The sequence below is a fragment of the Setaria viridis genome, chromosome 2, assembly GCF_005286985.2.
Source record: "Setaria viridis chromosome 2, Setaria_viridis_v4.0, whole genome shotgun sequence".
Lineage (NCBI taxonomy): Eukaryota > Viridiplantae > Streptophyta > Magnoliopsida > Poales > Poaceae > Setaria > Setaria viridis.
The window spans coordinates 33,000,726-33,072,814 of record NC_048264.2 but is presented as its reverse complement, the minus strand read 5'-3'; the positions used below and the strand labels follow the sequence as shown (position 1 = coordinate 33,072,814).

At 46.5% G+C, this 72,089-nt stretch overlaps 3 protein-coding genes, 1 long non-coding RNA gene and 2 pseudogenes across 4 annotated transcripts; all 6 read right to left on the bottom strand.

The window, feature by feature from the left end:
* Nucleotides 1-4,918: 4,918 nt before the first annotated feature.
* On the bottom strand, nucleotides 4,919-5,551 carry LOC140221919 (uncharacterized). The gene has a single exon (XM_072291872.1). The coding sequence runs from the start codon at nucleotides 5,549-5,551 to the stop codon at nucleotides 4,919-4,921; it is 633 nt and encodes a 210-aa protein (XP_072147973.1).
* Nucleotides 5,552-5,859: 308 nt separating this feature from the next.
* On the bottom strand, nucleotides 5,860-6,814 carry LOC140221918 (uncharacterized; annotated as a pseudogene).
* A 5,578-nt stretch (nucleotides 6,815-12,392) lies between these two features.
* Nucleotides 12,393-14,061, bottom strand: LOC117843192 (E3 ubiquitin-protein ligase ATL6). The gene has a single exon (XM_034723750.2). The coding sequence runs from the start codon at nucleotides 13,862-13,864 to the stop codon at nucleotides 12,668-12,670; it is 1,197 nt and encodes a 398-aa protein (XP_034579641.1). The 5' UTR covers nucleotides 13,865-14,061; the 3' UTR covers nucleotides 12,393-12,667.
* Nucleotides 14,062-31,612: 17,551 nt separating this feature from the next.
* On the bottom strand, nucleotides 31,613-36,136 carry LOC140221917 (uncharacterized; annotated as a pseudogene).
* Nucleotides 36,137-48,490: 12,354 nt separating this feature from the next.
* On the bottom strand, nucleotides 48,491-49,743 carry LOC117844280 (uncharacterized acetyltransferase At3g50280; the record flags this gene model as incomplete). Its single annotated transcript, XM_034725022.2, has 1 exon — nucleotides 48,491-49,743. A coding segment is annotated over one exon (1,101 nt), but the record flags the coding sequence as incomplete, so codon positions are not given.
* A 5,154-nt stretch (nucleotides 49,744-54,897) lies between these two features.
* Nucleotides 54,898-57,682, bottom strand: LOC117843303 (uncharacterized). The gene is made up of 3 exons (XR_004637706.2): nucleotides 56,467-57,682; nucleotides 55,372-56,226; nucleotides 54,898-55,256 (listed from the first exon to the last, which is right to left on the bottom strand). It is a non-coding gene; the product is annotated as an uncharacterized lncRNA (long non-coding RNA).
* Nucleotides 57,683-72,089: the final 14,407 nt, after the last annotated feature.

Sequence of the window (72,089 nt, the reverse complement as noted above, 5' to 3'; positions counted from 1 at the left end):
TCGGCTATGAACCCGATAATCAAGTCGTGGGCGTTCAGAGGTTGGGGAATAGACCTCATCGGACAGATTTATCCTCCATCAAGCAAGGGACACAAGTTTATATTAGTATCTACTGATTATTTTACCAAGTGGGTGGAGGCAATCCCATTGAAGGCCATGACATCGGCCGCTATGGTCGATTTTGTAAGGGACCACATTGTTTATCGGTTCGGCATCCCTCAAACCATCACAACTGATCAAGGGACGATGTTCACTTCAGGAGAGTTCGAGGAGTTCACCGCCGATATGGGAATTAAGTTGTTGAATTCTTCTCCGTATTATGCTCAAGCTAACGGTCAAGCCGAATCATCCAATAAAGGGATAATCAAGTTGATCAAGAGAAGTGGCACCTATGTTTGACTGAGTCTTTATGGGCTTACAGGATGGCCTGCGACGGGGCCACTAAAATATCTCCTTATCAATTGGTATATGGTCACGAGGCGATATTGCCTTGGGAAGTAAGGATGGGGTCAAGACGCACAATGCTTCAAGATCAGTTAACAGCCGATGATTATTCCCTCCTCATGAAGGGAGAGCTCGACGATTTTGGCAGGTCAGCGATTAAGGGCACTGATCAGCATCGAAGAAAACAAGAAAAGGGTAACCAGGTGGTACGATAAGAAGGTCAAGGTCAAACAATTCTCCCAAGGAGATTTGGTATAGAAGTTGGTGCTGCCGATAGGATCTAAAGATCCCAAGTTCGGTAAATGGTCGCCCACTTGGGAAGGGTCATATAGAATTGGCCGATGCACTTCGGGAAATGCGTATATACTGGAAACTATCAAAGGAGAGGAATTCACGAGAGCCTTGAACGGAAGATATCTAAAAAGATACTATCCTAGTATATGGGTGGACGCGTAACTGACGAGAGGGTACATCAAGATGGCATGGCCAACTCCTATTGGCTCCTGTTAGTATAGCTGATGCAAAGATAACATCGCCTTAAGAACGAAACATTCGACTAATCTGGTCGATTTATTATTCGGTACAAATGATGGGGTACATGGCCGACACAGTACAAGTCGCCCTTAGAACAAAAAGTACCAACATATTTATTGGCCACGCTTTTTCTTAATCTCCCTCTCGATCCGGCCTAATTCTATCAAGAGGCTGACACTCTTTTCCTCTAAGTCCTTCATCGCGGCTTCAACTTCGGCCTGACAAGGAAGGGGGTGGCTTCTGTCAAGAGGTGGCCAGGACGTTCCCACCGCGGCATCTTCGAGGGCGACCGGGCGAGGGAGCGGATGACTCCTTTCAGTTGGTGGCCGCTTGGAGCAGTTGGCATCCATATGATCCGGGATCTTCTGAACGTCAGCGGGGATATGATCTTTGAGTTCTTTGTGATGAGCCCTGATCAGATCTCTGTCCGCCTGCGACAACGGTTCATCAGAATGCATGACCTCGATCGCCCGTTTCAGTTCAGGACTAAGGCGCCTCGGCTGAAAAAGGGTAGCAGGTAGCCACCCGGCGTCAGATCGGTTAAAATATCAGACAGAGGAACAAAAGAAGATCTCATACCTGATTGACGGAAAAAGAAGAGGAAGAAGACATCTTGGTGAATAGTCTGATGGTATGAAGATCAAACTACTAGAAGAGAAGAGGACGAGCGATGCGAATGCCTTTGGAAACAATACAGGGCCTCATACTTATAGAAGAAAAAGGGGCGAGAAATTGGTAAGACACGTCCCATCGGAGTAAAAGGGGTAATAAATGAAAGGCTGCCACGAAGGACGGTTCAGGATTGGATCAACATGTCAACGGCTAAAAGACATTAATGTTTTTACAAAGCGTCCAGTACTTTTACAGTTCACCCAAGGAGGGCATTAATAGCCGCAATCGCTCGCTGCCTAACCTGATCGGCCGAGTCTAAAGTCCTCTAGTCGTCATCAGCCGATCTAAGGACTTCTGGCATATGGTGATGGAGCTTGATTGCTTTGTGGGCCAGGCTCTGCCTCTCTTGCTTCAGTTCGGCCATAACAGAGGGGAGGTCTTGGAGTCTTTTCTCTTCAACGGCTATGGCTTTGGTCACCTGCTCCATTTCCTTGGCAAGCTCTGTCCTCCGCCGTTTGAGGCGATCTATGGCACCAACGATATATGGGCGAGAGCTTTCAAGGAAGTTAATGCATTGATGCACTTCTTGAGCCCGATGCTTATAAGAGTCCTCTTCACGAGCTTTTGCTAACTTGGTACGATCGGCCATGTGGCGTAAAGCCCTGAACATCGGAATCCGCATTGACTCGATGTATGCGGCGGGCGCCAGGGCTTCTTATGCCTCTTTGGGAACTCGGCCTCTGATATCGCTGAAGAGCTGCCGAATCGGCGAGGCATCTTCCACTAGTCGGCCGATATCATCCTGGAGGAGGGTCCGTATGCTCTCAAGCTTGGCGCGGACGTCATCGGGGACTGACCTCAGTGTGACTTGATGAGAAGCAACCTCCTCATCATCAGAAAGTGTGACCGCTAAAGAGAAAAGACTGTTGTTGGGGGTATCTTGTTCCTGCGAAAGAATAAGAAATAAAAATACAGATTAGCTGATGGTAATGGGAAATCGGCCGATTTGGGTGACAGGTCTCTTACCTTTTTGAAGTGGATTTCTTCTGCTTGTGCCGGCGGGAGTGTTACCCTCGTCTCAAGAACTGGCACGACTGGCTCATCAGAGGAAGACGATTCAATGATTATCGGTGCCCTGCTCGGACCAGCCTCCTGGGAAGGTACGGGAAGCGGATTTTCATCAATATAATGCAAATGATTAAATCTGATGATATATAATAACTGTCGTACCTCCGTAAGTCGCCTGGCCGATGGTTGTTGGAAAGGTACAATCGACGTGTCCAGGGTAGCCTGCATCAAAATCAGATTAGCTTTTAGTTAAATATCAAAAATTAAACTAAATGACTCTCTACCTCGGTTGGACGAATTGCTGGTGTTCCGGTTTCTGCCTGGAATGTAGCCGATTGTTGCGGAGATTGCACTGGAGCGATTTGTGCATCATGATAGAAAAAAAGAAGTTAATATCGGCAGAATACCTAGAAAGATGTGAGGTGTATGAAGTTACCTGAACGGCTTCTACCAGCAGCGATGCAGCAGCCGCTCCAGCTTCTGTAGCAGCCTGGGGATCGACTTCCTCCATAATTGGCAGAATCGGCGCAGCCAAAGATTCAGCCGATGCCGCCACCGATTGATCGGTCAGTTCTATGCGGGCGCGCACTCGGCGACTCGTTTTCTTTGAGGAGGTTTTCTTTGACTGCTGTTTTAATCAGCCAGTGGCGATGTCTTCAATGGATGGGGCATGGTAGCCGATGAGTGGGAATGGTGTGTATGGGTAGCGATTCTCTATCGGCCTACCACTCCGGCTGCGCGTTGGAGGAAGTCGACTCTCGGACTATAAAAGAAAATAAGAGTTAGTGGCAAATTTGTAGCATAAAAAGGAAACGACATCGAAATCGGCTGAGGAAAGAGTAGTACCGCAGCATTCGGGTCGATGTTGTCAGGGTCCAGATTATTGCAATATGTCGCGGGAGATGCACAAAAGAGATGTTGCTTCCATTCTGCCCACCATAACTTGAATTGTTGAACATCAAAAGGAGCTACTATCCAATTGGTCAGGTCAATGGTGCTGGAATCGGGCACTAAGTTGCACAGCCGATTATAGTCAAGGCCCTTGGTGAGCGCATCTCGAAATTTTGCACGGCCAGCAAAGTAAGCCTGAATCGGCAGCTGACCGAGGGCGATTTGCCGTGCTGCAACTGATGGGTTGTAAAACTCATAAGTTGGGGAATCCTTTCTGGAGAAGAAGTTTGTAGGTAAAATCCCTGACTTAATCAAGGCGTCCGTGAGGTCGTTGTCAAAGGTGTTGGACGTCGAATCATAGCAGAAGGGGAGCTCAAAAAGTGGCTCTATTCTCTGGTACGGGTACCAACTGGTAGATTATTCACTAAAGCCGTTGTAAAAGCATCTGAAGTATTCGGCTGTCTGGGTGGCGATAAACTGGCAACTAGGGAAAGCTGATGCTGCTTTGCCAAAAGAGGTGCATCGGCGCCGCACGGTGGGGTTTTCCTCTGACTCAATGTTGGGGAATGTCTTGGTCTCTATCTGTTGCTGGGAGATCTTGCTCATATACAAATTAAGCCAGAGGGTGATGAACCACCAGGGGCCACCAGGGTTACCAATCAGCTCTCCCTTTGACAGCTTGACGCCGATCTGGTGCATCATACGGTAGGCCAATCCCAATAGGTGTTTTCCTAAAGGAACATTTGCTCCTCTTGACAGGGCTTCGGCCAGGGCTTGTGTGTTGGAAGAAGGGCCGACTGCTCTGCCACAGAAAAGATGTTTCTCTAGCCACATCATCAAGAAGGCCGCGTATTCTCTCTAATTGGCCCGGTCCTCTTGTTCTTGTTGATGTACCCCTTGAGGCGATCTCGTGTTTGATGACATGTTGTCGGGCTACTCATGTTATCATGTACCTTCGTTAGAACCTTAACGTAATCGTCTTCCACTGTGTTTTATTTAAGACTTCTACTTTGTAATCTATCTATTTAATTTGAACTTGGTTTGTAAATTAATTTGTGTACCCTATGTTTGTAAACTGAAATACCATGTTGTATCATTTGTGCTCACCTTCGTGTGAGACTTGTTGCATATTTTTTCGATCGAGATATTCAATGGTTGAATCGGGCTTGACCCAACATACTATCAGATTACACCATTGTAAGTGCGTATTGATCGGATTAACTATTAAGAGCAGTGGCGAAGCTAGAGCGAAATGGAGGGGGGTGCAAGAATAAAGAAGGGATAAAATATAATTACCAAACCGAAGAATTCCACAAACAATATTTTAAGAGAAAAAATAAACTAATGAAAAAAATAAAATACATTACCTTTAACCTTCATCATCAAATCTACGACCTTGCATTTTCATGAAGCGACGAACCACGGCCTCATTGGTGACTTTCAACAGCTCTTCTTTCTCCACATAGCAAATAAGGCTATTGCTCATACATATATCACCAATGCGATTGCACAATTCTATTTTCACAATTTTCATGGCTGAGAAACACCTCTCAATTGTAGCAGTAGCAATAGGTAGCACTAGCACAAGCTTCAAAAGTTGATAAACCATTGGATAACGTTCATGTTTTCTAGTCTTCACCATTATTTGAGAAAGCTCGGCAACACTTTCTAGGTTGGAGAAGCTTTCATCATCTCTCCCATCATATATGTATAGGCCAAGCTCGTGGTTAAGATCCCTCAAATTCCTAGAATCAAAATCATGTGGATCAAGCTTTGCTAGGCTCATCAAATTTTCTATACTAAAATCATGAAATGAGTCTCTTGGACTAAAAGCTGCTGAGCAAACAAGCAATTGAGAGCTTGTCTCGTTGAAGCGGCTGTCAAGCTCTTGAAGTAGCCAATCAATAACATCATTAAAACAATCTACTTGATAATAATGCTTGTTCGTAATTCCAGATTTATGCCTCCACTTCTTCTTTGGATCAATATATTCATCTTCCATTTCCAATTTGCAAATATCATTCTTGTCACAAAATCCATGCACATCATCTAATAGCATCACCTACTTTTCTCTTCTAAGTTCATCCAATTGGCATTTAGTTGCTTTCACACATTTAATAGCATTCACTATGTCCTGATCCTTCTATTGCAATGCTAATGACAAGGTATTTGTGATTCCTAATATAGTCAACATGAGATGCAAATAGAAGACAAAGTCAAAAGACTGGAAGTATCGTAAAAGGTTTGATGCTTGATCTCTGATTTTCCAATCTTTTTTTATCTTTTTCCATAATTTCCAGTACCTTGACCTTTGTAGGAAACATGTCAACCAAACTTTTGAGAGATTTATAATGGGAACTCCAACGAGTATCTCCAGGTCTTTGAAGACTTTGCTCTTGATTCAACCCTATCCCGGTCTGAAGCTGCCCGCAGCCTAATGCTTTACTCATTTATTGAAGATTGATATCTCTAATCATGTCCCTTCTCTTAGATGATCCACCCACCACATTCAATAAGATAGAAATCATAGTAAAAAATTCACTAACCCCTTTATGCTTTCTCGCAATGGCCACAAGGACTAATTGGAGTTGGTGAGCAAAATAGTGAACATAATAAGCTGAAATATTTTCTCTCATGATCAATGATTGCAAGCCGTTGAACTCACCTCGCATATTGCTAGCACCATCATATCCTTGGCCTCTAACTTGCTTTAGGCTTAACTTAAGATCAACAAATAATGCATCAATAGCAGACTTGAGACTTGCAGAATTTGTTTCGTCCACATGAACAAGACCAACAAATCTCACTTTAACAATTCCACATTTATCTACATATCTTAAGACAATTGCCATCTGTTCTTTCCAAGAAACATCTCTCGACTCATCAACTAGCAAGCAAAAAACATCATCCCCAATTTCTTCTAGAATAAAGTGTAGCACTTCCTTTGCAAAATAATGCACAATATCCTTCTTATTTCAGGAGCAATCAAAAGGCTGTTATCCGATTTCTTTTTATCTACTACCTTTCTTAAGGTCGGATTTTGCTCCTCTACAAAATTACAAAATTGCCTGAAGTTCCCTTTAATTAAGGACTTCTTTGACTCGTCATGGCCCCGAAATGGCAATCCTTGCTTCACCAATATTCTAGCAACATCAATAGACCCATTCAAATGAGTAAAATAGTCCTTCTTAGCAGATTCACTCACATCATGGAAAGCAACATCAATGTGTTGTTTTGTTTGTAAGAGATCATCACATTTCTTCATTGCTAGATCGTGTGAGCCACCGACGTTACCAACATGATTTTGTAGCCTTTCCTTTCTATGATAGCTATTCCAACCATTTTTAACAAATGCTTCATATCTACCATCTTTCTTTTCTCTAAACAAGAAACAATAAAAGCAATATACTCTATCTTTGGACTCACTATATTCAAGCCAACCTCCAAACTCATCGAACCGTTCTGGAACAAACCTTCTTGGAACTCCTCCAATCTCTGTCACAGGAAAACGAACTATGCGAGGTTGGCAAGGCCCATTCTCCAAGTACTTTCTTCTCACCCTCTCTCTAACATTAGGATCATAATCATCAATTTGTTTCCTTAATCTTGGATCAGACTTAACCTCCTCCCAGTTGATATCATCCGGCTCCGGTGCTTTCCTTTTGTAAAATCGTTCCATTAATTGACCTGTCATTAGTAACCTAATATGTAAATATGTACTAATTTGTTGGTTGCATAATTTAGGAATAAAGAACAGAATCCATGGGAAATTTGAAATAGGATGACATGCTAAATGTTTAAGTGGCACCTTTAAGAATTCAAGACTAAATTCTCCTGTGCGATCACTCCAATTCCCCAATTGAATCCCGGTTGTACCAATAAACCCTACAGTACAAAAAAGAATACCCAATCATTAAGGCTTTCCGATTATATATATAACAAATCAGATTAATTAAGAAAGAAATAATAAAAAGATTAATCAAAACCTGTGGAGAAGGGGAGGGGAGGGCGACAGGGCATCGTGCGGTCGTGGGCGTGGCGCAAGCAAGCAGCCTTGGGCTCTTGTCTCCTGGGCGCACTAGCGCCATTTTCTACCGTGAGTCCGCAACGGCAGCGAAGTGCCAAGGCCGCAAGGGGCTACCGCGGTGGCGCCTGGCACGTAGGTGCGGCAAGGATCGCCTGCCACTCTGCCAGCGGGAGGCGACGCAGGCGGTCGTCAGATCATCGTGCCGTGGGAGGGGAAACGGCACCAGGTGGCAGGTGATCATCACACGTGGTACTGGCGTCAGTCACCAGGCGCGTGGAGTTGGACTTGGACTGCTGGGCTGCTTGCTGTTGCAACACGCCGATCGCCAACCATCAAAAATCTGGGCCATTAATGATTAACGTGCTGATGCATTTGGGCAATTGGGCTGCTGGCTTGGCAATCTAGGCCATGGGGGTGCAGCTTGTTGGGCCAAGGGGGTGCATAAAGGGCCAAGATGTGGGGGTAAGCACTATTTTTTTGGGGGGGGGTTCATCTACACCCCCTACTGACTACTGGGCTTCGCCCCTAATTAAGAGGATGGTTAACGCACTTAAGCTAGTTTAATTTGGGCAGTTCTGCCACAAAACCATGCCAAAGATCTCTTGGGTGGGCGGCGACCGCGCTTCTAGCATCGTGTTCTTCTTGAAGGTGCCGTCTTTGGAGTTTCCGTTCTGCCTTCCCTGTCTTCCAGACGGCTTATCTTCGGTGTCGGTGGTGCTCTAGGATGTCAAGATGGGTAGATGCAGGGATGAGTGGATCCTTCTTCTCTCTCGACCTCTCCCCATGTATCCCTCCCGTGATGGCAACCAAGAGCCCCCCATGCTTGTTGATGTGCTGGTGGGCGTTGATGGTTGTGGGCAGTGCGCTGGAAGCTTCCCTGTTAGGCTTAGCAATGATCGATCACGCATAGCAACGGTCGAGTTGGTGCTAGGCTCTGACCTTGGTGGATTGGGCCATGTGGTGGAGTGGGTGGAGATCAAGTCAAGGACTCGAGTTGCGGATGTCCATGATGGCGGGTGGCGACCAAGAGGTGGACGTTGGTGCAAGGTCTAAAGGGCACAACTTCTGCTTGGCGTTTGAGGGCGACGGTTTGGTGGGGTCGTGCGCCAGTGTGACCACAAAGTTGGCATGAGGCCGACGTGTAGGAGGTGACCAGCAGATGTACATTGTCGATGTGACCTGTGTGATGAGGCGTTGGGTGGTCCCACGTAGCGATGGCAGCTCCGATGCAAGGTGGTCTTCTGACGGTTGCTGGAGGCCCCGTGTGACATTTCTGCTATTTTTGAAAAGGTGTCTTAGTTGCTTGGTGCCACAGTGTGCGACCATATCTTGTCGGACTCTGCTAGTAGATTGATGGCCAGAGGCAGCTACTCATGCATCGGCGTGACGGCTTGCAGCGTTCTACGGCGGTTAGCCCTGCTTGGCAAGAGTTATTCCAGTGCAGGACAACTCCGTGAGGCGGCGTAAACGGATCCGATGGCATGATAGCTACACGACTTGCAGCGGACGACGGCGGCTAACCCTGCATGGCAGTGGTTGGCTCGGTGTGGGACATCGTCAGCAATGACAGCGCTAGCGGTGATGATGGATTGTCCTCTATCGGTCTTGTGCCCAGGTGATGGTGACGCAGTAGGGCACACGAGCGATGGTGACGCAGTAGGGCACACGAGCGATGGTGACATGGAGTGTTTGGGTGGTGTGGTACCCAAATCTGACCAACCAGGATTGTTTAGTTGAGTTGAGTTTCCGTGTGTGTTAATTTCCTAATCCGACCTGCCGGTATTTGTTTCACATGCTTTTTCTGTAGTTTCTCTCTACTTTTCCTGATTATGGCCTTCCAGGGACATGACCATGTATTTTTTGCTATATCAATAGAAACGTACGTGTTAGGTGCTGTTCGTTCAAAAAAAATTGTTCAATTGATTAATCAGAACTACACTGGCATTTACCCTGTAGTTTCTGGATAAACTTCTCTGTTAGGAATGGCACAGCAGCAAAGATAGATGCTCCTGTAGACCTTTCATATGGACCTAAGCCCATTAATTCCAACAGCACCAGCCAGGTCGTTTTCTTATGGGCCTTATCTCGTTTTGAGTTAAAAACAGTTGCGTGATGGGCTCAGTACTCTGGGCATAAAATTGGGCCACATTTGGGCTGATTGTCTGTAGGCCGAACTCGGGAAGTGGACTTGGGCCACATTTAGCGATGAAAACGGACGGGAACGGGCGGAAAACCCTTAACCATATCCCGTATCATTTTTTTCACCGGAAATGGGAGCGGGAGTGGAACGGGAACCGGATACACGGTTACATGAAAACGATCAAATATGGATGGAAATATAACGAAAACGGTTGGAATCAGGATCATACACTGGGACAACAGGTTCCAAAACATGACTAAGTCTATAGCACACACTACTGCTACTACACCTAGCACTCTAGCAGTCCTACTCCTACATTGTACTGGGCACTTCCTGACTTGAGTCCTGCATTGTGCAGTCTTGCAGCACGGTGGCACCAGCCACCAGGTGACCAGGAGGTCAGGCGCCAACCACAGCAAGCAGCTAGCACTCGCCCTCTAGCACTAGCAGCAACAGCAAGCCAGGCTGTTAGCAACAGGCCAACAACAAGCTAATAGAGGACGGAGGCGTGGGCCTTTGTCCTCTTGCTCCACTGCGCGACATCCTCAGCCGCTCAGAGTATGGGGGCCTTCTGCCCAGGCACCGGCGAGTCAAGGATAGCAGTGTGGGTCTCATGCCCGGGTGGAGGCGCAGCAGGGCAGGGCCGGAGGGGTAGGCGAGGTGCGACGAGGCCTCATGCGCTTGTTGGGCTGACCATTTGCTGAGGCTTGAGGGTTGGAATTTGTAATATTGGGCATGTTCGTTTCAGCTTATTCAGCTAGCTTATCAGCCACCAAACAGTGTTTTCTTCTCATAACAAATCAGCCGTTTCAGTTTTTCAACCGGCTTATAAGCTGAAGCGAACAGGCCCATTAGGCCTATCCCGTATAAACTGAAAACGGGATGAATACAGGTGGGATACCCCCTCACCCAGATCCCGTCCCGCTTCCGGTTATCCTCATCCTGTTTCCCGTCCCGTTTTCGGACTTTACCATCTCATTTTCATATAAGGTAAAATATAGGATAAATATAGAAAAATGGGCAGGTGGGAACAAGATTTTGTCCGTCTGTTTTCATCCCTAGTCACATTGCAAAACATAGAGAGGTGCAGAAGCGAGAAGAAGACACGGGCATCATTCATTAGCCTTCTTGTTTTCTTTGAGAATTGAGACACACGGTAAGACCCCTCCATTTTTTTTAAAAAAAAGGGCAGGATTGAGGCACACTTAGAGCAACTACAGTCTCTTAAAAAAATTCTCCCCCAAAACTATATATTGGAAGCTCTTCTAAAATTTTCTTTCCCCAAAATCTTATCACACCATAGCAGATCTCCAATAACTAGCCTCCTCAATATTTCAAAACAGACCATGTTAGCACGAGTGGACCATCCAGTTGGACCGCCCCTCAGGATCTCACCTACCCCTCGTGATTTCCTTGTGGGAATGGATCAGCACGTGGGAAAAAGGAGGAGCTGGACCTTGGGGGGAGGGGGGATGGGGAAAGAGCGAACATGCGGGACATTTGTGGGACAACGGACCTTGGGGGGAGGGGGGAGGGGGAAAGAGCGAACTCGCGGGACATTTGTGGGACAACGGAAGCTACTTTTGCATCGCCGTATATTTTGCAAGCTGTTTGGGAAAGTTGTTGGTGCTTTTTTTTTTTTTTGCTTTATCTCCCTAACTCATGTATTGAGGCTAATAAAAGAAAGCTCTTGGACTCATGTACATGCATAAACACTCATGTTTATTTAACACATATACACACCATACCTCTAAAAACGAGAGACTAGGTTGATAATTTTGAGAGTGAGGAAACCAACATTCACTTCTAAAAGTAGCTGGCTCCATTTCTATAACTTTTATAGCCTAGGTGTAGTACGTAGGTGTACCTACCATCGTGTTGTGCATTTTTCAATTTCAATCCGACGTCTCTTGTGCTCTCTCTGTCCAAAATTATAGGTCATTTTAACTTTTAAATAGGTCATTTTAACTTTTAGATTCATATATTTTGCTATGTACCTAGATATACGCTATGTCTAGATGCATAGTAAAAATTATAAAACTAGAAAAATCAAAACGAACTATAATTTACCTTAAACAACAAAACGGACGGAGGAAGTATCTCATTTTAAACATCTCTTATTATATACTGACATACTCGTATGTGATTTGGAATACAAGTTTTAATAATTTCTTTATGCGGTCGAGTCATCCCGAAGCAAATTCAGTTTTAAAAAAAAGGAAAATAGAAAGCAAATGAACTAAGGCAACCCCTTGCATCCTTACTGATAATCGAGGTTTCTTTTCCCGTCTCCTCAGGCAAAACGTCAGAGTCGCCTGCAAAGCCAGGCACAGACCAACGATCACAGTGTCTGATGATGATGATGCACGGCCTGACGCATCGACGCATCCGTTTCTAGAGTACGTACATTTTGTTGTCAACCATGCGTGCACCGAGCCTGGTGGCGCTGACATTAGGCGGCCGTGCACCGATCGGACGATGTTTGAAGGAACTTTCTAGAAAAAACATGCGTGGTTGGTTTGAGACCATGTACAGGCTTGGTGAGAATCATTTGGCGCCTCTGTCTCTGTCACCGTATCACATGATTCCTGTGTCCTTTGATTGATCGAGTGGACGAAAAAAGGTACCAATCCAGCATGATATGTCATATACATGAATTTTACAGGAAAGTATGGATAAATTTGAAAGAAGATGATTTCATTTCTGAACTCTACAGGAACAGGGAAAGTTTCCTGCGCTCCAAGCCATTCAGCCATTCAGGTCAGGTATACCATTATATCTACAGGTTTTTTGTGTAAAAAAAAATGAATACAACACGCGTCCAGAAGGAGCGACCAAGCTCTTTCCTTCCAAAATTCAAATGCCAAAAAAAAATGTTTCTACCACGTCGGCGACGAAAGCACCGAGAGTTTCCTAGCAGCTACCGATTGACCACGACAGAGCAAGCTGCGTCAAACACGTTGCCCCGCCGCGCACGCCTGGTCGTCGTATTCCACTGACTTCGCGCCTGCGCCGGCGGCGCCGGCCGCCCTGCCGCCCTTGGCCGACCCGTCAGCCTCGACGCCCCTCCGCGTCGACCGCGACCCCCACGCGGGGAGCCTCGCGGAGAACGTCCGCGCCAGGAACGACGGCCACCGCCCGGACTGGCCCAGCCGGATGCTCCTCCCGCCGCGGCTGCTGCCGCCTTCGCCGCCGATGGTCCTGACGCTGGCGCCGCGGCGCGTGCTACCGCCCCGGCTGGCGCGGAACGCGACGAGGCTCGTGGTGCGCTGCAGCTTCCCCGCCGCGGCGAGGTCCCGGAGCACGTGGTCGGGCAGCCGCAGCGTGAACCTCTCGGCGGCAGCGCTGCCGGTGGCGGACGCCGCCGCGGCGAGCGAGTGCCCCGTCGAGTGCGAGCGCGGGAACCGCGCTGGCGCGCGGCCGGACTTGGAGCGCAGCGCGCGCTTGACGCTGCCGATGCGCATCAACTCGTCGGCCTCCTCTCTGATAATCCTCTGCTCCTCCGTCTCCTCCACATCAATGACCACCGCCGCGGGAGCAGCCGGCGCGGACGCGGGCGACGGCAATTCTTGAGCGGGAGCTGGCGGCAGCTCTGCCGGCGCGTCGTCGTCGGCCGGTTCGTTGGGGTCCGGGACGAGGTTGGCGCGGCAGACGGGGCAGGTGACGTGGGAGGCGAGCCAGGTGTCGATGCAGTCCGGGTGGAACACGTGGGAGCACTTGGGCAGCAGGCGCAGCGTCTCGTCGTCGTCGAACTCGCTGAGGCACACCGCGCACTCGAGCGCGCCCTTGCCGGCCTTGTGCGCCTTCACGTCGGCGTACGCCATGGTGGGGAAGGTCTCGAGCACCGCCGCGTCGAGCCCGCGCTGGCGCCGCGACCGCGCGGCGGCGCCGTTCGGGGCAGGGCTCGCGGAGTAGCCGCTCGAGCCGTCGCCGTAGCAGTGGCGGACGTAGATGGAGAAGAAGCCGAGGAAGAAGAAGGCCGCGATCAGCACCACGATGACGATGGCCATGGACGGGCTGAAGTTGGTGTAGGGCGTCTGTCCGTTCGTCTGCTGCGGCCCCTGCGCCGCCGTGAAATCAGCGACCGCGAGCAAAAGAAGGAAGAGGGGAAGGAGGCGGCCATTGCTACGGAGGAGTGTCGTTTCCATTGGCACTAGTGCTGAGCGGTAACGATGGAGCGACGGTGGTGGGGTTGTGGGGGTCGGGGAGTGTGTCCCGAGACCAATTTGGAGGAGAGACGGCAACTATAGGGGAGAGCGCGAGCGTTTATATGCGAGAAGGAAGAGCGGGAGGTTGCGGACGGGCGGCGACGTTTGTAGCTTAGCTTGCGAGAAAGCAGAGCGAAATGATATAGATCCCATTTCTTAACAAGAAGTCGCTGTCAGGACTCCAACCGGGTGAGCACAGGGGGTTGGATTGGACAGTCTTCCCCCGACCCTCCGCCACCGGATCATTAGCATGCTTCTCAGTTCTCAGCGACAGCGACCCATGCCATCTTAAAATACTTGGCCAAACTATACAATTTAGCTGAAGGGTAGCTCATAATGTACAATTAGGTTGTGAGCCTCAGCTTCGACCAAAGTGTAAAGTGCGTTGATAAGCTTTGTTTATGTGGTATCATGGGCTTTTTGTGTTATTTATCTTGGATATGATTTCTTAAATAACCACTAGTCCATAAACATAATTATGGAATTCAAATACCGTGTGTGTCGCCATGATTACCCACTCCATATCCATGCTAGTTGTTCTTGCCCCATGCGCATTCTTTTTTGTTCCAATTCTTGCCCGTCATTCCCATCACAAATATAAGTCCGTGTCATAAATCAAGCATTTTATCTTTAGCTATGAATTTATTGGATTTTATATAGATGGACAATACAAAATTAGCATTACTAGATTCGTTCTAAAAATTTTCACAACATATATATTTGCATTTAGAAAAATATATTTTTTATAAATATTGCTGTCAAAGTGTATATTATATTTGAGGACATATCGAAATTCTAATGGATATGTATTTATAACCAAAAGAAGTACTCATAATGACTATTTAAGGAGAACGTATATAAAAATATATGTTTTTCTATAAATATTGCTATCAAACTGCTGATGTGGCATAGGATTTAATACCCATGAAACCCCCATGACACATCACTGAGACTGGCCTAAATGTCACGACATACTTGTATAATTTTTTTTAGAAGGGAGTATAATTTTAATAAAAAAAGTGCAAAAATCTTAAGGCAACAATGTTACAGTAGACTTGGAGGTGGGTTGAAGGCATAGCTTTTTGGTACTATATTATGTTTCCTCGCGAAAGGGACAACGTATTTCATCATGTTAAATGTGCGGAACTGATTGATGTTCGTAACCAATACTAGTATTAACAAATGAATGCCCGCCTGGTCGCAAAATGATGATGTCGCTTCAAAGCAAAGTGGTGGAGGAATGTTCGAAAACCCCAGTGGATGCACATAGATAAATTTGTGCGGGTAGGCGGGGAATCTGATAAGCCTTCCTGCCTCAGGCGAATGCGATTAGCGAAGGATTGGCGGAGATGCGCGGCAGCACGTGAGTTTTGTTTGGCTTTGTCCTCTTCCTGGTCTGCCTTTCCGTTCCATTTCCTGGAGCTACCTGCCTACCTGCTCAGGCTTAGCTGACCAGAGCAGCTGGTCATCACTGACCGGTTGCAGTTGCATTGCACCCGCAGGCTTTTGCTTGTTTATCCTAACGAATTGCCGTTCAAGGCTGCTGGTTATTAGTCAATGGTTGTAACGAGAACGAAGAAGGTTCTTTGAGTGTTTGACAAGCGAGTTTCTAGAATACCAAGGCATGACCGGCGAATTATTCATATTTTAAACTGGCACGATGAACTCATTTTTTTTTGAAATTGTGACGCCGGTAGAAATTGCCGTGTTTGTATTAATTAATAGTGAAGAGATGTATTAATTAATAGAGAAGGAAGTTACAAACCTAGGGCGAAAAAAAAGGAAACTGTACAAAAATAAAGCGTTTTTGCTTTTACAAAACGATCACTCTTCGCCCAAGTGACTTGCCCTGCTAAAATCCAACATCGTGCTTCCTCCTTGATTTTGTGAAGAAGTTGGTCCAAACTTTTAAACTTCCGCTGGAAAACTTTTTCATTGCGCTCCTTCCAAAGTTCCCATGACACAAGAAGGATAAGGGATCTTAAACCCTTAAGAGGCGCACCAGTTATAGACTCTAATTGCGTCCACCATTCGCTGACGGATGAAAAAGCAGACCAATCCCGTCTGAGTGGTACGTGGGTGGCCGTCCACTCGAAAATTTTATCCCAAAGTTGAACTGTGTAGCGGCAGTTTGCTAGTAGATGCAGCAGAATTTCATCGTGCATATGGCAAAGCATGCATACTCTTTGATTCGGCCATCCTCTCGGAATTAGGCGATCTGTTGTCCATAGCCGGTTTTGGAAGGCTAACCATGAGAAAAATTTGCACTTTGGCGGCGCCCACGTCCTCCAGATAAGTCGCTCCATGTCGGATGGTGCTGCATTTTGGAATTGCGCCCTATATGCTGATGCCGTCGTGTACAGGCCATGTCGAGTAAGATTCCATGTTATGGAGTCTGGCACGCCCGTGTTTAGTTGGACTGTTCTCGTTCGGTCCCAAAGGATAGTGAATTCCGTAAGTTGCGTTGTCGACGATAAATTGACCACATTTATGTCAAATATCCATCTGTCATTCGCTAAGGCGTTCTTGACCATCCGTTTTTTATTTCTTGAGATGTTATATACTAATGGTGCAATGTGTTTCGACGCCTCCCCCTGTAACCACGCCGATTCCCAGAATTTGGTCTTCTCCCCATCACCTAGAGTGATGGTTATTGCGGCCGCAAACAAAGCCTTGTCTTTTTCGCTGCACGGAGTTGGCATGCTGGGCCATGGTTTTCATGGTTCCTTCCATTCATTCCAAAGTTAGCGGAGTCGGAGGGCTCTTGCAAACTTCTTTAAGTGTAGGATCCCTAATCCACCCAGCTTGGTCAGTTTGCACGCCGTGGGCCATGCCACTTTGCACTTTCCACCCGCAATTTGGTCTGTGCTCGTCCATAAGAAGCGTTTTCGTCGTCTATCAATTTCTTCTAGTATTGAAGCTGGAGCATTTAGGGCGGGGAGGTAATAGATCGGTTGTGAGGATAATACAACCCGGACTAGAGTTCTTCTTCCCGATGGGGTGAGTAGTTTGTCGACCCAGCTCGCTAACGTGCGTTCGCTTTGTCGGATAAACTCTGGAAGTTAATCTTCTGTAGTCTGCCCAGAGATAAAGGTAGTCCAAGGTATTTAACCGGGAAGTTGGTTCTGGTTGCCGGGAAGGGAGCGAGGATGTTGTTTAGGTCGATCCCGTTGCAGCGTATGGGTGCCACCGAACTTTTGTGAATGTTGGTGCTTAGTTATGTGATGCAGTCGGATTTGTCTAGTAGCTCCTTGGTGTTGCGAACATCAGCTTCTGTCAGATTGATGAAGATTACCGCATCATCTGTATATAGTGAGAGTCTTAGATGAGCATATTTGCCTCTCAGTCTGGATAACATGATGAACTCATGAACTGTGCTGGAATACAAGAGTTTCCTTATTTCTCAACTACGCGCCATGCCGTCCTGATGTGGGCCATGTGGTGCCGATCATTTTGCTTGATGGCATAGGCATGCACTCGTTGGGTCCATTCGGTCAAAATCACGCAGTAAGCACCAAGAACGCCTGTGTTTGCACTAACTGATATCACTATGTAACAATTTATTTTTTTTTTACCAACGAAAGGGATCGGAATTAGTCCCACCTATCCTGCGTAGCTAGCTGTATAAGAAGTGTTCTTAAGTAAGTACGGAGTACTATACAAATACAAGTCACTGATCCGGCCTGCAGCACATATTCATGGAAATTGTAAGCGCCAAGTATTTAAAAGATATTTGAGTTTTGACCTGACTCCACTCAGGATGGATTTGACCTCGTCAAGCTGAGCTCGCCTAACCGGGATGGATCGGACCTCTCGAAGCGATAAACGCTTGGACCTTGGAGAGATTTGGAGGCAGTTGACGACGGGGCAAGCGAGGGAAGGCAAGCAGCTGGTCCGTTCTGGGGCGGAGAACGGCAGCCGGCCACGTACGCGCGCGGGCGGTAGCCGGCGGCTGTGGTGAAAGCAACACCAGAGACTCTTCCGGCGTCGCGTCATCAGTCCTGCCCGGGCGGTTGCTGCAACGGAAGTCTTCACGGGGTTGCTCTGTCGCGCGCGCCGCCTAGGCGGCTGCTCGCGCTAACGGCCACGCGCTCTGGTCCGGTGGTGATGCATGTGCTTCGATAGCCACGCACGCTCGCACGCGTATGCGATGTTTGTTCTGCTAGGCTTCTTGCGACGCATGATACCGGACTACCGGTGATAGCCCTGATCTGCTTACGGGAACAAGGGGAAAGAAAGCCTGACCGTTTATACAGACTACAGAGCAACTGATCGGTGGAGAAGAGCAGGTACGTAGGGCAGAAAAGAAGAAACGGAGCAGCCACAACATTTACAACTCGCAGCTCCGTTACAGAGAAATTGATGTCACCAGTTTTAGCCCCAAATTAATATCAATTTGACAAATGCATACGAACCACGAACAAATTAATATACAAATTGAACAAAACGATTCCACACCCCGAACAAATTATTATACTTGAGAAAAAAATTGTCCATGATACGAACGAACTATTCTTTTAGGAGAAAAATATATCCACGGGATGAATAATTTATTACAAAAATGAATAAATTTATTTTCATCGCAAAAATAAAATTAAAATAAAATAAAGGAAGAAAATAGGAGTGAAATGAATGAAAAGGATAAATAGCATACCGAGAAGGAACATCTACAAGAGAGTTAGAAATAAAATAGAAGAATAAAATAGGAATAAAGTGAAAGGAAAGGAAAAGAGATGAGAAATGAAAAAAAAGAGCTTTGTTACAATGCTTCTAAAGTACCATGGTACTTGTAGGTACTTTCATTTCTCATCCTTCTTAAAAAAAATTAAATATATTTACACATAATTAAAAGGACATTATAGTAATTTCTCACTATTTTTGTGCTTGGTCCCACCAAATTGGTATTTCTTGGTACTTCTCTTTTGGTACTTCATGGTACTTCCTTTGTTTCCACCGTTCAATTTCACCAGATGGACGACTCTCATTTTTTTCAAGCACTCTAAAATTTCTAAAAAACAAAGGTGTGACGTATGGATCTATGGATTAGAAGAAAAGTTAGATCAGGTAATAAGAGAGAAAATGAAGGAAATAAATAGAAAAGAAGATATAATAAAAATATTAGCAAAAACAAAAACAAAAACAAAAAAGAATGTAGTAACGGAAGGTAAAAGGAAGAACGGAATGAAATTACGTACAGAAAAAAAATGAAAAGACCGAAAAAAACTAAAACGAAAAAAAAGGAAGAAACCGAAGCCTTACCGCTAGGCTCGATGCACGTCGTCAGTTAACACAGCAGCTAGATTTGGGCCGGCACCAACATTTTCGGCCGTGAGAAAGAAAGACCAAATCGAAAAGCCCGCAGTAGCAACAGCTTTGAATGAAATATTGGGCCGCATTCACGCCACCGGTCTACGCAGGATCCTCAGACGACAAATAGTTTGCGTATAGTCAGTCGTCCTCGCTCGGTCGCACGCAGCGGCTACCGCGCTATGCGATTTCTCACTAGTGTCACTACGATTGGGCCCGTCATGGGGAACGGCAAAGAACAAGCAGTGCAAGAGGATCCAATTTGAGGGGTCCCCAGCGGCTGGTGAAGGGTGATGGTCAGAGACTCAGAGCGGCGCCGGCGACAAGCCACAGTAATGGCGGCCCATGAGCTCCCGTGTCGATCAGAGCCACCAAGCCACCATCCTTGTAGCCGCCGTGTCGATCACCTGTTCGGTGAAATGCCCCCCACCATCGGCTGACTCTACTACGTATTGGTGAGCACACAGCAGCACCACCACCAAGTATGTTGGTAGATTGCTCAAAAAAAAAAATTGTGTACCAACAATCAATTGAACAATGAGATAGCTACCTAGCCAATATTTTCTTTACAGAAGACAATAGGAATTACAGAAACAGAAGCATCATATAGGCTATTCAGACCTTCAGGACTATCGTATACATTTGCAGCGAAAGGTTCCTGCATTGAGCTATTAGATTAGCCAATCTAATCCTTTGTGAAGTATGGGTTAAAAGTTTGTACAATTCCTTTCATACTCACTTCTTCTTAGATGAAATTTTGGCATTTTGTCGTAGCAAAGGAACACATTTATCTACGGCTCTTACCTATATCACAGGAGAGAAAGGGTGATACATGAAAGGATTTTCTTTTCCTGTGAAAACACAGGTAAGTATATAGTTCACTGTTCAGTAGGTGTAAGGTTCTAAAAGCCACATGCTTCTGAATATATATGGCAGTGGCGACCCTTACTCATTAGACAGTCCATGAGCACAGCTGCTGATTATGTTTGTGCCATACTATTGGCCAGCACAGCAATTATGCCTATTTTGCTCAAGAAATGGTCTCATATGTTTCCATTGGGGTATGGAACAATACTGTTGATTGCATTTAAGTAGAATATGTGTTCCATCCTTTCCTATCCGTAGAATCCTAGATGCATTCATTCTTTTATTTCTGTTTATGCTACTAAGCTGATGCTTTGTTGGCTCCACCTTAATTTCTTCTTACTTGAACTTCTGGTTAAAAAAAAAAGGGCATCTGCATGCTCTTATATAATTCGTTGCTTAATTTTGGGCTCAGCTGCATCATGGTTGCATCAGAAATGCTATAACTAGCTCCACGCCTCCACCCCAGGGGCGGATCCAGCATGGCAGCAGGGGGCTGGAGCCCCCCTCCCCCCTAACAAAATATGGATGAGGAAGAGGAAGAGGAAGAAAAGGAGGAATCAGGAAGGAGGAGAAGAAAAGCTCCCTATTGTTAATGCTTCCACGCTTAATGCTTGACACAATGGGCATTTCCTATATTGTTAAAATTATTGACATTATTATTTTACAATCATTGCCATTAAAGTTCGTAATTATTCATGAATTATGTTTCATGCAGGCTGACAGCTATAAAACTTACGAAACACATCTGAAGCTTACCTCAAAAAAGGATAAGGACTATGTGAACACCCAAAATTCCATCACAACAACAATGTAAGTAGCTTGTGTCGATCTAGATTTCTAAGGAATTAATAAATTTTTTAAATAAATCTCAGCCTTTAATAATTTAAATAACACTTGAAATAACTTTAGAATCAATAAGTGGTTGATGCATGCATTTCGTTTGCATTGGTTTTATTTGAGTTGTGTTTGCAAAATTTAAAAAAAAAGAGAAAGAGAAGAGAAAACCCCCTCAACCTCTTTTTCCTCTTTCTCTAGCCCAACCCATCCCGGCCTCCTTTTTCATTTTCTGGCCCAGCCCAACAGCAGGCCACCGGCCCTTTTTTCCTTCCGCCAGCCCGGCCCACCTCCCCTCTCCCCATCTCTTCCTCACCGACAGGGTGACCCCACCCGTCAGGGCCACCCCCTACCTTCGGCCGGCACCACCCCGTGTGTTGTGCTGCTCGGCCTCCCGCATCCGCGACGCTCACCCTCCCCGCGTCCCTCCGCCTCCCACGCGCACGCCGCCGCCCCTTCGCTTCCTGTCCCCACCCGTAACTGCCGCTTCACCACCACCGCCGCCATCAATGGCCAGCCGCCTCTTGCCTTCTCCCCTTCCACCTGTGTCACCTTCGCTTCCCCCTCGCCCCTATAAAACCTCCCCCGCCTTCAACTATGCTCCTCCACCCTTCTCCCGCCGCCAACTCTCACTGGAGCCGCCGCTCACACTAAGAGCCGCCGCCACCTTCGTCCGGCCCTCCGCCGCCAGGCCAAGTCCGACCGCTTCTGCCCGCTGCCACCGCCGGTGAGCAACCCCTCGGGTTCCCCTCGCTCTCCACCGCTGCATGCGCCAGCCGCCTAGGGCTCTGCCATGCCGGAGCGCCGGCGAGCTTCGCTACTAGAGCCGGCTAGAGCCTTGGCGTGAGGAAGAAGAAGCTCACCTCTTTTTCATTTAAGCCCCTGCACTTCTTACTTTTTGCTCCGCAGTTCAGATTAGTTCAAAAATCTTTAGATTTAGGTCCTATTTTCTTTCGCTGTAGTCCTCGAGCTTCTGGATAATAGAACCTGTCGTCCAGCTTGGCTCTTTTGCACGTTAAACCTTCGGTTTATATACGTAATTATGTTTTAGCCCTCGATTTCTTGCAGTTATGCCCTTGGAAGTTTCTAATCCTTACCAACAAGTCCCTAGAGCTTAGTTAAGCCATATCTTCTTATTAACTCCATTTTCAGCGTATTCTCACGTTCACGCGATCATCTCTGCATGAACGTTAGTTCTAGGAGTTTGTTTTAAGTCTTTTAAAGTGTTTGGTGTATTGTTTCTTATTTATTGTTTATTTTGCTTGTGTGATCATGTAGACGACGTGCCGTTCGAGGAAGGCCCGGAGCAGCTATTAGAAGAAACTCTTCTACAGTTTGCCGAGGAAGGCAAGTGGCTTCCCCCTTCATATTCTTTTTCGTCCCGATAACAACATATTAATTCATTTTACTATTTTCAGTATTGCATAATTTGACAGGATACCTATTAAGGACTTACCTAATCTTTTTCCCTGACCCTTGAATACTGGTTTTAAATCTTGTTGGGTAGAAATGCTTAGCTGCTTACTATGGGATGGTAACATCATAATTTTTTGAGAATATTAATGATGACTTTCTTTGTTGTTATACCTGGTTAATTACAAGATCATTTATTTTAATTGGAACATGGGAACCACCCAAGAAAATAGTACAACCGCAACATCATATGGCTCTGATCTTAGCCAATTAATTAGACATATAGTTGACTAGTAGTCTTACCGAAAGGGCAAGGAGGGGGAAGGTGTTGGGGTATAGCCCGGTCCTCTTGGAGTAGTAGCCTTGGCTAAGGTGTTGATTCATTAGGGAGGGTTATTGTGGCGGAACACCTCGGATTAACTCAACTAAAGCACAGTTAAGTCACTTCACACGCGACACTCATGCCTTAATCAAGTTAACTCGATGTGCCGTCGGATTTCATCCGATTTAACCACTCAACAGGACCAAATTAGCATAGCTCACACGAAGGTGAGTGGTTTCAGAGAATACAACAGATCCACAATTGGATTAACAAGTTATTACACACTGGTTAAAATTAGAGTTTTACAAGTTCTGAAGAAAACAACAGAAGGTAAACACATCGCGGAAGCTATCGTCGGGGTCGGATGTCCCTGGTGAGGCCAGCCAGGACATCATTGATCCTATTCCCCACCGTCCGAGGAAGGATCCCACTCGACCGTCCAACCCGGAGGGAGCTGGGGCGGCCAAGTGCCAGCAGCAAGCTCAGAAGTTGCAACTTCACCTGAAAAGAGAAGCCACAAACAAGGCTGAGCTGCTAAGCTCAACAAGACTTAACCGACCGGTGGGAAAAACTACTCCACCACTTCTAGACATGCAAGGCTCTTTGGCTGAGGGGTTTGTTTGCCAAAAGCATTATGTTAGGTCCTTGCTTTCAGGTTTTAGCTCAGATTCTAAGTTCACTTACCAGTCTATGTTGGCAACTAATACTAAGCAAACATAGATCCAACTTTATGTATATAAGCTCAACATCAAGATCATGTCATCATCAGACTCCTTCATTACTCAGTGTAGCATTATGATCAAGCAGTCTCAAACTATGAGAGGCAGACGAAGCGATTCGAGTTCTTTAACCATGCATGGTGAACCTAACCCACGACATCCGTGCACCACCGAGGGTCGCTTCCTGTGTCCGCCTTCCCCATCAATTCCCTAACCCGTGTCGGGTCCACTTCCTTTGGTGCAAGGTTCCACAGACCCGCCTCTGCCGTTCTGTGACCACACTTGCCACCACGTGCGGCCGCAGGGGAACTTTATTACAAGGATAGTGGAGTGACCACTCACGTTTAGGTTCAATCAGGTACTAGGCTTCCCCATCCCATACTGGGTATGAGATTAGTACTTTCAAACACTTGATCACGAACACCAGCACTGTCGGGCCTTAACAGATTTAATAAACAGACGGGGTGATCAGCCGACAACCAAAAGAGTTAACCATAATCCTGCCTCGTCCATTATCCTTATAGTTGTAACAGAAGAAAACAATCAACTCCTATAACTCGCGAGTGACAGGAAATCACTCGGCTTTTACAGATTTCTATTTAAGCATTGCAACTACTCGACCCAACAGACTAGTGTACATTTCAAAGGAACTATGACATGCATCTATGGTTGCAAACAACTCCTATACGTAAATGCACAATCATGAGCAGGAAGGCATGTGCAAGTTTGGAAAGATGGGTTCATGCTCCGGGGCTTGCCTTCAAGCAGAGGGGAGGTGAACTGGTACTCAGCTGGGGCTGCTTCGGCTTCTAGGATTGGCAGCTCAGCTACAGCTCCGTCTTCGGGCGCCGGGTGTAGCTCGTGGACGCCATCAGTGAGATGTAACTCTACACGAATGCAATGCAGGAGTTAGTGTTTAGACGGTTATTTCAACAACACTTGCAAGTTTAAGCTCAGACACTCGTAGCAAAGCTACAGAAAAGGTGGGGGAAGTTCACTTTAGTTGGTGGAGAACAGGATAAAAGGGTCGGATGGGGGTAAACTTGGGATCTGACCCTTAACTTAAGGAATGACTGTGCCGGGGTCCTCAGACTTAACATAGAGACGTCCCCGAGAATTTGCACAGATACCCTCGGGTCAAGGAAAAGGATATAGTCGAGCCCTGGGGTGAGGTGGATAAGGGTCGGAGAAACAGACAGGGTCGGGCGAGATGGAAAAAGGGGTCGGACGAACCGAAATGGGGTCGGCAGCTTCCTTCAGGTCTACTGGTGAAGGCTTGGGGTCGGGAAGGAACAGACTTGGGCAGAAGGTCTTAAGCACTAAGGCTTGGGTGGCGGCGAGGTTGGAGGGTGCTCCGGCGGCGGCGGAGCTTCTTGTGGGCAACAAGGAAGCTCTAGCACAGCACGGAGGAGCAGATGGCTGGGTGGATTGGGGAGAAGCGGACTTGAGCAGAGAGGGAAACTTCTCAAGAGTTTTAGTGGGATTGCTCAAGTGCGCTCAGAGTAGGGGCGGTGAAACAACAATGGCGAAGGAACTCCGGTGGGACTCTGGCATTCCCTTTTATAGCGGCGCGGAAGAGAGAAATTTCAAGCAACACGAAGACCGGGAAGAAAAGGATGGAGTGCGCTGCCATGGTGGCGATTGAGCGGCGATGGGCGGCGGAACAGGACCTTAGAGATAGAGTCTTCAGACATTGGGCACTGGAGACAAGGCGGCGCAGGCGCGGTTTTGCCGGGGTTTAGATTTGGCGGAGGCGAGCGTAGCCTGGTCGCATCGAGCGGTGGATTTGACTGATGTGACAGGAAGAAAGGTGCTACAAGTGAGGTTGCAACAGGCGAAGTGACAGGACGAGCGGCGGCGCGGGCGAGCGCAAAACAGCGGCATTGCCGGAGCACGTCACTGGTGGGGCGAGAAAAGGAGCTGTCGCGGTCGGAGACGGTGTTGGCGAGGGAGGTATCGTCGTGGAGTGAGCTCATGGGTGGCACGACTGTGGAGAGGCGGGAAAACTGGAAGGCATTGGGTCTTGCAGCCAGGGATCCGACGAGATGATGGGCGCGAGTCGCGAGGCGGTCTGACGCAGCAGCGGCAAAACTCTGTCACGGCGGCGACGGGGCACCTTGGCGCGGCCGGCGAGGGCGCGAGCGACACGAGGCGAGGCAGAAAGGATTGCAAAGGGACTTCCGCTGCGATTGGGGAGGAGGGCGCGTGGATCCATCCTGTCGCGGCCGGCGACTGGGTCAAGCGGTGGGCGTCAGAGAGATCAAGCCACGCAGCGGGAAAGCTCTGAAGCGGGCGCATGCTACTCGGGCGCGTCTGTGTCGGGAGATCCGAAAAAGATTTCAGGTCCACCAGTCAGTCTCGGTTGTTCCACAGCTCCAAGATTGAAAGGAACACTGCCTCTGGACTTAGAAAGAACCGACGGTTTTGGTTGGGTTCTCAGGGGTCGGGACTAAGAACCGGTTTTGGAGCGCTTAAGCTCAGGGGAGCTGAGACAGCGGGATTTGTGACTCGGATTAAGATTAACTCGGCTGATTTAACCAAGGTCGTTACAATTATGGTCCACACCGCTACTAAAACTCTAGCAGGCTGCTGGTTATTTATGTGTCTTTGTAAAGGCTTCGTAGTGTACCCCCAGCCACTTACCAAAGGAAGTCTTTAAGGGCTTTGCAAACCCAGGTGACACGGGGAACATGAGCTGTGGGTAAAGTGTACAACCTATGCAGAGTGTAAACTTGTATATCAGCCATGCTTACGGTTATGAGCGGCTTGGACCCTCACATGATAATTGATCTTAAAGATGAAAATAATTCGTGGTTCCTTTGTTTTTGGGTAATGTTGGTTCTTTATGTGTAATTGGGTTGGTATAAACTTACACCTAGTAAATAGGTGCTTGCTAATAAAATGTGACCAACTAAAAATGCTAACCGCTGAAAGCCTATCAACCTCTCCTTGTGTCGGTGTTTTATACCCAGCAACCTATCGAGGGGATACTCGAGGTAGTAGATTAGTTTGTGGGGGAATTGCCGGACCTGGAATTTGAAGGTAAAAGCGAGGACACAAGGTACAGATTTATACAGGTTCGGGCTGCTAGAGTAGCGTAATACCCTACGTCCTATTTGGTGTGTTTGTATATTGCGCCGTGCGCTTGGGTGTTGAGTAGCCTAGTTGTTGGCTGTTGATGAGGGTTCTAGGCTCTGTTCTCTCGATCTAGGTACCCTCGCCCTCCTTTATATACTCCAGGGGACGGGATAACTAGTCGGTTACAAGGAGGAGTCCCAGTAGGATTACATGGTATGAGTCCTAGTAGGATTACAGGGGAATCCTAGTAGGAGTCCATCTTCTTCCTTCCTTGCGGGTACTGAGGATCTATCCTTGACAAGCCCCCGAGCGTTTCATAGTCAAATGCAGTAGTCTTTGAGTACTTATAAGATCCTCACCGAGTAGTTTTGGTAGTCTTCGAGTACTTTATCTAGCTGAATCTTCAAAGTTTCTCAAAGCTGCCATGAGGCTATGGTGTGCTCAAAGCCTTTGATCATCTTGATTCTGTAATCTTCATATATGGAAGGCGGCGAAAGTCGCATTCCATATGGAGTAGCCCCTGAGCCTTAGGTTGAATCGTAAAATCAGGCTAAGGGTTAGTAAAATCTTGAATCTTCTTCTTTCAACTTGGAAAAAATCAATTGTTGGGTGTAGCTTATCAGTCCCCGAGCCTTGGATTGATTGAATAATCAACTCAAGGATCTTGAATCTTTACGCAAGTCATCATCTGAGTAGTTTCGTGACGTCCAGCCCCCGAGCTTATGCGCCAGGTGAGCTGGAGGAGCCACATCGAGTACTTATTGGTGCTTAGCCCCCGAGCTTGAAAGCTAGCTAAGCCATTGGAGATATTTCCAAGTAGTAATTGACACTTAGCCCTCGAGTTTGGGAACTAGCTATGCCTTTAGAGGTACACTTAGTGTCCTGGAGCGTCGTCGCCGAAGCTTGACATGAAGGAAAAGATGCATACATTATGTAGCATATTTTTAGAATATTGAAACTACTGAAATTTGTTCAGTGATCAATATAAATGTTTGTGTCATGCTCTTGTGTCGGCCATATCTCTCTTGAGTAGTTAGCCTATTACGTTTAGGCTCTCAGTCTCCGTTTAGCCGTAGCCACTGCGTGGCAAGATCTTTGTCTCTTGTACGCGTACGGGCACTGCCATTTGCAGAGCTGAGATCTTTATCTCATGTATGTGTGCTGGCACTTAGGCATGGCAGATGCTTCTAAGGCTTTCACGAATTAGGGCATGTTCTGCTCGAGAAGATTAGTGACCTTAAGAGAGGACAAAAATGAGTAGTCGTTGTTGCGACAAAAAGAGAGCACGATTGCTCGCAAGAGTTTGCTGCCATCTGGTGAGTAGAACGCGTGTTGTGCGCAAGAGTTTGCTACCCTTTGGCGAGCAGAGCGCGTGTTGTGCGCAAGAGTTTTCTGCCCTCCGACGACTAGAGCACGTGTTGTGCGCAAGAGTTTGCTGCCCTCCAGTGAGTAGAGCGCGTGTTGTGTGCATAAGATTTGTGCCTCCTTAGGGTGTACCTGTTGTGAGCCTCCAGTATTTAGTGCATCGAATTTGTGGCTATTGCCTCCAAAATTCAATGTACCAAACCCGTGACGGTGCCTCCACAACTAAGTGTACCAAACCCATGGCCGTAGCCTCCATAATTTGATATACCAAGCTTGTGGCTGTCAGTCAACATGCCCCAAGAAAAGTTGGCAAAGTGTAGCTCTGGAGGGTAATTACCGTCGTGAGACGTACACAAATAAGTACTTGGCGCATTGACCAATCATGCTGAAACATGCCAGAGAAAAAAATAATTATTAAAAAAGTGACTTAGCTTGATTTGTAGGCGATTTATGCCAAAGCCGTGGTGGTCGTCGATGAAGCCGTGATGATTTATTGATGAAGCTGACTAGTCAAAGTCGATTCCGACTAGTTGTCGGTCACGTGGAATCCGCCCTTGACTAGTTTTCTAGTCGAGATGAGTAGTCGAAGTAGTCCGTCCTCGACTAGTTTTCTAATCGAGACGAGTAGTCGAATTAGACCGTCCTCGACTAGTTTTCTAGTCCAGACGATTGGTCGAAGTAGTCAATGGTGTGAAGTCTGTCCCGACTAGTTTTCTAGTCGAGACGAGTAGTCGAAGTAGTCGTCGGCAAGTGATGCGGCTGATTGTTGGTGTTGCTGCTTCTCTCAGAGGTCTTCTCTGGTAAGTTTTTGGGTTGCACATAGCTATGATGAGCAATTTTCTTGGTAGCTTTTTTGGTGTGCACGTAGATGAATTCTACTTGTTTGATTTCTAGCCGTCGGAAATAGCTGGTTGCCTCATTCTGCCAGCTTTGATGCCTTTTTATCCCTTGGATAGTAGCAACACGGCATAGCAGAATTGTCATGATATTGAGCGGTGCATCAGGTCAACCTTTCATGCATGATTAGCTGGGAAACTCGATGAACTCGAGTATGATTCCTAGTAGGACTCAGGCCTGATGACGTCGCTTTAATCTTGATGTGGAAAACGGCAGCTGAATTTCTTCTTTCTGCTTCAGACTCGGCGATAGCGCAATCCCAGGCGCCTCGCTTGTGCTTCGGACTCAAATACCGAAATCTATTTCGGCTGAATTTTTGCTTGACACAATAGTAGGTGCATGTCGACGAGTAGTGATCCGCTGTGAATTGTGTGAAACAGAGGGGTAGCCCCCGAGAGTAATCAAGGTTGTCGCTGGCGCGTTGACTTGCCGATTGTAGGTGTTGCCGTGCGAACTGTAATGTTGATCGGTGCGATCCTTGGCGTTGCCTTGTCGGATTCAACTTGGACAGGGGCTTTCGGCTTTCTGTGGATGGAATTGCCCGTGATCCAATTGTTTTCCCAAGCTTCTCGACTCTGCTTCGAATTGGAACTCGACGACTTGCTTCTCGTCGAGTAAATTAATTTTGAAGATGAGGTCCTTCAAGTTCGCCCGATGATCTCGACGATTGCCCCTACCTGGCGCGCCAGATGTCAGAGTTTTATACCCGGCAACCTACCAGGGGGTACCCGAGGTAGTAGATTGGTTCGTGGGGGAATCACCGGACCTAGAATTTGAAGGTAAAAGCGAGGACACAAGACATGGATTTATACAGGTTCAGGCCGCTAGAGTAGCGTAATACCCTACGTCCTGTTTGGTATGTTTGTATACCAACTTTTTTTTATTTTAGCCCTTTTCGTGAAATATTTTCACAAATAGACCCCTGGCGGAACCAATTCCAAAAATGGACCCTTAGCTTGGCGCCAAGCTACAACGTCTTGGCGCCAGCCTCACCATCACCGCTGATCGGGTAGCTGACGTGGCGCCAAGGCTTGGCGCCAGGATCTATGGCGCCAAGGCTTGGCGCCAGTCAGGCTGGAGCCAAGCCTCCTACATAAGGCACCGCCCCTTCTTCTTGCCCGACACTTCCTCATCATCCTTCTTCACTCTCTCAAGTTTTTACTCTCCCTACTTCGCCCTATACTATGAATCGACATTTTAGCTTAGGAAACTTTCATTTGATCCGTGGATCTTGAAGAGCAAGGTATCCTCTCTCCCTCGTAGCTTTGTTTCACATTGATTCGCTATATATTAGTTGCATTTTTTAACTTAGGGTTTCATGCAAATGTAGGATGCCGAGGCGTGGAAAAGCTAGGAAACTAAGGTAACCCCAGCGCATGTTGTGGATCAAATGAAAAACCTTAATTGTAGGTTTATTGTTAAGTGCGTTTGGTTCTTACAACGAAATAAACTAAATTGTAGTTATGGCGCTAAGCTGACTGGAAATGCCTTCGATCCATTGCCTCTGCCTAGTGGTGTTCCAGTGCCTATGTGCTTTTGCGGCGATCCTTGCTAGGTAGCTAAGTCCGATGAACATGACACGTATAGGCAGAGGTATTGGATGTGTTCCAACTTTGCGTTTGAATCTACACTTCGTCAGCGCCGCATTAACAAGTTGGTAAGGAATTGTTGTTGTCTTATAATTATTGTCCATATTTCTTTTGTTTACTAACAGTTGCATTTGTTGTAGACCCCTCCACCGCTATGTGATTTTGAGCAGTGGATCGACACTGAGGTCAATCCTGAAGACAAGGAGTTTTTGTTGCGCTAGGATGCAGAGAGGAAGGAGATGACGGAGAAGAGGCTCAGAGAGGAGGCTGCGGAAAAGGAGCACAAGGAAGAGGAGGAAAGGAGGCGTGCTGCTGCGAACATGGAGGAGAGGGAGAAGAAGCTTGAGCGTGCACGCCGAGCGAAAGCAGCGATTGAGGAGGATCCCGATGCCTTGAGGAAGGGAAAGTGGCCTTGTTGCACTCAGTAGTCATAATTAGTTTCTAGTTATATGGTTTATTTATGAACAATATTTTCTACTATGAGACTTTTATTATGTTGTCATGTAATGATGCACTTTAAGTATGGACATGCAAGTGGTAGACGTCCTATGTTTATTTTGCGATGTAATGCACTTTGAAGTTGTACTCTAGTGAAATTTCCGCAGAAAATAATAAGGGTACTTGTTAGTGAAATTTCGGCAGAATTTCCCCTACTTTTTGATGCAATCCATACAAAATTACAAGATGAATAGTGAACATAAACACAAACATACAAGCATACGACACATTTATAATAAAATCCACAATAGTTTAGAATGAAAGTCCATATACACAAATAGTCCATATAACACAAAGTCCATATACCACATAGTTCGCAATAAGTACCCTCAGTGCCTCCTAGTCTTACCCTAACCCTTGTGACCAAGGGCGTCGGTGCCTGGAGTGTAAGGAGAACGTGGGTGACGTAGTTTAGTGTCTACAACCTGTGTAGGCTGGGTCAAGGGAGCCTCGTGGAGCTGAGACGGGCCAAGCTCCTCGGGCCTCTGGTCATCGTCGTCGTCGTCATCGTCCTCATCCTCGGATGCAATTGCTTTTGACCCTAAGGGGCCTTGCCTAGATGTACCAACGCCTCCTTCGCGTGGGGATGGAACGTGCACGTCTCGTGTCGTGACAGTCCTGCAACCACAACGAGCAGCCGCACGGCGAAGCCGACTTGACAGTCGCTGTTGTGAAAAAACTAGTTAAATGAAAGAATGTAACATATTAATAAAGTATTTGAAAGAACAATTTGAGTCTTACGTTGAGAAAAGTTCGCGTCTCGGGATCCGTAACTCTAGGATGGAAATGCTCAATATCTCTAACTGAGCTTTGGAGCGTACGACCCTGCAACAAATTTTTAGAAGTCAGTAGTCACTTAAAGCAATAAATGATTAAATCATTAACTTACTTACACACTAAGTCACTAAATGACTAAATGATTAAGTCAGCAAGTCACTAAGTCCTTATCTAACTAACTAAATCACTAAGTAACTTAACATAGAACATAGAAAAGTGAAGCAATTGTCTTACCATCCTATCCAGGATTGGTCCTGTCTCCACCTGCCTTCCAGCACGAGTACTCTGGTCGTACACCGTGTCTTCATCGTCGGACGAGTGGATGTCGGCGTAGTCATCTTGCATCCATTGTACCCTAAGCCTGTGATGCGTCGCACCTTGTTACCAAGTCTGGTATTGCCTATACTCACTGTTTGTGTGCGGGTCGTCGTTCTCGTCCACGTTGTCGTGGAACTGCTCCCATTCCTCAATGTAAGCCTGGTGGAACGCGTGCCACTCAGAGACCTTCCGTTTCTTCTTACGATCCACGCTGCACGTCACATTAGATGTTACTGCTAGGCAAAATTTAGTTAATGGTAATGGAAAAAATTCAAATAGGAAAACACTTACTTGTGTAGCTCCACACTAGTCGAGGTCACAGGTGTTGGCCAAATCTGCCTGATCCCAAACTGACATGCTACTTGATCAGGCAGGCGGTACTCGACAGCATAGAAACATATGAGAGGCACTTCATCCTGTAAAGATCGTCGTCGGCCGCACACATGACGCTAACGGCAAAAGGAAGTGCATACTCTCCTTTGTAAGGCTGCCAATTTACCTGATACATGTCAAAACAAGATGTTAGTTGTTATACTAAAGGAGTACAAAGCATGTGAAAAAAATTTGAATTACACTATGAGCCATGAGCGCGTCTAGCTCGTTGATGTAATCCAGGTACGCGCGCTCCAACCTCGCATGGCCAACCTTAACCTGATCCCAAAGATATGCCCATGTCGGCTGCCGTCTCGGCGGCTCACCTGGGAACCACGGTCGACAACCCATAATCTTAGGATGACCAACTGGAAGACGGGCCCACATCCATAACTGCAATAGGTACACGCACCCTCCAACTGACATGGAGCCCGAGGTCTGACGGCACGCCTCGCACAGCTGCCGGTTCAGGAAACACAGCACAGCTGACCCCCAGCTGTACTGACCCGCCTGCTGCCAGTCAATGAGGCAATGGATCCACATCCAAGACGCAGTGTCACCTATAGCGTCTGGGAAAAGAACACAGGCAAACAGGTGCAGGATCCACGCCCTGCAGTAGTGCCCAACTGTCTCTGCATCTGCATCTTGGGGGCAGTGTCCGAAGTGTTCCCACAGCTAGGAGATTAGCACTCCAGATGTTCGAGTCCCTTGATCCTTAACCTCTCGCCCAAGGAAGGTTGCCACTCGTGCTCTCCAACCCTCTGAGACGCACGGCCCAGTCACCGCATTGCCGCGAATCGACAGACCCAGCATCTTCTGACAGTCCTGTAGGGTCACTGTCATCTCTTCGAACGGCAGGTGAAAGCTGTGAGTCTTGGGCCGCCACCTACATTTTGCAGAAATATTACTTGTCAACATGTAAGGACACAATAAATTGAACATGAACGAAGGCAATAGAAGCAAGATAGTACCTGTCAACCAACGCAGTTAGAGCTGCTGAGTTGAACTTGGGTAGCCCACGACGAACCTGAAAGGAGATGATATCTAGGCCTGCCATCTGTAGCAACGGAGTGTAGCGGTCGTCGTACTGCAGCGCCAAAAATCCATCATGGGCTCTAGAACGAAGGAGCGGAAGGACCTGCATGCAAACAAACAGAGTCAGACGTTTCTTGAGAAACAAGACGTGGACGCTTGCAAAAATTAGATCATCAACTGTAGATTATTACCTGCCCTCCCGCTATGAGACGACCTCGGTGGGTCTGGTCGTACGCCTGGTCTAGTTGGTGGAAGTGCGCCATCCTACAAAAAGTCAAAAACAAATAAAATTAGTAAATAATGAAACATAAAGTTAGAGATGTACAAGGAAAAGTTACTATTACAATGAAACATAACTATTTGAATAAATAAGACACATATGAAGTAACGAAAAGAGCTACTAGTCGCACCTCGCTAATCTGCCAATGGCAAGTGCGTGAATTATGACCCAATCTACCGCACTTGCTGCACTCATTCTATTCTGGGTCACTAAGAAATGGTGTTGCTCTACCACGCCTTGTTCTTCCAGATACCTGATCCATAGTCATGTTATGCCTCGTCCTCTTGTTCCACGCTTGTTCCAACAGTAAGCTGGATCCGCAACGTATTTTGGCCCATCATATGGAGGCCACTCTCTAGGATCCCGGAAAGGCACGAAGTAGGGGCTCCATGTGCGCACAAGCGTGTTTACACTGAACTCATGAGGTATCATGCTCTCGATATTAAAATTGCGATGCCTAGCTGCTGCCACCAAATGAGAACATACGAAGTGATACTACCTTGGCCTACCACAAGTGCACTTGAAATCTCGAAGGACTACCACATGTATCCTCGACTCTCGGATCTTGCCATCGGACGTTGTCCCGCCCCTATGCTTGACCTGATAAGTCCCTGTGGCGAGATCAAAACATTGCACCTCATGTGTGGCAGCCCTTTCATTTGCAATGCTGAGGTGTGTCTTTGGTTTTTCAGCCCATCTCTCCCCAGCACTCTGCAACGCTTTTGCTTTGGTGTGTCTTTCATTGAACCACGCAACAAGCCTGTAGAAGGTGAATTCAACAATTGCGTTCACAGGCATACCACGTATCCCCAATAGCAACTTATTGAATGACTCGGCCATGTTACTGCACTGAAACTCATACCTCCATCCACCGGCGTTGTGAGATCTAGTCCACTTATCCAAATCTCTCATCAAACCAGCGAGCCATTGTCTACCTTTTGCATTTATTGCGGTCCTGACCTGGTCCAATTTGCGCTGAAAGTAATAGTCCTAAAGATGACGAGCAGCAACTTGAAATAGATCAAAATTATCCTTCACACCATCCTTCCGAAGTAGGTTCTCTGCAAGGTGCCGAGTACACCAACGATGATGTAAAGGTGGATACCCCTCCATCTGCTCTTGCACAGCATGAAGTATGCCCTGGTGCCTATTAGATATGACGCCAACCTCCCTGCCAGGCCCAACCACATGTATCCGGACTAGTCTTAAAAACCATCCCCAACTGTCATTGTTCTCCCTCTCAACCAATGCAAATGCCAAAGGAACCAACATGTTGTTCGCGTCACAAGATATGGCTATAAGAAGTGTGCCCCTGTATTTGCCAATCAAAAACGTACCATCAATGGAGAAAACAGGACGACAGTGCCTAAAGGCTTCCACACACTGAGGGAAGCACCAGAACGCACGCCCGAATATCTGCCTCCCATCCTTCCAAGCATTTGGTTTTGGGATATACTCATAATGCATGCCTGGATTCATCGCTTTTATTGCATTGAAAAGCACTGGCAGCTGCTCGTACCCAGACTCCCAATCCCCATATATCATCTTCCACGCTCGCTGCTTAGCCCTCCAAGCTTTACCATAAGTTATCACATAACCTCCATAAATCTCCTCAACGGTTCTGATAATTGTTCTAACTTTCATGTTGGGTTGTTCTTTCAATATTCCCATCATCCGCTTGGCAATTAGGGTAGATGTTAACTGCGGATGTCTCACTTTAAGCTCATGGTCAGCACAATTGTGTGGACTAACAACTTTTGTGATCTTCCACTTCCCGGTGATATTTTGCTTCCTTGCACAAACCCTCCATGGGCACCGTTCCTTGTCACACACAACTGTGTAATGGCGCTCCGCATATGAATGCAAGACTTTGTAAGGTCTCTTCCGTATCACCGCAAACGCCTGCAACCACCTCTTCAATGCGGGAAGGTCCTTAAATACCCTTCCCTCCTCAATAACCATACTAGGACCAGCCTTAGGAGCTTCTAGGAGCTCATCATCATGTCCTTCTGCAAACGCCTGATCGGAAAGAGTAAGATCGCTAAACTCGTGAACTATCGGATCACGACGTCCAGGGAAGATACGCTTGAACATCTCAATATCACTCTCTGTCATCTCTCCAGCAGGGCGATCATCATCAGAATCAAGATCCACTCCCATTTCGTATGCATCTTCGTCATTCATAATTTCAACACTATTGGAGTCACGCAATCCATCTCCACATTGCACTTGCGCAGCAACTAGAGGCACATCCAGATTTTCTGGAATATCTCCTGCGACATTAACTACAAATATGAGTAAAGAACAAATTGATGGAACGAAGGGGGTTAGTTCCCAACAATAGAAACTGATAAGACACTTACTTGGATCATTCTGTGTGAAAAAGGACTCATTAGGAGAGTCTGCCACATCATCAACAATCCGACAAACATCTCCAACTACTTCATTGGGGGCAGATTCAGCATTGGGAATCGTAGGTGCAACCTCCACGTCCATAACAGATTCTGGGACAGGAGGATCGAAGTGTGCTCGTTGACCCATTGGTCGGGAAAACCGACGAGGATTTGGATCAACTCCTACCCGACGAACAACCACTTAAACACTTGGGGAATGACCATTCATAACCGTTCTCACATATTTTTCCCATTGGCCTGCACATCGAATTAGGACCATCTTCCTTTGAATGTTGAGAGGGGAACCTAGGTAAAGTATGCCCTCGACTGTGATTTCATCATCTCCATGACAATGTAGCTCCTCCCGAGCCCTTGCAAGCAACTCACTAAATGAGGGTTTCTCATCAAATATCACAACCTCGCACTGCATCACAACAAACTTAACACATCCATAGTCATCCCTTTCCACGGTGCCTCCATGATATATGCTCACTACGTTCTCCATCTAGTACATTAATATAACGACGCACAATTCATTTAGTCCATAATAAATGATGCATTCTAAGTACAAGGTCTCTAGTATAAAATGAGATAGTATCAATTGATTACTAACTACTAAATACAACTAACTAACTATGTCATACAACTAACTAACTGTGTCACCTAATATGTACCTATGTACCTAATATCATAATAACTAGTTTACTATGTAACTAACTATACATCTAACTACGTAAACAAAATTGCACATCCATCTAGTTAAATAGTGTCATGAGTATTATCTATTCCTTCTATCATTGCAATTCATACAAAAAAAAACTACCAAAATAAATTAGTTTTCATATCTAACATTTCTACCTAACTATTCTAATTTATCTATCTAACTATTTTATCTATTCTACCTACCTATCTAAATTCTACCTAACAATCTAAATTCTAGTTAACTATAACCCTTCTTAGAGTTTTACCTGAGTCACTCACACCGGACGCAAGAGCTGGGGCGGGCGCCGGGCGGAGGGCCACCAGCGGGGACGGTCGCGGGCGCCCGGGCGGGGGGCGGGTGGCCTTTGGCCGGGGCGGGTGTGGGAGCCCAGGCGGGGCGGCCGCGGGCGGGCGGCTTCCTGGTGGGGCGGCCGCAGGGGCCCGGCTGGAGGGGGCACACCGGCGGGTGTCGGGCGGCGGGCGGCCTCCTGGCGGGGCGGGCGTGGGAGCTGGTCGGGGGCGGGGGCAGGTGGGGCGGCTGCGACGAGACCCGACTGCGGCGGCGGCACGAGTTTGAACGACGAGTTTAAACGAAGGAAGAAAGAAAGGGACGTGCAAAAGGAAGGGATGGGCGGTGTTGAGTTAAAAGGCTTGGCGCCAGGGAGGCTGGCGCAAAGGCTTGGCACCAAGATCTGTGGCGCCAAGCCTTCGCGCCTGGCGCCACGGGGGCACGCCATGGCGGGGACCTTGGCGCCATGGAGGCTGGCGCCAAGACGTTGTAGCTTGGCGCCAGCCATCCTGGCACCAAGCTAAGGGTCCATTTTTGGAATTGGTTCCGCTAGGGGCCTATTTGTGAAAAAATTTCGTGAAAAGGGCTAAAATAAAATAAAGACGGTGTTTGTATATTGCGCCCTACGCTTGGGTGTTGAGTAGCCTAGTTGTTGGATATTGATGAGGGTTTTGGGCTCTGTTCTCTCGATCTAGGTATGGTCGCCCTCCTTTATATACTCCAGGGGGCGGGATAACTAGTCGGTTACAAGGAGTAGTCCTACATCGAGATGGAGGATGGCTGCATCATGGAGATTGGTCTGGATGGAAATCTGGTGACCCCGAAAACACCACCAGCACTAGCATCATCCACGCAAGCAGCTGAAGAACCGCCATCACTACCAGCTGCTCCTGCTTCAGACGCTCCAGCACCTGCCGCCGCTGGTGGAGACCCGGACAACTCCGGGGATGACAAAGACGGTGAAGATGAGAACAACGACGACCACGGCAACAACGATGGCCATGACAACAAAAGCCACAACGACAATGACGATTGTGGAAATCTGGATAATGGTCCTTGTAGAACGGGGCCAACTTGTGAGGTTTACTCCTCAGTGGATGAGCCTGGCTACTTCCCCACTCTGCTCCGGGAAGTGCAGCAGGAGCTGGGAAAACACTGTGAAGCCTCTCTACGTCACCCTATGCGTCTCCTACTCCACATTGGATGACTACTTCGTCACCCGGGTCCAAGTCTGGGATTGTTTGGAGGCTTCCAAAGGCATGAGGACTCGCTTGGCACACGACTCCACTGTGCCCAATGCTACCTACACCGCCTCCGTCAGCTGTGCCGCCAGGAGAGCTCTGTGGGCCCTCTGCTACACCCATCGCCTGGAGTTGAGCACCACCGACTACGTCACCTTCCTCGCCATCCCAATGGAACAGAGTAGGCAGCTGTACCGTTGGGAGAAGTCGGAGAAGACCACATCAACGTCCTCGCCTAAGTCACCTCGGCTCTCAACACCGACCTCGACGGAGCCACTGCAGATCTTGCCAAGACCCACGAGGAGCTGCAGGACGCTCACGCCAAGATTGCACAGCTGGAGGCCCATCTTGCAGGAGAGGAGCCACCAGAGGAGACGGACGAGTTTCACTACCCTACCGCATCACCACCCCACAAGAGGCTCCACTACGACACGTCTAGGTCTATCACTGGTCTTCTAGGATAGGCTCCTAGGTTGGCTACCCTGATGAGGTTTCTCGATAGAACTGTTCCTGTGAGGACGTGCGATGTAATAATGCTTGTTGTGTGAACAAGTGTTTGGTTTCGAGTTTTTGTAATGACTGAGATGTTTTGTGGAGTGATGGCCACAAATGCATCATTAAAAAAAATTAAAGTTAATAGTCTATTGAGTTTAAATCTTGGCTCTCTACTCCTATACCCACTTTATCAGCTCATCATTCTTATCTGATATTCATTCCTCTAACAATCAGATGGTAAACAATAGGTCAAGAGGAGGACAAGACGTTCGAAGTCAGAGGCATGCCTACATAATCAACCAAGAGAATCAAGCACCATCTCCGCGACCAAATTCCACAATGGAACAATTCCTGGTAGCTCATATGCAACTGTTGCAGAAACTCACCGCCACTGTTAAGAATCTACAAGCCCAACAAAACCAGCAACCGCCACAAGCGCCTCAAGCACCCAGAGACAACATAGGGAATTTATGAGCCGTCACCCTCCCACTTATTCTCACTCAGTGGATCGTTTGGATCCTGATGACTGGCTGAAAGTCATCTGTAAGAAGCTAGATTTGGCATAGTGCAATGAATGAGAAAAGGTCTTGTACGCTGCAGGACGTTTGGAAGGATCTGCAGCTGATTGGTGGGATGCCTACACCACTGCACACACCGATGCCAACACCATCACCTGGGAGGACTTCAGGAACAGCTTTCGCACACACCACATTCTAGCTGGTGTGATGAAGCTCAAGTAGAAGGAGTTTTTGGCTTTGACACAAGGCAACATGACAGTCAGCGAGTACCGGGACAAGTTCACTCAATTATCTCGTTATGCACCCAATGAAGTGGACATTGATGAGAAGAGACAGGAGTGTTTCCTGGATGGTTTGATAGGGCCACTCAACTATCAACTGTAGAGTCATACTTTCCCAAACTTCCAAACACTGCTGGACAAAGCTATAGGCCTGGAAAATAAGCGTAAGGAACTTGGAGAGCAGAAGCGGAAGTTCCAATCTCAAGAGCAATCCAGCAGTAACACCCGTCCTCATTTTAACTCATCGCAAGGATCTCAATTCCTCTCTGAAGGACAAGGTGGAAGCTATCAGCAGAACCAACAGTTCCAATGTTATTATCAGCAACCCCAACGCTTCAACAAACAGGTGCAGCGCACCCCCAACCCTTAGCAAAACCGAGCAGGCAATGCAATAGGTGCACCAGTGCGGACCAACAATCCAGTTACACTAGTTCAACCCAATGGCTGCTTCAAGTGTGGTGAAGTGAGGCATTACACCAACAATTTCCCCAAGCGCAACATGCAGACCCTCCAGAATCAGAAGAGCAATGGTCAGAAGCCTGATCAGCAACCATCTCAAGCACGCAATGGGAACCCAAGTTCATAGGGCAACAAGGGCCAATAGAACTTCATGCGTGGTAGGGTGAATCATGTGACAGCTGAAACAGCCAAGGAAGCTCAAGATGTTGTGCTCGGTATGTTACTCGTTAATTCTGAACTTGCATCAGTTTTATTTGATTCTGGAGCATCCCATTCATTTATAACCGATCAATTTGTGGCAAAGCATAACATACATATGCGTCCTACGAGGAAAATTTTGCTAGTTAGCTCACCAGGTGGTGAGATGAAAACTAGTCAATTATGCCCACGGGTCAATCTGAAAATCATGGGGATAGATTTCATAGCTAACTTAGTGGTTTTAAAGTCCAATGGTATTGATGTGATTCTTGGAAGGGACTGGTTAGCAGGATGTGATGGAATTATTTTATGTGCTAAGAGGTCAGTGCTTTTAACTAGCCCTCAAGGGGATAGGATTGAGTTTGTGGCTACTGCCTCATCCAAAGAACAGGGTATAGTGAATCGGATAAAGGGAAAAATCTTTGGAGGATATTAAGGTTGCATGTGAATACCCCGACGTCTTCCCCGAGGATTTACCAGGTGTGCCACCTGACCGTGATATCAAGTTCTCTGTTGATCTTGTACCCGGCACTTCACCTATATCTAAAAGACCCTATAGAATGGATGTTAAGGATTTGGTTGAGTTAAAGAAACAAATAGAAGAATTATTAAGTAAAGGTTTTATCCATCCTAGCTCTTCACCTTGGGGAGCGCTTGTACTTTTTGTTGATAAAAAGGATAGCACCAGAAAAATGTGCGTGGATTATAGGGCTCTCAATGATGTAACCATTAAGAATAAATATCCACTACTTGGATCGAAGATCTATTTGATCAGATTAGAGGTGCAAAGGTCTTTTTCCAAAATCGATATGTGATCAGGTTATCACCGGTTAAAGATCCGACTAGAAGATATTACCAAAACAGCGTTTACATCCAGATATGGCCTATATGAATACACTGTGATGTCTTTTGGGTTGACAAATGCTCCAGCATATTTCATGAACTTGATGAATAAGGTGTTGATGGAGTATCTAGATAAGTTTGTGGTGGTATTCATGATGATATCTTGGTATTTTCTCGAAATGAAGAAGAGCATGAAGAGCACCTAAGATTAGTGTTATAGAAGCTTCGGGAAAATCAGCTATACGCCAAATTGAGTAAGTGTGAGTTTTGGTTTAAAGAAGTTTCCTTCCTTGGACGTGTTATCACCGATGGAGGAATCACAGTAGACCCAAGTAAAGTTCAAGATGTGCTGAACTGAAATCCACCCAAGAATGTGTCCGAAATTAGAAGTTTTCTTGGATTAGCGAGTTTCTCGAAAATTGTAAAACCTCTCACTTCATTATTGGAAAAAGGAAAAGAGTTTAAATGGGATGCCAAGTGTCATGCTAGTTTTGAAGAGCTGAAGAAGAGGTTAACTACTATCCCTGCGCTAATAATGCCTGATATCCACAAAGGCTTCGACATCTATTGTGACGCTTCACACCTAGGTCTTAGATGTGTACTGATGCAAGAAGGCAAAGTAGTAGCTTATGTCTCTAGACAATTGAGGAAGCATGAACAAAATTATCCTACTTATGATTCGAAATTAGCTGTCATCGTGCATGCATTAAAGATTTGGAGACATTATATGATCGGGAGCAGGTGTCAGATCTTCACCTATCACAAAAGTCTAAAATACATCTTCACTCAAAGGGATCTTAATCTACGGCAGTGTAGATGGCTAGAGTTGATCAAGGACTATGATCTGGATATCCAGTATCATCCCGGCAAGGCAAATGTTGTAGCAGACGCTCTAAGTCGAAAGGGTCAAGCTAATATGACTATAGCTCGGTTGATGTCCCAGGAATTATGTTGGGAAATGGAGCGACTCAACTTAGGAATCATTGCCCATACTGAAGCCATGACCATAGAAATTGAACCTACACTGGAACATGAGATCAGAAAAGGGCAGTTGACAGATACTAAAATTAAAGAAATCAAGACCCAAATTGGTTTAGGAAAGGCCCCGGATTTCATTGAAGATGATTAAGGAACTATTTGGTTCAGAAAAAGGATCTGTGTACCTGAAATTGACCATCTTCGTGAACTCATATTGAAGGAAGCACACGATTCAGCCTATTCCATTCACCCTGGTAGTACCAAGATGTACCAGTATTTGAAGGAGAAATATTGGTGGTATGGTTTGAAAAGAGATGTAGCAACCCACATTGCTTTGTGTGATGTATGCCAGAGAGTAAAAGCAGAACACCAAAAGCCAGCAGGTTTACTTCAGCCATTGAAAGTTCCTGCATGGAAATGGGAAGAGATCGGAATGGATTTTATTGTTGGGTTACCTCGCACTCGTGACGGCTACGATTCCATATGGGTTATTGTGGACAGATTAACTAAAGTTGCTCATTTCATACCATTTAAAACAACCTATATTGGAGCCAAGTTAGTAGAACTATATATATCAAGGATTGTGTGTCTACATGGTGTTCCAAAGAAGATAGTATCTGATCGAGGTACTCAATTCACGTCGTGATTCTGGCAAAAGCTACATAAATCAATGGATACAAAGCTTAATTTCAATTTCGCGTATCATCCACAAATAGATGGTCAAACTGAAAGGATCAATCAAATCTTAGAGGATATGTTAAGAGCTTGTGCCTTAAAATATGGAGGTAGTTGGGATAAAAGCTTGCCGTACGCAGAATTTTCCTATAACAACAGTTATCAAGCAAGTCTTAAGATAGCCCCATTTGAAGCCTTGTATGGGAGAAAATGTAGAACGCCATTGTATTGGAGTCAGACAGGAGAAAGTCAAGTTTTTGGATCGGAGATTCTTAAAGAAGCTGAAAGGCAAGTCCAGATAATTTGAGATAACCTCAAAACTGCATAGTCACGATAGAAGAGTTATGCTGATACTCAGAGGAGGGAATTGACATTCAAAGTTGGAGATTACGTGTATGTCAAGGTATCACCTATTAGAGGCCTCCGTCGATTCAAGGTTAAAGGGAAGCTGTCACCTCATTACATTGGTCCTTTTCAAATTTTGGAAAGGAAGGGAGAAGTGGCATATCAATTAGAACTACCTACTCGACTATCAGATGTCCATGACATGTTTCGCATATCTCAATTCAAAAAGTGTTTTAAGAGTGCCCGAGGAACAATTATCATTGGAAGAACTCAATGTAAAAGATGACTTGACTTATTCGAAGCATCCTATCAAGATACTAGAAACATCCCAGAGAGTCACTCGGAGCAAAGTAATCAAAATGTGCATTGTACAGTGGAGTCACCGCTCTGAAGGTGAAGCTACTTGGGAAAGAGAAGATGAGCTTTATGAAGAATTACATCAGTTGTTTCCCAATCTTTCTGAATCTCAAGGACGAGATTCTCTTTAAGGGGGGTAGGATTTGTAACACCCAAAATTCCATCACAAAAACAATGTAAGCAACTTGTGTCGGTCTAGATTTCTAAGGACTTAATAAATTTTTTAAATAAATCTCGGTCTTTAATAATTTAAACAACACTTGAATTAACTTTAGAATCAACAAGTGGTTGATGCATGCATTTCATTTCCATTCATTTTATTTCTCCGCCTCCAGCGCGCACGCCGCCGCCCCTCCGCTTCCTATCCCCACCTGTAACGGCCGCTCCACCACAGCCGCCGCTCGCCTTCTCCCCTTCCACCTGTGCCGCCTCCGCTTCCCCCTCGCCCCTATAAAACCTCCCCGCCTCCACCCGATGCTCCTCCACCCCTCTCCCGCTGCCAACCCCCACCGAAGCCACTGCCCGCACCAAGTACTGCCACCGCCGTCGACCGGCCCTCCGCCGCTGGGCCAAATCCGGCCGCTTCCGTCCGTTGGTAAGCAACCCCTCAGGTTTCCCTCGCTCTCCTCCGCCGCATGTGCCAGCCGCCCAGGGCTCCGCCGTGCTGGAGCGCCGACGAGCTTCGCCGCCAGAGCCGGCCAGAGCCCTGGCGTGAGGAAGAAGAAGCCCACCTCTTTTTCATTTAAGCCCCTACGCTTCTTACTTTTTGCTTCGCAGTCCAGCTTAGTTCAAAAACCTTTAGATTTAGGCCCTGTTTTCTTTCGCTTTAGTCCCCGAGCTTCTACATAATAGAACCCACCGTCCAGCTTGGCTCTTTTGCATGTTAAACCTTCGGTTTATACGTGTAATTATGATTTAGCCCTCGATTTCTTGCAGTTATGCCCTTGAAAGTTTCTAATCCTCGCCAGCAAGTCCCTAGAGCTTAGTTAAGCCATATCTTCATCTTTTTAACTCCATTGTCAGCGATTCTTGCGTTCACGCGATTGTCTCTGCATGAACGTTAGTTTTAGGTGTTTGTTTTAAGTCTTTTAAAATGTTTGATGTATTGTTTCTTATTTATTGTTTGTTTTGCTTGTATGATCGTGTAAACGACATACCGTTCGAGGAAGGCCACGAGTGGCAGTTAGAAGAAATCTTTCTACAGTTTGTCGAGAAAGGCAAGTGGCTTCATCCTTCATATTCTTTTTCATCTCAGTAACAGCATATTAATTCATTTTATAACTTCCTGTATTGCATAATTTGACGGGATACCTATTAAGGACTTACCTAGTGTTTTTCCCCGACCCTTGAATACTGGTTTTAAATCTTGTTGGGTAGAAATGCTTAACTGCTTACTATGGGATGGTAACATCATAATTTTTTGAGAATATTAATGATGACTTTCTTTGTTGTTATACCTAGTTAATTACAAGATCATTTATTTTAATTGGAACATGGAGAACCACCTAAGAAAATAGTACAAACACAGCATCATATGGCTCTGATCTTAGCCAATTAATTAGACATGTACTTGACTAGTGGCCTTACCAAAAGGGCAAAGAGGGGGAAGGTGTTGGGGTATAGCCCAGTCCTCTTGGAGTAGTAGCCGTGGCTAATGTGCTGATTTATTAGGGAGGGTTATGGTCCACACCGCTACTGAAACTCTAGCGGGCTGATGGTTATCTATGTGCCTTTAAAAAGGCTTCGTAGTGGACCCTCAGCCACTCACCAAAGGAAGTGTTTAAGGGCTTTGCAAACCCGGGCGATACGGGGAACACGAGCTGTGGGTAAAGTGTACAACCTCTGCAGAGTGTAAACTGGTATATCAGCCGTGCTCACGGTTATGAGCAGCTTGGACCCTCACATGATAATTAAACTTAAAGATGAAAATAAATCGTGGTTCCTTTGTTTTTAGGTAATGTTGGTTCTTTATGTTTAATTGGGTAGGTATAAACTTACACCTAGTAAATAGGTGCTTGCTAATAAAATGTAACCAACTAAAAATGCTAACCGCTGAAAGCCTATCAACCTCTCCTTATTAGCCTTGCATATTTCTCTCACTTGCTGAGTACCAACCATAAGTGTACTCACCCTTGCCCAATGCTGCTCAGAAGATTTTGATGGTCCGGAGTACTTCGATGACTACGAGGAGTTCTAGACGTGCGTTCACCAGTCAAGTGCCTGTGGAAGAAGCCGTTGCTGCTTGTACGTGTTAAGTTAATGGTAAAATGATTAAAGACCTTCGTGTCTATTTACCGGAATGTAATAAAGTTATCTATTGTTTTATTTACGTTTTGAACACTGTCTTTTGATTTATTCACATATGACGTCAACATATGTATGAGAACGGATCTTGGCATACATATGCTATGCATTCGATTTTGTCCTAAAATCGGAAGTGACAGAAGTGGTATCAGAACTGTGTTCATTGTAGGACGCTAGTCTAGATAGAAATGGTCAAAAATAAGGACTCATTTTCTTAGCAAGCCATGTCTGTTTCTCAAAAACATCTTATTTTCCTCATAAAAATCTATTTTTTCTTTGTTTTTTTTTGTCAAATTCTGGTCTCTTTTGGTTTCGAATTTGTTCTGAGTTTCTGTTCTTGTTCTGTCAGATGGCTAGGACCAAGCTTACTGCTCGCAAAAGTACTAGAGATCGTCAGGTTCGCATCACCCCCGCTCAGCCAGCTCCTCCAGCTCAGCCCGTGGAAGAAGTTGAAGAGGATCCGAAAGAGGTCTACTTCTACATCGAGATGGAGGATGGCCGCATCATGGAGATTGGTCCGGATGGAAATCTAGTGACCCCGGCAGCATCACCAGCACCAGCATCATCCGCCTAAGCAGCTGAAGAACCGCCATCACCGCCAGTTGCTCCTGCTTCAGACGCTCCAGCACCTGCCGCCGCTAGAGGAGACTTGGACGACTTCCGGGATGACAGCGACGGTGAAGATGAGAACAACGACGACCACGACAACAACGATGGCCATGACAACAACAGCCACAACGACAATGACGATGGTGGAAACCTGGATGATGGTCCTCGTAGAATGGGGCCAACTTGTGAGGTTCACTCCTCGGTGGATGACCCTGGCTACTTCCCCACTCTACTCCGGGAAGTGCTGCAGGAGCTGGGAAACAATGTGAAGCCTCTCTACGTCACCCAGTGCATCTCCTACTCCGTGTTGGACGACTACTTCATCACCCGGGTCCAAGTCCGGGAACGTTTGGAGACTTCCAGAGGCATGAGGACTCGCTCGGTGCACAACTCCACTACGCCTCACGCTACCTACACCGCTTCCGTCAGTTGTGCCACCAGGAGAGCTCTGTGGGCTCTCTGCTACACCCATCGCTTGGAGCTGAGCACCACCAACTACCGTCACCTTCCTCGCCGTCCCAGTGGCACATAGCAGGCAGCTGTACCGTTGGGAGAAGCCGGAGAAGACCGCATCAACGTCCTCGCCCGAGTCACCATGGCTCTCAACACCAACCTCGACGGAGCCACCGCAGAGCTTACCAAGACCCACGAGGAGCTACAGGATGCTCACGCTAGGATTGCACAGCTGGAGGCCCAGCTTGCAGGAGAGGAGCCACCAGAGGAGACGGACGAGTTTCACTGTGCTACCGTATCACCACCCTGCAAGAGGCTCCGCTACGGCACGTCTAGCTCTATCACCGGTCTCCTTGTTAGCCTTGCATATTTCTCTCACTTGCTGAGTACCAACCATAAGTGTACTCGCCCTTGCCCAATGCTGCTCAGAAGATTTTTATGGTGCGGAGTACTTCGACGACTACGAGGAGTTCTAGACGTGCGTTCACCAGTCAAGTGCTTGTGGAAGAAGCTGTTGTTGCTTGTGCGTGTTAAGTTAACGGTGAAACGATTAAAGACCTTCGTGTCTATTTACCGGAGTGTAATAAAGTTATCTATTGTTTTATTTACGTTTTGAATAATGTCTTTTGATTTATTCACTTATGACATCAACATATGTGTGATAACGGATCGTGACACATATATGCTATGCATTCGATTTTGTCCTAGAATCGGGTGTGACACAATGGGTGTATATAAGAAATTATCCGTGCAAAGGTTTGTAACTGGATTCAATGTTGATACCCATTAACCAAATGTCATGCAGTTATGCTAAAAATCCCCAAATATGAACAATGGCAAAAGGCACATATAAGTGGGGGGGGGGGGGGAATAAGTATTATATCTTTGACCCCCTTTTTTCCAATCATTTTTTGCATTCCTCCATGAATTGATATCTTCTCCCAGCAACGTTTTTTCTTTTGAGATTCTCCCCAGCAAATGGTTCAGTGTGTGACCAAGGCCAATATAGCAACCGAAGAAAAGCTGGTTTCTACGTCTATTTAATGCACATCAATTGGTGTGCAAATTTGTTTCCCTTGGATTTTTACAATACACGGTGCTCATATGTCTGATTCTGCCAAAAACATGCTATTTTACAATACATCTCAGTGAAGAACCATCTACAGAGCATGAAAAATTCAGATCAAGTGCACGGTCTCGATGTTATGATCTTGCAATGCAGGAGGATATGTTGTTTTTCAGGCACACGAACCAGAAGCATTTCATTTCTCCAGATAGCTCCAAAATTCAGGTTTAGCAAAGTTTAAATTATGAGTTTATGACAAGGCAAGCAAAAATTCTTCCAAACAGTAACACTGGCCCAAGCAAGATTTCTAGTCGTAAAATAAAGTTGGGTTTTGCCTCTGCAGCCATAGATCTCGGTGGAGAGTGTCCGCATGATTCACGATCTGCTCCTGAGTTGTAGTTCGAATTAATCTTTCGATTGCCTACCATAATTAAACTGGACCAGCTGAAATCGGCAGACGCTCCTACCAGAATAATTAACCAAAATGAGGAGACTGGAAGGAGGCATGGATCAACCACCACGATGGCACGTCTGCAGAAGATAGCGGCGGAACACAATCATCGAATCGACGCATGCGTCATTATCTTATCTATTAGTACTAAAAAAGTGTGTACTAATGCTATCCACAGGAATAAAAGATATGGTAAAGATATGAACACCTCCAAACATTTGAAATGGGAACCTTGATGGACATGCTTTAGATGCTCGCGGGCTTTTATTATTCATCACCTGAAGGTTAAAGGAAACAAGAAATAAACGGAAAAACAGGCATGCAGTTCAAGTGTTCAACACCCTTTCCAAAGAGGCAACGAGCCAACGAGGTAAACAGTGGTAAAAAGCTTCACTCTTTCATGCCCGGCGGCACTGCGTCCCGCGACACGGCGGCCCAAAACTCCTCGTCCTGCTCCAGCGCCGCCATGTACTCCGGCAACATCGACACCTCCACGTCGAAGCCGCCGTCCCGCCCGGGATACAACGACACCTTCCCGTCCATCTTGTTGGCCATGCCGCTGCGAGCCGCCAGAGCCTTCCCCCACCCGAAGTCGCACCCGTACATGTCGAACCGCGGCGAGCTCCCCATAAGCACGCAGTTCGTGGGGAACGACCCCGCAGCGTACAGCGCCGGGTTCGCCGCCCACGCCACCGCGCGGGCCCGGATGCTCGCGTCCGTGTGCGCCGCCACCGCCCGCCCCACCGCCGCCGCCGCCCACCCGTGCCCGCGCGCCAGCAGCTCCGACGCGAGCACCGCCTCCGTCCTGATGGCGCTGATGCTGTTACCGAAGTACTCCGCCGGAAGTGGCGGGCGCAGCCGCCCGCGGTTGTCGGCGGCCGCGTAGCACACGGTCTCCTGGTCCGGCGCCAGGCGCCGGGCGCGGGTGAAGCACCTCCACACAAGGGAGGTCAACGCCTGGAACCTCGTCAAGGCGCCTGCGCCGGCTGTGTCCCCGGCTGCCAGGAGCTCCTGCCGCGCCCGCTCCTTGAGCGCCGCCAGGGAGTTCGCTGAGAAGTGCAGCATCCGCTCGCGCAGAGGCGACACTGGCGTTGGTCTCTTGATGAGCACCGACGGGTCCGCGTACGGGAGCACGGCCGGCGCCGCCGCGCCGCCGTCGGGCAACCACCGCTCGAACAAGGGCGGCCGCGACGTCGGCACGAGCCTGGTGCGCGCGATCTCGGCCCATGCGTTGAGGAAGTTCCAGAACGCGGTGCCGTCGCAGAGCGCGTGGTTGCACGCGAAGCCGAGGAAGACGCCGTCGACGAGCTCGGTTACCTGGGCGACGAACACCGGGAGCTCGTGGCCGTCGTAGTTGACGGCACCGTTGAGCGGGAACAATGCCTGGACGATGCGTGGGACATCCGTGTCGGGAGGTATCACGTTGGCGACGGCGACGCCGTCGGCGACGGCGTGGAGGATGTCGACGCCCTGGCCGCCACAGTCTTTTATTCAGGGAAAACAAAAGTTCAACTAAGCATCAGGCATATGATATTGCCAATGAGTTCCTATTAACATCTAAACAAGTGATCTCCACATAGAAATGAAAAGAACATAGAAATGAAAAGAACCGTGATTGATTGGAATATTCGATCATTAAGTAATAAACACGGAAAAAATGAAATGTAATCTATTTTTCATTGTCTTCCAGCATGTAGGTCTCCTCAGCATCGCTAGCTTTGTATCTTAGACTTCCTTTCACTTTGTTCCACGCATAGTTAATCAATGTGACAGCTAGGTTGAGCCTGAAATTAGTTATATCCTTCTGCGCATAACAAATACAGATGCCTATTAGCTGTAATGTAAGATGGGGTATAGATTGGGTTGCTGAATTTGTGTTGTTCAACTTACCTGTGTGAATAAGGAAGATAATTTGTTTCCGGTCCAAAGCTCCATGAATTTCACCGTGAATAGTCCACACGATGCACTCTAGATCCTTTCTTGTTGCTGTGTGACGTTGAATTGATGTAAAGGACAGTGGACATCTCATCTGTATTGACCAAATACTCCGCAGATAGTAATTAGATTATGGAATGGTTAAGCAACTCGCGGAGTAGTACCATTTGACGTGCAATCAGTTGATAGTGGTTCATAAGGCATCGCAACATCTGGGATCTCTTCTTTTTCCTTGTTCTTGCTGGATCGATGACGTTTTGTGCCAATACTGTACTCATATTCGATGTTTGTTTGTTGGGTGGGTTTTTTTTGTCATTTCGATGGATTCCCCACTATAGCTTGCTCCTTTTTGTTGATTTCAGGCTTGCCTATATGTGTGTCCGTCATCTCGAGCACGACATTTGTAGGTTGTACCACTCCCCTTGATTCGTGCAAGGTTGGAATTGCTGCAAATGATGGTAGTTGAGCTTGGAAATGAATGAAGATATGCCAAATAATATGGTAACAGACTTACACGTTGTTCTTGTATTACATCATCGAACCGCTGTATTACTATTGGATATATAAGCACTTTTAGTTTTAATTTAATCCAGAAATAAATCATGAATACGATGAACAGATAGCAGATTAAACTAGATATGTCTACGCAAGATCTAGACAAGTCTATCATTGCAAATAGAATCACACATTCTACCATACTATCCAGTGCTATCAGACTTCAACAGGTCATAATACTAGTATGGAAGACATAATTTGAGATAATAGATCGTACGTTTCTTTCTTGATGAAGACCGGCTCCTGGACGACTACCGGGTACAGCAGGCGATGACGATCAGCAGCCTGACGTTGTTCGCGACGGCGAGTGACGCTCGAGTGATGAAGAGATAGACGAGCCGTGGTGAAGGAGTCGACGAAGAACTTGACGAAGCAGAGGAAGCGATCGAGCAGTCGCGCAGAGCGCTTCCCAAAAACCTTATTCGCCCTCTCCCGGTGCAGGATCGCTGAAGACGACGGTTCCGGGCAATTGGGATGGAGTAGACTACGGTGGCAGCGCAGCAGCGAGAGGAGGCAAAAACCCTAGCTCGGATAGATCTATTTTTGGTAGAGGCCGGTAGGTCGCATATATAGGAGAGCCCACGATTCTCACGTCATGATCGTGATCTAAACCGGTTAGGATTCCATATATCTCGCTGACTTAAAGACCAAGTAACCAAAAAATAAAACGGCAAAAGGAAGCCGCGCCCCCGCAAGGCGAGGGGCCGGATTTCGGCGGACCATTCACGCAGGTGCCGCGCGCCTGCGCCCTTCGCCCGGCCCGGCCCAGCCCGGCCCGGTAAGGCGAGGCGTGGCGAGCGAGCGCGCGCGTGTGGAGCTCTCCTTCTCTCCCCACACACATAGCTTGGAGGAGTGGAGACAACTTTCATATTTAAGTTGGTCATCCCTCCCCTCCACTAGCAATATGGGACTAAAGACTTGCACCACTCCACCTCTTGCCCACATGGGCCTTTGAGATTTATTTGAAATTCTGAAATTACTATGGGCTAGGCCCATTATTTCAACAATCTCCCACCAGATCTCAAATGCCCATCAGAGATTTTGCATGTTTCTCACTACTGTTTATATACTAGTGTTTCAGCGAGGACTGTTAAGTTGAACTCTCGCCTAGAGCTTCAAGCTATATTCATCCACAACTTGAACAATGGACTAAGTCTTGAATTGCAAGTTTTGTGCGAACAAGTTTCACTCAAAGTCGGAACTAGTACCTGGCTGCCTGTAGCCTACCCCGCGGGTGGGGCATATAGGTCGTACCCCCTGGTCTCTTTATGAGCTTAATAGAGATCACCCAAGTATCACAGACTGCAACCTTACAACAGTCAGGCTCATATAGGTATATTTTTCCAAGATGTTCTGCAGGGCAACATCTTTGCTAATTAAAGCCAACAAAATATATTAAGGCAGTAGTCAGCCTGCCATGCAGTGATTTGAGAGTGTTGCATCATTTCTCGAGTGGGTTAGTAGGATACTCTCATGCTATCCAATGGCTTGTTCTTCCCAGATCCTACTTCACGGGATCTCCGATCACATAGGTTGGGTTACCACCATGGTGTAGCTCATATGGGTCTCATACCCATCTCCTTTGATGCACTGTCTATCACACTACGTGACAGCCCCTTAGTGAACTGATCTGCCAAGTTCTTATTAGTTGAGATGTAATCCATTGATATTACTCCAGAGTTTCTCATTTTCCTGACAGATTTCAGACGTCTCTTAACGTGTCTTGATAACTTCATATTGTCGTTAGAATTGTTCACTTTGACTATCACCGTTTGATTGTCATAATTCATAAGTATTGCCGGCATAGGTTTCTCGACAATAGGCAAGTCCATCAAGAGTTCACATAGCCAATCAGCCTCAATTGTGGCTGTATCTAATGCTACAAGTTCTGCTTCCATGGTAGACCTTGTTAAGATAGTCTGTTTGGATGACCTCCATGAAACAGCACCACTACCAAGAGTGAAGACGTATCCACTTGTGGCATACAGTTCATCAGCATCAGATATCCAATTTGAATCACTATAGCCTTCCAGTACCGCAGGATACCCGGAGTAGTGAATTCCGTAATCCATAGTACCAACTAAATAGCGCATGACTCACTCAAGCGCACGCCAATGATCATCTCCCAGATTAAAGGTAAACCGCATCAGTTTGCAAACAGCATATGAGATGTCAGGCCTAGTAGCACTAGCTAAATACATAAGTGATCCAATAATCTGAGAGTATCTTAATTGGTCTCTACCAATTCTCTTGTTTTTCCGAAGTATCAAGCTTGGATCATAAGGTGTGGGAGAAGGCTTACTGTCCTTGAAGCCAAACCGGCTCAAGACCTTTTCCACATAATGAGATTGCGTGAGAGTAATCCCATTCTCTCCTTTGATCAACTTGATATTCAGAATTACATCAGCCTCTCCCAGATCTTTCATGTCGAAATTTTGGCACAGAAATGACTTGGCCTCTTTAATCACATCAAGATTTGTACCAAAGATCAGTATGTCATCGACATACAAGCACAATATTACTCCCTCACCCCCACCATGGCGGTAGTACACACATCTATCAGACTCATTGACAGAAAAGCCTGATGATATGAGTGTAGTATCAAATTTCTCATGCCACTGCTTAGGTGCTTGTTTCAGGCCATACAAAGATTTCAGCAATTTACACACCTTGTTCTCTTGACCCTTTATTACAAACCCATTAGGCTGATTCATATAAATTTCCTCATCCAACTCTCCATTAAGGAAAGCTATCTTAACATCCATCTGATGGACGAGAAGACCATGTGAGGCAGCAAGGGAAAGTAATACTCGAATACTGGTCAATCTCGCAACAGGTGAGTAAGTGTCGAAGAAATCTTCGCCTTCTTTCTGGGTATAACCCTTAGCCACAAGTCGAGCCTTGTACTTATCAATAGTACCATCGGGCCTAAGATTCTTTTTGAACACCCACTTGCAACCCACAAGTTTACAACCATACGGTCGATCAACAACCTCCCAAGTTCCATTAGAAAGAATAGAGTCCATCTCACTATGGATAGCTTCTTTCCAATCATCTGCATCTGGAGATGCAAATGCCTCTAAAATAGTCTTAGGAGTATCATCTACGAGATAGACAGTGAAATCATCACCAAAGGACTTTGCAATTCTTTGTCTCTTGCTCCTCTTAGGAGCTTCACTGTTAACCTCCTCATGAACTGGCTCAAGTGTTTGTTCAGCATGATTAGGAAGTACAATAGGTTCAGGAGTTGTCTCAGCAATCATATCAGAAGATAGTCTAGACATACTATGCAATTGTTTCATAGGAAATATATTCTCAAAGAAAGTAACATCACGAGACTCCATCAAGGTATTAACATGAACATCAGGCACCTCTAATTTAACCACTAAAAATCTATAGGCTATGCTATGATGAGCATATCCCAAAAAGACACAATCCACAGTTTTAGGTCCCAACTTACGTTTCTTGTTGATTGGCACACTAACTTTGGCCAAGCAACCCCAAGTGCGTAAGTATGAAAGTGATGGTTTTCTTCCAATCCATTATTCATAGGGAGTTTTCTCCTTATTCTTCATGGGTACTTTATTCAGGACATGATATGAAGTCAATACAGCCTCCCCCCACCATGCCTTAGATAATCCACTGGTGTCTAACATGGCGTTCACCAAGTCAGTCAAAGTGCGATTCTTTCTTTCAGCAACCCCGTTTGATTGGGGCAAATAGGGAGGCGTCTCATGTATAATACCATGTTCTTCACATAATAAGTCGAAATCATTAGAGAAATACTTGCCACCACGATCAGACCTAATTCTCTTGATCTTTTTCTCAAGTTGATTCTCAACTTCAGCCTTATAGATTTTGAAGTAGTTAAGAGCCTCATCTTTCGTTTTTAATAAATATACATAGCAATATCTAGACGCATCATCTATCAAAGTCATGAAATATCTTTTTCCACCTTTGGTCAACACACCATTCATCTCGCATATACCAGAATGAATTAGTTCAAGTGGTGCCAAGTGTCTCTCCTCGGCTACCTTGTGAGGTTTTCGAGGTTGCTTAGATTGCACACAACTATGGTACTTAGAACCTTTGACAATGGAAAAATTCGGAATTAAACACAGGCTGGAAAGTCGAGACATAGAACCAAAATTCAGATGACATAAACGTGAATGCCAAACACTAGCATCACTCTCATTAATACCATCACAAATATAGTTCACAGACTTATTGCAATAATCTGAAAGAGAAAAGCGGAACAAGCCTCCGCACTCATAGCCTTTACCAATAAATTGTCCACTCTTAGACACGACAATTTTATTAGACTCAAGCACTACCTTAAAACCATCCCTACACAAAAGGGAGCCACTAACTACATTCTTCCTGACAGAAGGGACATGCTGCACGTTCTTCAGATGCACGATCTTTCCTGAAATAAACTTCAGATCTACCGTATCAACACCATGAACAGAAGCATGTGACCCATTCCCCATTAGGACGGAGGAATCCCGAGCGACCTGGTAAGATGAAAACAAGGAGGCATCAGCGCACACATGAACATTAGCACCAATATCAAGCCACCAAGTATTAATAGACTGAAACACTGAAAAAATAGAAGGTAAATTACCATACCCACTATTTCCATCTCCAGCGCTGGTCACCATGCTCACAGACTTCTGCTGTGGAGGTTTTCTTCCTTTGCGGTTTGGACACTTCTTTGCCCAATGGTCAGTAGAACCGCACACGAAGCATCCCTCGTTCTCCTTGTTCTTCTTCTTCTTGAAGGTAGTGGACTGCTTAGGCTTATTGTTCTTGCCCTTGCCCTTGCCACCATTGCCATTGTGATGTGATTGGTGCACCATATTGGCACTGGTCTGACCCTTAATAGCTTTAGATCGTCCATCTTTAGCCCGAGCTTTCTCCTCAACATCAAGAGACGCAATCAAGTCTGAAACAGAAATTTCTATCCTCTTGTGTTTGAGAGAAGTGGCGAAATCCCTCCAGGATGGAGGTAACTTGGCAATAATGCCCCCAGCCACAAACTTGTCAGACACGACAATCTTTAGCAGATCGAGTTCCTTCACCATGCACTGTAATTCATGAGCCTGAGCGACTACAGATTTTCCGTCAACCATCTTGTAGTCATGATACTGCTCAATGATGTACAGTTCAGTGCTAGTATCCGAGCCACCGTAGTTGGCAGTCAGATCATCCTACAACTCCTTTGCAACCGTGTGATGAAGGTACACATCCTGCAGATGTTCTGCAAGTGCACCAATCACAGCGCCCAAGAGGATTGTGTTGGCTTCCGAATATTCTTTCTCCTTTTTAGGAGAGAGAACCCCTTCCGGCTTGCCATTGGACACCCAGAACACCTTCATGGCAGTAAGCCAAAGCGTGGCTTTCACCTGCCACCTCTTGAAGTGCACGCCAGCAAACAGTGCTAGCCTCAGTGCATTAAGAAATCCAGCCATAAAACTAAAGTGCCTACAATAAGGTTTTTGGATTGTTGGATATATAAGCACTTTTAGTTTTAATTTAATCCAGAAATAAATCATGAATACGATGAACAGATAGCAGATTAAACTAGACATGTCTACGCAAGATCTAGATAAGTCTATCATTGCAAATAGAATCACACATTCTACCATACTATCCAGTGCTATCAGACTGCAACAGATCATAATAGCTAGTATGGAAGACATAATTTGAGATAAGAGATCGTACGTTTCTTTCTTAATGAAGACCGGCTCCTGGACGACTACCGGGTACAACAGGCGACGACGATCGGCAGCTTGACGTTGTTCGCGACGGCGAGTGACGAAGAGGTAGACGAGCCGTGGTGAAGGAGTTGACGAAGAACTTGACAAAGTGGAGGAAGCGATCGAGCAGTCGCGCATAGCGCTTCCCAAAAACCTTATTCGCCCTCTCCCGGTGCAGGATCGTTGAAGACGATAGTTCCGGAGACCTGCTCTCCCAATCGCCGGTGCACGCCGACAATCGGGATGGAGTAGACTACGGTGGCGGCGCAGCAATGAGAGGAGGCAAAAACCCTAGCTCGAATAGATCTGTTTTTGGTAGAGGCCAGTAGGTCACAAAAGGAAGCCGTGCCCCCGCAAGGCGAGGGGCCGAATTTCGGAGGACCATTCACGCAGGTGCCGCGCGCCCGCGTCCTTCGCCCCGCCCCGCCCCGCCCGGCGAGGCGCGGCGTGGCGAGCGAGCGCGCGCGTGTGGAGCTCTTCTTCTCTCCCCACACACATAGCTTAGAGGAGTGGAGACAACTTCCATGTTTAAGTTGGTCATCCCTCCCCTCCACTAGCAATGTGGGACTAAAGACTTGCACCACTCTACCTCTTGCCCACATGGGCCTTTGAGATTTATTTGAAATTCTGAAATTACTATGGGCTAGGCCCATTATTTCCACAATTACATCATCGAACCGCTTGTTAAGTGCATTGAACCTGTCATCAATTTGTTTTGATAGTGACATGTACTGATTGGTAATGAACACTTGGAGTTCCTGCATAATTTTGGAATTGCTATCTGCTTGTCCTTGTCCGATTATTCTGTTGTTGTGTGGCATTAGGGGATGGATGAATGGGTCCTCAGTAAAGCTAATGATAGGGTCTTCAGAATCTGATTCGTCATCAGTGTTACCCTCCAAGGGACCATTAAAGTTGCACGTCATGTTGTATTGATAAACTGATCAGAAAAACTCTATTGTTGCAGGCAAAATTGAACTTACTGGATAGAATGGCGCAGGTGTAATTGGATCAATTCCCGGTGGTGCATGCATCTTCTGTTGCGCAGGTGATGTATGGTCCTTCTACTGCACCCAAGAATTAGCTCTGACCGCATCCATGTCGAGGAGAGGGAGGAGGCGTGAGAAGAGGGAGATTGATTAGCTCCGTCCACGTTCTTCTGTTGCACCGAAGAGGGAGGAGGCGTGGTGTATGGTCGTTCTGTTGGATGGGGGTTATTTATTTATATAGGGATGTGGTTGGAGTTTTGGACTGGTTGGATTCCTTTAATGTTCACGTTGGAGATGTTGTTCTGTTCAGAGTTTTGATTCACGTTAGAGATATTGTTCTGTTCAGACTTTTGATTCACGTTGGAGATATTATTCTGTTCAGACTTTTAATTCACGTTGGAGATATTCCTTTTCCAGTTCTGATTTCTCCCTATCTGAAGTCCGATCCTTTCCACGCCTTCGCATGACCTGCCGCTGCTAGCAACAGCGCCGTTGTCTCCAAAAATTTGCAGAGTGCGCATACGTAGAAAGCCGCGCCTTTCAAGATAGAAGCAGGAATCCTTTCATGTGGCAGCTCTGCTCAGCATGACTTCTGCTATCTTATTTTGCTAACCTAGCACTCCCTTATTTTGCTACCTTCATGCTTCGTCACAGAATGCACTTCAGATGTGCAGGATTCAGATAACCATAGCATACAGGATTAAGCATCTCCAGGATTCAGAGATGAGGACAACAAAGTGCGTTGATTCAAGTGGCTTTCAAGCAAAAATCTCCACTGGAACGTACCCAGACATCAGCATTAAGACTATTGTACGAGGAAACAGATTGTACCGATTACACTCCAAGCAGTGGCAATGCAAAAACCCTGTCTAACTTAAATACGGAAAAAAAGAAAGAGAACAACAATGTCTAAGAGCATGGATCTCACTGATAAGATTAGCAGGTCTGCTCTTCCATCAGTTCCATCTCGTGGGGTTTCATCGAAGAGAACAACAATGTCCTCCGCTGCAAATGCATTGTCAAGAAGTATTGATCTTGCTGATAAAATTGACCGCTTGGTCTCTTCGTCAGTGTCATCACGAGGGGGTTCACCAAGAAGATCACCTGCTTCTAGTGGTGCAAATGATGTGCCTAAAAGCATCGGTGTTGGTAAAGATCTCAAGCCTGCATCCTTGGGAATTTCATTAAGAAGGGCATCACCAATAAGAAAAGCTGCATCAGATGGCACTAGAACCTAGCAGAGAGCATGGATCTCACTGAAAATGATAACAGTACACTCTCCTCATCAGTTTCATCACCCAGCATTTCACCAAGTGCATCGGTGTCAAGTGTGTCTAATGCTGCATCGCAGACTACCACAAAATCATCTGAGACACTAAATGGACCCGTTTCCAACCTGTCTTCATCAAGAGGACTTTCACCTAGAAGAACAACTTCTGGTGGCATTGGTACTTTATCGAAAAGTGTTGATTTCCCTGAAAAAGATAGGAGACCAGCTTCATCAAGAGGGGTTTCACCAAGAAGGTGACTCGCCTCTGATGGTGTTAATGATATTGCGAGAAATATGGATTTTGCTGAAAAGGACAACAGAGTAGTCAGCTCGTCAATTCCACCTCGAGAGGTTTCTCCAAGGCGAAGACTTGCTTCTGATGGTGCCGAGCGCTGACGGTGGTGGCGGCCGAGCGCTAGTGGTGGTGGCGCGACGGGCGGGGCGGTGCGAGGGCGTGGCGGCACGACCGGCGGGGTTGCATGCAGGCGGTGGAGGCGTGGCGTGGCGTGTGGGATGGGGGCGGGGCGGCTGTGCGGATCGCGGGGAACCGGCAGCACGTGGGGAAAATGGATCGCGGGGACCGGCGACGCGCGGGGAAAATGGATAGTGTGGGGAAAATGGCTCGCGAAAAAAAATTCGCCAAATAATATATGTTGTGTTAATTACAATTGTACCCATGCTAAAAAAGAACCTATACTCTATACTACCACCTGGTAGTATTGTGCACCATAAAAGAACTCTTCAAATTCATTCCTAAAGGAAATTTTCCACACATTAAATAAAAAGTTATAAACCATGTAAATTTGTCCCTCGTACATATTAGAGTAAGTTTAATTGAACTTTGATCTTTAGAAAAAGAAAAAAAGAGGCAGGTGGTTTATTTTATCACTAAATAGAGATGAATATTATATGATAGCAGCAGAAAATTCTTTGTCCTTGAATCAGGGTATTCAGAAAGACAGGTTGTTCCAGCTAGATACCATCAAGAATTCCTGACTATTGCATGGGAACACATTCATGTTGGAAGTATTTTCCCTTTCCAATATTTTTCTATTGGGGGTTCTCTCATTCCTTTTATTGAGCAAATGATGCGAATCAGGCTTTAATGAGTTCTAATAGCATGCTTCCAACACGGTTTACACATAGAAGTGGATCTAAGCCAAATGTTAGGGGGTTGGCTCTGATACGGGGTGTCGACCTTCTTGAAATAGAATCTGAATACACCGTGAAATGCGACGAATTGGATGAACAACACGTTGCCCGTGCAGCACATCTTTCATCTCGAGTTCACAAAACTACACGGTTGATAAGTAGTCCACTCGACCACGCAGGAGTGGATTGAATTATTGCCACCTCAATTCCCAGCGGAGAAGAAGAACAATCTATGGCAGCAACTCCAAATTTCTTAATTAGAAGTTTATTTTTTTAGTAGGGACTGCCTATATTTTAGGATTTTGAATTTCCCGCACAACTCCAGTGACATCCTCATTTGAGCATCTACTTCCCTTCTTTTTTCACGAAAGATGAGCTCACACTTCTTATGACAGGTGGGAACCATTCGCCAGTGGCATATGTTCCTTCTCTCTCTCGTCGTTCTTCTCCGTCTTCTCGCCGCCCATCATCATCAGAAGAGCATGAAGAGCATGACCCATGGTGATGGGGCGGAGTGGGAAAACGAGATGCCCAGGCCCGACAAGCCATTGGAAGCTTGGCCCCATCTGAAGAAGTTTTGCCAACTCATTATATTCTGTTTGGTAGGGATTCTTTATTGATTTCTCCAACGTTTTTTTTGATAAAGCTTTGCCAAAAAGGAATCCGCTTTATCAAAGAAACCCATAAAAACTCTGATCTCTAATAATTCTCTAACAAAGAAGAGATATCTGAGTTCTTTCCTCTAACGCCTGGTTCCCTTTTAGATCCGTGCCAAACAAGCATTTGCTCCTTGCTTGAGTATTCGGCCCAGATTTTGGACCAGTTGCATGGGGAAACGGAGGCTCCTTCCGTGTACTGGATAAAAGCAACATGGCTTTAAAGCTCATTAGACCTAAATTAGAAGATTCAACATTGTGTATCAGATTTAACATTTTAGCATATCAGATTCAACATTTGTTTAAAATCATATCAACATTTGCAAAATACTTAATTCAACATTTTATAAAACATACATTCAACATTTCAAAACACATATTTCAACATCTTGAAAAAACATATTCAACGTTTTTCTAAACCTACATTAATATTTTTTTAAAGAAAATATTCATTGTTTCCTCTTCTCCTCTCCGGTGCTGGCAGAGGCAGCAGTCGGGGAGGTGCCGCCGCCGCCGGCGGCGCCAGCAGCATCGGTGGTGGTGGCGCAGCTCAGAACGACGACAACGGGAGGAGCGGCGGCGGGAGGAGCAGCGTGGCGTGGCACACGGGAGGAACGGCGTCGTGGGCTCGCGGGAGGAGGAGCGGCGGGTTTATGGCAGAGCTAGGGTTGAGGGAGGAGCTAAATCCAACGGTTGAAGTTTCACGTACGAATCTTAAACACACTGGAAGCCAAGTAACTAAATAGCTACCGGAAATCAGGATCCACGCGGGGAAACTGTGTGTATCTGTTTGGGCCTTGTTGTCTGCTCTTATAATTGCACTTGCGGGCCCAGAAACGGCAGGCCAGAATCATGGGGGAGTCGACATCAAGGCCCACACGTCATTTTCCTTGGCCTCAGCGATCTGCAGGGGAAACATTTTGCTTGCCAATTCCCGCCACCCGAATCGAAATTGCCATGGCACCTGCGAGTCCGCTGAACTCGTCTTGCTGCGTGGCTAAGTGATTGTGCGTCTTCTAACTGCTGCACTGCTACTGTAGTCTACTCCATTCCTAGTGTTAGCGTGCCCGACGAATAGAAGAGTTGGTCTCCGAAACCTTTTTACGTTTGTGGGAGAGAACGAATAATGTTTGAAAAACACTCTGCGCGCAGCTGCTCAAATTTGTCATCGCAGCTCATCTTTCCTGCTACATCGACCATCACATCGCTTCACCGTGTTCACGGACTGCACCAGCATCAGCCACAACTTTCTCGTATGAAAACGTATAGTACGTATGACGTGTCCTGATCCAATATTTAATTATATTGTATGATATCATGATTACCATGCTCATGTTTCCTAATATGTTATAGAATTGTATGTTAGGGTTTATTCTTGTTATATTTTATTTAGTTCGGAATTTAATACTGTAGTTTATGAATGCTTCCAAGAAGACTGAGCAAGCAAATGGATGGCACTGCTCTTAGTTTACGAGCTGGGGAACTCTTAGCTACAACGTGGAAAAGAAACAAACTGATAAGTTTGAAGTTAGCAGCTGATGGCCGGCGAGATTATATTATATCAACTTGGTAAATTTCACATGCCACACGTCGTCGCATCCACATTATCTTCAGTTCTTCACCTTGTCCTTGGTCTCCTGCCTGCAGACTATTTAGATGGCTATTTCGTTGCATCCCCAGGCTGCACCATCGTTATACTACTACCACCAAAACAGTACTAGTGTACTGTGCCACCTTGCTCATGCAGTCATGGCCTGTAATGTGCTGTGTGTAGCGGCGCAAGCTACAGCCTCTCTGCAGTCTGTACTCTGGAGTGAGAGAGCCTGTGCAAGTGCAATTGTGGACACCATCTCTGGCTGATCCAGGCGTCTGAATCGTTGTCGGAAGTCTAGTTCTCCAGTATAATAAAACTGTGGAAGTCTGGAAGGGGGATCGGATCGAGCCGGGCCCAAACCTAGGTAGCTTGCTTCTTGCCGGTTGGAATATAATTATGTCGTATGAAGTGTGTCTCTAGTCTAGCTACATAATAGGACTATGCACTATGCTATTGCTAGACTGACAGTGTAATTCTATTAAGCTCGGGATCATTAGTTCATTACACATGCATGTGTCTACCTTGGTCTACTTAGCTTTTCAGCTCAGAAAATGCATTGGTCGAGGACCCTGTTCATTGCAGTATAGTAGCACTACTTCCCAAGAACACATAATTTGAAATCAGGAGATGCCATATTTCAGGTGGTCGAATTTTCATTTTTTTCACATGATTTTCCATCCTTGTACACCAAACCTAGACATCATCTACATGTTCTTCTTACTCTAGTCAGTATTGTTTGCCTTAAGCTCACCCTAACTTCAGTAACCTCCACTTGCCTCTGGTAGTAGAAAACACCATATTTTTACCTAGAGAATTGCCATAGTTTTCCGTGGTGAAAGAGAGGAGATTCCGAGGCATGCATGACACATGGCCTATTCACCTACTGCTAGCTCTTGACAGGACAGTGCGGCATGGCCGCGAGAGGCAGGTATGTTCCTCTTCATGTGCTCAGGTAAACGGTAAACTAGCAGACTACACCTTGCACTCGCACACACAGGGTCCCGAGATTCTGTGTAGTCCTAGTCTTTGGCGGCCCCCTGGACACAGGAAAAAAGACAAACGAGACAGGACGTCGACTCGTCGAGCATGGCGTACGTGTTTGGCTGCTGGCAGAGTACGGACTGCGCACCTGCGCCGCCGGCCGATTCCACTGAAAAGCGGCAGGAACCGAGAACCAACGCCGCGTACGCGCGGCCCTGGTCGCTCCGACGATCCTCGCTTGATTCAGGTGCATGTGTATTGCGCTGGAGCTCGTAGCGCCGAGCCGTCCAAGCATGGCCGGGACGGCGTGGCGCGGCGGCGAAGCGGCGTACAGCGCGACCGCCTCCATGTGCGCACCGCGGCGGCGGAGGGAATAGTGACGTATAGTTGTTTGTCTTGGACACTTGGTAGCGGTGGTGTGTGAGACCGGGCACGGATCAGGATTTTATGGTGATTGTTGTGTACCCGCAACAGCAGATTCTTTTATGGCAAAATAGGCAAAATCGTCCCCAACTTTCCAAAAGAGTCAAGTTCGCTCTTGACCTTTCAAAAGGATCAATATAGTCCCTCCACTTTCCTTTTTATCAAATGTATCCTTGTGCTGATGTGATCCTGCATGGTGGTATGAGATGAAAATAAAAGTCCGTTTTGCCCTTATCTCATGCATAATGACAGGTGGGACCTACGTGTCAGGATTTTTGCAACGAATTATAAATACACTGCCCTAGCCATGGCAATTTGCAACACGGTTGAAGAAGAACAAGTTAGAGAGAGCACGTACACACATATACACAGTCTCGGTCTCCGTGGACGAAGGATCAAAGCTTCTGTTCATGGCTAGTATGGCGGCGAAGACGTGGGTGCTGATGGCACTGATGATGTGCGCTGGTGTAGGGCTCGGTGGTGATAACGACGGCGCTGGCTGCTGCAGCCTGAGCTCGCCGCCGAACTACCACAGCGCGCTGGCCAAGTCCATCCTATTCTTCGAGGGGCAGCGGTCGGGGCGGCTGCCGGCGAACCAAAGGGTCAAGTGGCGCAGGGACTCGGCGCTCAACGACGGCCAAGCTGAGAATGTAATTAGTTAACTTTTGATCATTCATATATACTGGTTGATTCAACAATCAGCATTATGACGTTGTTTTCTGTTTTACATTTTGGAAGGATCGTAAAAGATTTTTGCAGTATGTAGGTCCCACCTATCATTATGCATGAGATAAGGGCAAAATAGACATTCCACATTCATCCCGTGCCACCATGCAGAGCCACATCAGCATAAGGATGTGTTTGACCTAAAAATGAGAGTTAAGGGACTATATTGACCCTTTTGAAATTGTGGAAAGTTGGAGATCATTTTGGATATTTTGCCTTCTTTTATTTAGTTTGGAGCGAGGCGAGCCAACATGCATGGTTAGTGTCCCCACATATCTGAGACTAATTTCAGCGTCATCATCAATTGATCATTGCGTTTATATGATGGTATAACACAGGGCCTGTTTGGTTTCACATGCTTATGCATAAGCAACTTAAAATAAGCAAATAAGTTGCTTATGAAACCAATCACTCTTGCTTAGGTTGCTTATTATAAGCAAATAAGCAACTCTTGGATTGCTTATGGTTGCTCATGAGGACTAAAAGGTGCACTTTACACCTCCTGCCCTCATTCAATGCACCCTACCTCTCTCTCTCCCCCCTCCCCCGTCACCACTCACCAGCTCCCCTTCCTCCGCGCCACCCGCCGCCGCTCCCCCGCGCAGACCCGCCGCGCGCTCCCGGCCGCCGCCACTCCCTGAGCCGCCCGCCTTCGCGCCGCCCGCCGCCACTCCCGGCCGCCGCCCGCCTCCGCGCCACCCGCCGGCCACCGCCCGCTGCCGCCCACTCCCGCGCAGACCCGCCGCCGGCCCCCGGGATCGGGCGTGTGCAGGAAGAAGAAGGGTGGGGAGGCAAATTGGAGGGGTAGCAACACAAGGAGCAAATATGACAATGTCCATCTCATAAGCAGGGTATCCAAACAGCTAGACTAAAAATAAGCAACTCCAAATAAGCAACTTTAAGTTGCTTATAAATAAGCAACTCAAACCAAACAGGCCCACAATATCATTTGTGTCTTCCTCTTTTTCGATAGAGGCACCGCCTGTGGATGTTCGTTTATGAAATATATCTACTGAAGCATCTACACCATTTTTGCATCTTTGATAAGTACGTGTTTCGGTGATAAATAAGAATAATATTATTGTGATTAACAAAATTATTTTAAAAGATAATTAAAATTGTTTGTATCTCATTGAGTTAAGTGGAAGATGACCCCCCAATTTGAATTGAAACATGTGCAAGCAACTTTGGATCTGAAGGATAAGGATCTTTCTAGAATCAAAACATATCTGGTCAAAATTAAGACATCATGCATTGTCCTTATTTGATTACCGTAGTTCATGATGATGCCATATCTTGGTGTTTCTTTGTATATTGCACGACTAGCTAGAGCATTTGGGGAAAAAGACGTTTGGTCTGAGAAATAGGGTGATCAATTATATTCCGACTCACATTTTCTTTACTAGCAAGTATGCCCATGCGATGCTACGAGTCAAGGCATATGGCAAGCACAGCAACGCGGAGTGAGATGTCCAGCAATGAAGACTCTGTTGCTTTCTCTGGTTGTAGTGAAGAGGGAGTAGAGATGCTGGCAACATGGCGAGTCTCGTTGGGCATGCACGCTGGTATCCACGACGTCTACAGATGCACTACGACCACCTCTTTTTGCAAGCCTCTTGCCATTAAGCGACGTTCTCATCTTAGGACCACCGCCTGTTGCTGAGCACCTGCCGCCCATCTCTCTTCTTGTTTTATCCAATCTGCTCCTCCATCCCAGATTTGTGCTTTGGGTAGGGTTGTGCCGTATTTGAGGAGGAAACCAATTGAGCTTCAACATGGAGGAGTCTTGCTTAGAGTAGAGAATGTTCTACTCAAATCTTCTCGGGCCGGAGAGGGGGATCTCTTAAGCAGAGTATTCCAAGTTTAGGGCTAGTGGAAGCATTGAAGAGGATATCGTTTTCAAAGAAGGCATGGGGTCCTTTCGTCTTTGTAGAGACTTTCACAATATACTAGTGGATAATACCATACAAGAAGTGTGTGGGTAGGAAAATAATTGGATGAGTCACTGGACCAAGGGCCCACCTTTCCATGACATACATCGAAATTGGACCCACATATCAATGGTAAAAATTGGACCAAATAAAAAATTGGAACAAAAACCTTGCTCACTTTATAAATAGGTATAGATTGGTTTATGAAATAGAATAGGCTCCGTCACCATCTTATCCCTCACAACTTGTACATAGAATTAAGACATCATGCATTGTCCTTATTTGATTATCTTAGAATAATACACAACGATGCCATATCCAGATTGTTTTACATATTGTACAACTAGCTACGAGCATTTGAAAATATAAAACTGTGTTTGGTTTGAGAAATAGTGTAGTCAAATATCTTCTTCTTACTTGTTAAACTTACAATAATGTGCTTGTCAAAGATGTGGTGGTCAAACATATTCAGATGAGACACAACTGCAAGTTCTTGATTTGGATCATTCTGGAGGCCTACCGACAGGACGGGACGGTGCTTATTGGCCTACATCCAAAATCAATGTTTTTTTTAATGTTATAGGGAGGGGGGAGAATCCTGCACCTGATTCATTAAAATAGCCCATACCGACCCACATGATAGAGTTTTAGAGATGCTTTACATCTTGAGGTTTACATTGCCGTAGAAAATAAATTACACCATGCATCGCACACGGAAGCTTTTGATGGCTTCACCCGGCAACGCCACAACGCCACGTCTGTCTTGCAGGCCATCAGCATTTGCCTCAATATCATGTGTTCCTCACAGAAGACAACTCCATTCCTCTGTTTCCAGAGCTGCCAGCAGCACAAGAGGATCAGGGTCTCGAAATGCATACTTGGAACGTGAGCTGAGCGCGGCAGCTCATCAAGTGCTATGGTGGTGATGCCCTCCGGTAATTCAAAATGGAGTGCCTGCTAGAAATCCCGGGCAAAAGGGCACTGGAAGATGATATGTGTTGCAGTTTCCTCCGCTGCACTACACACCTCGTAGGTTGCTTCCATGACCACATGTTTCTTTAGGAGATTGGTTCGACATTGCACTCGGTCTTGGACAAGCAACCAAGCGAAGAACTGAACTCGTGTCGGCACCCTGTTCTTCCAAACGAACTTGGATATAGAGGAATCGGTGCCTTGGGTGGCCAACAATAGTTTGTATAGTGGCCCTGTGTGTAGTTTCCCTCTAGGCGCTGCGAACGGGCAGAGCCGTGTGTCGTCAATGCTTGAGAGAGTCACAAGCTCCTTGATTCTACTCACCTCATCAAGCTCCTATCGTGCCATGTTTGTCGGGCGCAGCACCAAGTCCTGTTCCAAACCATGGTCGAGGGCTTCCCGAATAGTGTGATTGGAACGCTTGCAGTGGCTCAAGAGCACCGGGAAGGTAGGAGGCTCCAGTAGCTCAATGCTCCCCAGCCCACAGGAAACCTCTTTGTCTCTAACAAAATTTGGAGATGAACCCGGGAGGAAGTGGGATGGCACACATCAGGTATATGAGCTGGCTGTCAAGAACCGAATTGATCAGAACCGTGTCCCATTGGATTGAGGAGGAAGGATTGCCACCCTGCCAAGTATCTGTCAGTGCGCTCAATGTATGGATCAAAGGCGGTGAGCCTGAGCTTCACACAAAAGAGCGGTAGACCAAGGTATGTTTGGGGGAAACCTTCCTATCGGGATCCAAGAGCCTGAATACATTGTGAAGCAGTCAAGTCATTGATATGCATCGGCACTGCTGTGCTCTTTGTGAAGTTGATCAAGAGTCCAGTAGCTTTGGAGAATTGATTGAGCAGTTCGCGTAGTCTGATCACATCGTCCAATTCACTCCGAAGGAGAATGAGTGTATCATCCGCGTACAATAACATGGTGCACACGCTGTCCTCCACAAGTGGGTGATGAACTTCACCATCTTGATTGATCATGGACCAGAGAACATTGGTAACCAATAGAAACAGATAAGGTGACATTGGGTCTCCTTGGCATAGTCCACGGTGACACAGGATCCATGGACCAGGGCAACCATTTACCAGCACTGCTGTTAGAGAGGTGTTTAGGATTTGCCTGACCCACGTGCACCATTGTTCATTGAAACCCCAAGCCATCATGATCTTCATCAGCCCTTCCTAGTTGACGGTATCAAATGCTTCGGCAAAGTCTAGTTGGAGGACAAGAGTCAGTGCCTTCCTCTTGTAGCAAACTTGCACAAGCTCTGTAGCGTAGACAAAATTCTTCAAGATTGACTGCCCCTTGAGGAATCTTGTTTGATCAATGTCAATCATCTCCACAATTTCTGCTTGCAGCCGGATGGTTAGGATTTTGGCAAGGATTTTGACACAGCAGTTTTGCAGGCATATTGGGCGGAAGGCATCTGTTGTGGCTGCACCTGGTTTCTTTGGCAGAAGCACCATGTAGGCTCTATTGATTCTTGCCAATTCCACTTCCCCTCGGTGGAACGCATTGAGGAACACCATGACCTGAGGTTTCACCGTGGCCCATGAGCGCTGTTCCGATTCATTGCACAGACGGCCTGCAGCGCTTCTTGGTCCGTGAATGGTGCAGTGAGCGTGTCAGAGGCCCTCCAGCTATCCTAGTATAAGGCGACGACATCGAATTCCAAGTCAGAGACGCCGGTTGTGCCCATAATTCTCTTGTAGTAGCTGGTGAGTGCCGCGGTTTTCCCCTGGTGAGATGTTACCATGACACCGTTGTTGATGCCGGTTTTTGACACGTGTTAGGGTTGGCGTCAAGAGGAGAAGAAAGTGGCCGATGCGATTAAACAAGAGGCTATGGCTAAAGAGATTGGCCAATAAAGCTACAGTCTTTCGGCCGATTAGCCGATGAGATCGATGGGGACTGGCCGATTGGAAGCTAGAACAGCTCGGCCAATATCGGCCTGAATGGGCTGAGGTGGTAACAAGATGAAGACAGGATTGGCCCATAGAGGGTTGGATGGTGTTCGACTCCGATGCGAGTTGTATCCGTATGTAAACATTTGTTGCTTTGAATAAAAAATAGAATATTGAGTCGTAGTCGGTTAGGAAACGAGTTGTAACAGGGTATAAATAGGTGTCCCGTGGGGCTGGCAAAATCATTAACAAACATCAATACAAATCTACTTTTCCACGCAACTTTATTTTCAAGTCGGCGACTTCGCCAAACCTTTTTCTTTTCATGAGTTCGTGCGAGTTGGCAGGACTGCATCAATGTGATCTCCGGCCAATTTGTAAGTTCCACGTTTCGAGTAATATCTAAGCTTTAACTTCGGGTGCATTGCTGTTGTTTCATTTAGATTTATTCATTAGTTATCGATATTTGCTAGAATTATAGGTTTTACCTATTATTTTAATTTTTATCACCAGTTATCCAGCTTGAAGCACGAACCGTCGGCTATATGAATACACTATTTATCATCATACAGCCGATTAGATCTGTTTCAAGTGTTATCTCTGTAGCATTGTTTAGGTTACTCTAATAGTTTCTTTTACATTTTGCTACGTGATTACCAGCTGTTCCATAGCCAGTCATCCTTATATTAAATCGGCCAACCCGTTGATACATCTTTTGGAGTAAATCAGAACTTCAGCCGATCGAATCTCTGGAATTTGACATCTTTTCTTCCTTGTCAATCAACTGGTCAGATTGACTGGCACGTCGAGTGAAATGCACCAGGGCGATAACCCGAACAGGAGCTAAGCACATTCTCCTGGGTCGTGTGCTCGACGCAAGAGTCGGGACCACTATCCGATTTTTTGCGTCAACAACCATCCACCTCAATCCCTTTGATCTAGTTCCAACGCATGCGCTGGGTAGCATGCGCATGAAAGAACTCTGTGTTTGCATCTCCTTCTTTGATTGCTCGATGTTTACCCTGTTGCTTCCAATAAGCAACCTTTTCCTTGATGGCCATGGCCAATCATTCCTGACAGAGGACCTGGAACTGCAGCTCTGCAGAAGACAGGCATCGGTGTTCCTCGAGCGTGTCAAATGTAATATTATGAACTTGCAATTTTGGATTAGAGAAGGTGGCGCCCTATTACGCCTATTCCAAACCTTTGCCACCGCTCGAGTCGCCTTGAGGCAGCCGGCCAGGTGGCCGGCGGCATCCGCCTATGGGTATGTAGTAGACCACATAGGAAGAAATGTTGAGAGGAAGGTTGGTTTGTGTAGCCATGCATTCTCGAAGCGGAAGATGGAAGCTTTTGGTATGCTAGTGCATAGCATGATGAGGAGGGGTGTATGATTTGAGGTTGGGCATGGGAGGGATGTGAGCGTTGTGTTAGGATATGTTGCGCATTGTTCGTGGTTGCCAAAAACTCAATCGAGGAGTGAGAGGGTGGGTGTGTCTCGCTTGTTGGACCAGGTATGAAGGCAATCGAGTAGTGGTATTTCTGCAAGACCAAGGTGATGAAGAGTTTCGTTGAAGGAGTTGCATAGTCGGGCTTCAATACGGCCATTGTCCTTGTCAACAGCAGAGCGGCAAAGGTTGAAATCCCCACCGAGGAGCCAGGGACCATTGAGATGTTGTGGAAGCTCTATTAGGTTGAGTAGGAAGTCGAGTGAGTCACGGTGGTCGGAAGGGGCGTAGACATTTGTGATGGTAATGGTGTGGTCAGATGTGGTGGAGGAAAGCACGGTTGTGAGGGTGTGGCGCCTAGTAGTGAAGGACTGTAGGAAGAAGGTGGAGCTGTTCCATGCAGTGAGGATGCCACCGCGTGAGCCCGTGACAGAATGAAGTGGAAAGTGTCAAGCGAAGGGGGGAGGAAAAGCTTAGCAGAAAACTCGTTAATGTCCTAGAGTTTAGTTTCTTGAAGGCAGGCAACACAAGGAGCGGCAGACATGATCGCATCTCGCACCACTCCGCACTTGACCGGGTTGCCCAAACCACGTACATTCCATGACAAAAACTGAAGTGTTTGAAAAGTAGTACCCATATCTAAACCAGATAGACACCAACAGGGAAGTGCAGTAACGAGCAAGCCAAACAGTGAACAGCTAGAAAACAAACAACAAACAAAGAAGGCAAACGAACAAGCATAACAGAATTATAATAATTAAAAGGATCGAGCAACAGGCACCGGTGCAGCCCGATATAAAGAAGCAAGTGACAACAGGATGACGAAATGTTCTCTAGTGGAACACACCCTCCAAAAACGGAACACAAATGATGATAGAGCGAGGATAGGGAGCAAGCGTGAAGTGCCTGACCTGGCTGCTCGAACTACCACAGACACAGATACAACAAAGATGAGAAACGAACACTGACGCACGACAAAGAGACATGGAATGTGGCAAGCAGCTCTCCTCATCGTGGAACCGTGGATGTAGGTCGATCATTAAGCAACTGACCGCACCTCGCCCCTGATGGCATTGGTAGCCGCAGGGCCCAATCCAGCAGCACCCACCATCTTGCGTAGATCAGCAGTGGAGATGGGCAGCTTGGTGCAAGAGAGAATGTTGCATTTCTCCACATGGTTTTGTAGGGTGGTAGAGCAAGTAGACAGAGAGTTCTTCAGAGCAGCATGTTGTGCAGCCTTGTCTGCCACCGCAACATTATTGATGGCAATTAGCACACCAGTTTGTGATCCGCAAGCGCACGGATCATCGTAGCTTTTCCCTAAGAGTTTCCATCCAAAGTTTATCAATCCGTGGATCAGCAACGAACTAACTAGGGTTTTCTAATCTAATCTAATGGATCTAATCCTAACATGAAGCATAGATTGGATATGAAGAGGGTAACCTTGGTGTAAAGGTAAATCATGAGAACGGGTAGATCACGTCCACAGATATGTATATGATAAAACACCACCAAGGGTAGTAAGAGCCTATCGTCTTC

Bases quoted from the DNA above. Each gene is read 5' to 3' on its own strand.
- LOC117843192 (XM_034723750.2), bottom strand. From the start codon at position 13,864: ATGGAAACGACACTCCTCCGTAGCAATGGCCGCCTCCTTCCCCTCTTC.
- LOC140221919 (XM_072291872.1), bottom strand. From the start codon at position 5,551: ATGGAAGATGAATATATTGATCCAAAGAAGAAGTGGAGGCATAAATCT.